The sequence below is a fragment of the Osmerus mordax genome, chromosome 10 (assembly GCF_038355195.1).
Source record: "Osmerus mordax isolate fOsmMor3 chromosome 10, fOsmMor3.pri, whole genome shotgun sequence".
NCBI lineage: Eukaryota > Metazoa > Chordata > Actinopteri > Osmeriformes > Osmeridae > Osmerus > Osmerus mordax.
In genome coordinates this window covers 11,968,381-12,021,840 of record NC_090059.1, presented here as the reverse complement: position 1 = coordinate 12,021,840, position 53,460 = coordinate 11,968,381, and the positions used below count along the sequence as shown (strand labels likewise).

The following is a 53,460-nucleotide window of genomic DNA, read 5'->3' as shown; positions in this document are numbered from 1 at the left end:
CACCACTAAAGTACACCTCATGACAGCTGCTTTGGTCCACTCTGTATTATTAAGTCGAAGGGAACCTTTAGAAAGCAGTCCAACATCTTCTGTCAGTGTGAATAAGTACTACGATGTTACCGGGGGCCTACAGCACAGTTACACCAGCAGACTTCTCACAGATGTACCTTTGATTCAGAACAAACAGCCGTTAGCTTGATCTAATTACATGTGTTTCCTCCCCTACACACACACACACACACACATATAGGCCGGAGATGAGAAGATAGACCTGTTACACTGCCTGCTGAGATCTCTACTGCCTGTATTGATCTGCAAATTTAGCAGATATTTCCACTGTGTGGTCTCCTGGAGAGGAGAGGGGAGAGGAGAAGAGAGGAAGAGAAGAATACAGCAGAAAACACAAGACGAGTAGATATCGGATGAAAGAAAGCAACAGGCAGCATACCTGACCCTTCCAACCATATTTAACCCTTGCCGCGAGATCCGTGGGATTATTGTTACACCTCCAATACATACTGATGCGTGACATACTGGTGTCGAATGCGTGAACCAGACTGAATGACATGACTGTCAGTTGCAGAAGGGATGTAGCTCCACGCTTTTACACAGGTTTAAAGTTTGGGATGATGCTGTGATTACTGGCCAATTCTATCAGACTTCTGCTGAATATTGTGTTTACTATTGTTCCTATTGTTTGTGAGTGTATGGAAGGCTGTATGTGAGGTACTGTGTGTATGCTATGGCATGTTCAAAGCTCCTCTGTAGGAACCAATGTGGCAAGGTGAAATGTTTGCCCCTGTCCTTTCCAATCACGCAAGCACATGCACACACACATACACACAAACTCTCAGTGGGACAGTTCTCTGAGCTTAAGGGGGTTTTGTCCTACAACCACCCCCCCCCCCCTCCCCCATCACCACCACCACCCCAAAACACACACGCACACACCAGAAGTTAGTGGACTGGGGCCCATCTGTACCGATCTGTACATGGTTTTGCCCTCCACCCCATCATTAATACACACACACACACAGCTGCAGGCTGCAGCGTCAGAGGGAGACAAGGTGAGGGAGGGAGCTCCGAGCTCTTTAGGGAAAGCGCAAGAGGAGGGCGAGGGAGAGAGAGCAAATTAAAGCTCACCACGGGTGTCGTACGCCCCTGGCGCTGTTCTTACGCAACAGCTGCACCCACAACCAACCATCATCTGACATCCTGACACACTCACCCAGCAGGGCGGGACCAGGGCAGCAAGCCAGCCAATAGCAGCAGGCCAGAGGTGCTGAGCAGCCAATGCCAGGGTAGTGCTGCGGCGGTCCCGCCCGGGGGTAGACAGGTGTAGGAGAGCCTGTTGCAGCTCCACTGGGGGAGACCACGGGACAATCAGGAGGCAAACAGCCAGACCACTGGCAGGCCAGCAGGAACATGACCAGGCTGCAGGCTGCAGGGGGACCTGGGGAACTGAGGGGGGAGGACTGGGGGAGGATGAGGGGGACAGGAGCTAGGGGCCTGGGAAGGAGGATTTGGGGCTTGGGGAGGAGTTGGGGGACAGATGGTGGAGGGGAAGGCAAAGAGGGAAGGATGATTACAGGGGAGAGAGGAGGGTGAGGAGGGCAAGGGGGATGAGGGCTGTGTTTGCGTACTGACAGGCTCATTGATAATATTCCAAAAGGAAGTGAAGCAGGAAGTTGGCTGTGAGAGGGTGAACCTAATGTCCCAGGTCCAGACTCCTCTGTGGTTTGGTTCTGATGGCAGAGGAGAGATCCATCAGGTCTGCTGGGCTCTGTGCTCGGTCTTGTTGGCCCGGTAGAGGTACGTTCAGCAGCCAGGATGACAGTGGGGGGGTCCAGGTAATGGAGGGGTGGTTCACTGAAGGAGGACAGGAAGAAGAGTGGAGGCAGCCAGACCACCATCCGACAGAAGGAGGACAGGAGAGAGAGGGAGGGAGGGAGGGAGGGAGGGAGGGAGGGAGGGAGGGAGGGAGGGAGGGAGGGAGGGAGGGAGGGAGGGAGGGAGGGAGGGAGGGAGGGAGGGAGGGAGGGAGGGAGGGAGGGAGGGAGGGAGGGAGGGAGGGAGGGAGGGAGGGAGGGAGGGAGGGAGGGAGGAGGGAGGTGCCTTGAGGAGTTGACTATCAAGCCAATATGTTGTGTGATCCTTCAGGTGCTCAGGGTCCTGTCTCTTCAATATAGCATCATATCCTGTAAAAGTAAAATAAAAAAAAACATCATAGGGTATTAAAGTCAACTAAAAAACACATACCGAAATGCATCGTGTAGCTTGTTATTGATTTGAGAGAAAGTGCATGCGGTGTGATGGTAATTTGGACAGCAGATGTCTGTGTGTATGTGTGTGTGTGTGTGTCATCATTAGTCCACGAGCTCCTGCTGGCTGGGTCACGACTTGTCCAGAGCTCACGCTGTCTCTGTCAAATGAGGCATTGCAAACACACCTGATGCACACACACACTCTCACCCGCCTCCTCCCTGCATCCCCAAGGCAGCAGTCACCACGCCAACGCATGGGTCATGTGACACACCTGCATCACTGAGTGTCACCTAAACTTCAACAGTTCTCTACTCAACATAAGTCAAACACGCACTCAGACACACACAGACAGACATACAGTCTTAACCAACAACAACTGTTATACATCTGCCAACCTGCAACCGCCCAGATAGCACAGTCTAGTATGATGGCATATTACTGTTAATATGTGACTCTGCTAACTGATGAGAGGTGACCAAGCATAGTCCTGCTGATGTGATATTCAAAGGTGGGTATAACTTGCAAGGAGCTGCTAACCTCGAGAGGGGCCTCATAATGAGGATCTTAATGTTGTCATGGCACCCACATATCAGTGGGATATAGGAAGACTCAGGTGCTGAGGGTCTTGATGGTCAGAGAAGTCAACGTCATACAGAGGAAGTAGAACACCCACTGAAGTAGTTCTGCTTCTGTTGGGAGCTTTGTCCATCGTGTTTTAATTTATAGACTGATCAAACGTGAAGAATAAGTGAATTCAAATGTTGCACAGATATGTATGAATGGTGACCAACTGCCACGGTTCTTCCATCCAATGTGTTTCTTAAATGGTATTTATCCATCCGTTCATCTATGCAGCATCCATGCTGTCTCACCATACGCCGTCTCCAGGGCAGCGGGCCGATCGCAGCTCTCCCAGGGCAGCCAGCCGATTCCTGTTGTCTCAAGATGCTCAGGTGCTCTCTGGGCTCTGCTCTCGCCTGTAAGGTCTGGGACTGACACAGCTCGCCTGCTGCTCCCTTCTGGACACACCGAAGCAGGACTGTGTGTGTGTGTGTGTCAGCGTGTGTGTGTGACCCACGACAGACTCAGGTGCCTGGGCTGCACGGTCAGTTGCTCTCGTGTTATACCCAGGTGTGCCAACAGAACTATACCCAGGTGCTGGCATGTCTCTAGCCAGGACTGAGGCCTCACTTGGCTGTGTGTGAGTGTGTGTGCGTTAGTGAGTGTGTGTATGTGTGTGTGTGTGTGTGTGTGTGTGTGCGTGCGTCTGCGTGTGTGTGTGTGTGAGAGAGAGAGAGAGAGAGAGAGAGAGAGAGAGAGAGAGAGAGAGAGAGAGAGAGAGAGAGAGAGAGAGAGAGAGAGAGACACCAGGTGCAGACGTGTCTCCCATCATGTCCATATGGTCACTCAGGGAGTCTAAATGCCCAGGTGGACCTCTCACACACCTCTCACACGCCTCCCCCTGCCCCCTTGTCTACACACACCACACACGTGCACACACACACACACAGCCTACACACTAATACACCTGGGGGTGGTGATTTCGGGAGCGTGCTGGAGAACCTTCTGGTAACACAGCAGAATGCGTGACCTTCTGCATGTACGGTTCATTGCGTGTGTGTGTGCGTGTGCGTGCATGAGTGTGTCTGTACGTGTGCGCGCGCACGCGTGTATGTGTGTGTGCACAGCGTGTACATGTGTGTCTGGGTGTGCCTGGGCGTGTCCTTGTCTTGGCATTGGTTTCATTTCCCATCTCCTTGTGTGTGTCCGTGTGTGCGGCTCCCCCAGACAGCCCCACACAACCCTCCCACACACACCTGATGAGACGCCTCTGCAGCAGGGCTCTCCCCCAGCCCTCGCCGCACGCTAGTTACCTGGATGAATCCCTGATGATGGGGTGATGTTGGCGGCTGGTATTTAAAGAGGAGCTGCCGCCAGAGCCGAGGTCACAGGCTCACCACGAGCATGTTGACGCTGTGGACACGAGCACGGCGGAGGGAGAACAGCAGCTTTCCATATAAATAGGAAAATTAGCCCCCCGTGAGGTACGCCTGATGGAGTTTCTGTCTCTTGTTTACTCTGGGGTGAAACACTGGCCTTTCTCTATACCTGACGACACACACACACTCACAAACCCATGAACACACTTGCCCGGAATAAAATGTAAAAGTTATCATGGCTCCCTCTCTGAATTTAGTTTGACACTTTCTCCCTTTTTTGTTTGGTATATGTGTGTGTGTGTGTTTGTCGGTGTATCCTTCTGTTTGTTTGGGGAGGGGTGGAAGAGGAGATGCAGGTAGTGTTCTGGGATGCATGATGGCAGGGGTCAGGGTATGCAGTCTACAGGGTTGATCTACCACTACTGTAAATGACAGCTGTTCCATTCATCACCCTTTTCTAATTCGTGTTGTTGGGACTGTAATAAGAACAACTGTTTCGGAAAAATAAAACACAATATTTTACAATATTTTCTGTCTATGCGTGTGCTGTTCTGTGAGTGTGTGAGAGAGAGAAATGAAGAACAGAAAGACCGACAGTGAGAGAGAGACATAGAGAGAGAGAGAGAGAGAGAGAGGGAGAGAGAGACATAGAGAGAGAGAGAGGGAGAGACAGAGAGAGAGGGAGATGCTGCCTGGTGTGTGATGTGTGCTGGAGGATGTAGCCCCAGATGCTGGTATTGATGCCGCTTCTTCAGATTTAAAGAGAGGTTTTCCCTCGAGTCCCCCTGAGGCTGAGAAATATCTATCTTTTTCTCCTCTCCTCAGCTCCACACGTCAATTTAGCCAATTCTGACTGATATATGGCTGCAGAATGGATGTCCGTAGCTCTACGGCTGTTACAAGCGGCTCGCTGGAAAACACAGAGAAAAGAAGCCTTTCATCAGATGAATTGATTCTCTCTTTCTCTCTCTCCCTGTCTTACTCTCTCTCTATCTCTCTCCCTGTCTTACTCTCTCTCTATCTCTCTCTCTTCTGCTGGGATGCAGTCAGTGTGTCCACATGCCTCACAGTATACCTCACTGGATGTGTTTGTTACGCACAAAGAGAAAGGATGCGAGTGTGTGTGCGTGTGAAACACTGTGTGTGTGTGTGTGTGTGTGTGTGTGTGTGTGTGTGTGTGTGTATGTGTATGTGTGAAACACTGTGTGTGTGTGTGTGTGTGTGTGTGTGTGTGTGTGTGTGTGTGTGTGTGTGTGTGTGTGTGTGTGTGTGTGTGTGTGTGTGTGTGTGTGTGTGTGTGAAAGAGAGCGAGAGAAAAGACTACTTCTATAATCACTCTAATACGTGTAATATGGAACTGTCAATCTCCTCAGTTTGAACCATGAGCCCAAGCTGGGGCGCTGGCCTGGAGGAAAAGTCATGGTGAGTAAGAGGTCATGCTGTACGCAATGGTCTTGTTTCTGGTGACCAGAAACAAGACCATTTGCTTTCAAGTGGAACTCTACATCATCATCTTAACTCCAAAATGTGACCATATTTTTCATGTAAGTGTGTGTGAATGTGCGTGTGTGTGTGTGTTAGGGAATGGCATGTGTCTCACTGGGTGACCGACTTGAAAAAATCTCAGCTTTCGTTCCACGTCTCTCTCTCTCCCTGTCTTTCTGCTCTTCATCTCATGGCTGTGTCCTTCCTGGATATCAGGCCGTCTCTTCATGTGGCCACAGAGAGGCAGAGAGAGGAGGAGAGGGGGTTGTTGTCCTCAGGGCGGACTAACAATGATCTTCCGGGCCCTCTCCTCCTCTCCTCCTCCTCCTCCCTGCTCTCTTCCTCTCTTCTTCCTCTCCTGCTCCTTTTGCCTTCCCTCCTCTGAGGCAGGCTACAGACAGTATGTTGTTTTCAAGGTCTCTGACTCAAGGAAATGATCAGTGAGTCTGTGTTCTTGGTCAGAGACGAACATGACTGAATGTTAGTGTTTGTGTGTGTTTGTGTGTGTGTATATGTTTGCGTGTGTGTGCGCGTGTGTTTGAGACCTACTGAATGCACACTTGTATGGTTGTGATCATGAAATATGAAACATATACTTGGATGATTCCTGTACAGTCGGCTACAATAAAATTAAAAAACGCACACTTTCCCTACACCATGTCCACTAAGGCATTTTAACCACTTTTATAAACCTGAAATCATCTCAAGTGGATGAAACGAAACAGGATTAACCATTTTGAGTCAATTTAGCCTTATGAAAGGGAGCAAATCAGGGAATAACAAGAAAAGAGGAATCTTGAATTGGACTTGGAGGCTCTTCAATGGATGCAAGGCCTGTGGCTGGCAGCCTGGACTGGGGAGGGGCGATAAGGAGGCAGGAACAGATCTCTCTGTTTCAAACATCAATCCCTGAACACAATGTTGGCAGAAGGAGGCCTGCCTTGGCCCGGACACACGCGTCCGACATGCCAAGCACTGTTAGCACCAAAGGAGCTCAACGCCAGCTTCAAGAGTAATCCCATCACATTCGGAAAAAAACAAGTGCAGAATAACACGATGTGGCTGAGCCCTAAAACGTTACATTTTCCAAAAATCCTCCTCCTTCTTGTAGTGCCCTCCAGTCCTGGCCAGCAGCCCTCTCTCTCTTTTTCTTTCTCCTCTCCCTCTCCCTCTCTCTCTCTCTCTTTCTCTCTCTCTCTTTCTCTCTCTCTCTCTCTCTCTCTCAATCTCTCTCTCTGTCTCTGTCTCTCTCTCTCTCTCTGAAAGTCCAGATAGACAGCTTGTCCCTGTGAAGTGGTGGGGCCTACGCTTCACTGCTCTCTATTCTCCTCTCTCTCTGCATCCTCCCCGAGCCAGCTGGCTCGGCCAGAAAGAAGCCAACACTAAGCTCCTTATTGCCGAGTGCTGGTGTTTTCTACTCACCACGGCTACGAGTGATCATTATGGGCTGTGCGCGAGGCTTCCACCACTAATTGCTCTTCCACCCAACACAGAGAAAGACTCTTGAAGATATGACTGCAGGCCATAGAGAGCTAATTAGAATGTTTGCCACTTAAAGCAGCTCAGATCCAACACTGGAGCTTCGTATGCTGGAGAAGCCGTGTTACCCCACAATACTGGCTGCTTTTTTTTTTTTACGTCTAGAATTTATGAAAAAATTAAAGAAAAAAAAGATAAAGCAAGAGTGAAAGAGAGAGAGGGGGAGAGAAGAAGAAAGAAAAAATGTATAGTTACACACATTATCGTTTCTTTGTTAAATGCTTTAATGGTATTTGTTAACCAAATGGATTATTGGCTTTGGCAGAGCAGCAGTAAGTTTTCTATTGGCAAGACGAAGCCATTAAATTCATATAAATGTCAAGCAGAAAATCCGTTCAGGCTTTTATTTGTGTTTTATCTAATTGGTTCATTTCATTTGAACGTCAGTGTCATGTTCGTAACCTGCAGCAGTCTTCTGTCTAATATTATCTTTAAAACCGGCTTTATTTATTATGACTAGATAATATTCACTTAGCGGCAAACTTAATAAGGGATGATACTTGACTTTGATCTTTTTTTGTATGTATTGGGCAGCCCGCTAATATTTGTTTAACAAGATCATGTTTTAGGATATTAAAATGTGGCAACATGGCATTTCCTTTCTTGGTATTTGTACCGCTATGAATGGCCTTTGAAAATGACCTGAAATGACCTTTTCTATTAACATTATTTTTCCTGTAACATCATCTGACATTTTAGCATCTGTCATTAAAGTAATACTTTTCCTGTTTAGTTTTAAGGTGCTTTCTATCATGTAGCATTTGAACTTTGGATCAGGCTTTTTCAGAGGGTAGACACTACAGGTAACCTTTCCTGGCCCCACAGGTCCTGCTTAAAATTGTACCACGGTGATGACATCATGTCAAAAAGTCATTTTTACCATTTTAAATTGCTGCCGCAAATGTTAGTATGCTGAAATCCACAAGTCATCTTTGCGAGTTATCTTTGACCTCAGATAAAAAGACAAAAAGGAAAGGAGGAATATTATTCCTAATTGTGGTTTCATAGCCAGTCACATTGTTGTTTATTTACTCCAGCTGATATGCATACATAAATACACAAAATGTATACTAGTGTGTGGGGGTGTGTATGTGTCTGTGAGAGAAAAAGCCCAGGTAAGTGTGCAGCATGGCTGAGTGTAGGGGGCCTTACTGCAGGCTGGCAGGAGGGGCTTGACTGGCTCTGGGGCTATGTGTGTTTGCATATGGTATGTGGATTTGTGTGGATGTTAAGTATGTGTATGTGTGTATGTATGTATGTATGTATGTGTGTGTGTGTGTGTTTGCCTGTGTGTGTGTGTGTGTGTGTGTGTGTGTGTGTGTGTGTGTGTGTGTGTGTGTGTGTGTGTGTGTGTATATATGTGTGTGTGTGTGTGTGTGTATGTGTGTGTGTGTGTGTGTGTGTGTGTGTGTGTGTGAGTGTGTGTGCATTTGTTTACAGGACAGGCCAGGCCAGCTTCAAGGCGACAAAGGGTGTCATGGTGAAAGTGACACTGGACAGCACTGGACCACTCGGACACGCTCTACTGGACTCCAGTACCCACAACCCCCCTTTATCTGCCCTTGGCATATTGTGGGTGGGGGCAGGGGAGCAAGGAGGAAGGGGGGCAGGGAAAGAGTAGACTTGGGGTAAGACGGGAGGGAAAGAGGGGTTTAAAGGAACAGGCACTGGAGAAGTCTCTGATCAACCTTGACTGTTACACCAGATGTCTGTTGGCCTCTTCTTAGTTCCCAGAGCAGCAGCAGGATATGACATATTTAAGATAAACCACAGCAGGACGTGGGCATGTGAAGAGGCATGGTTTTAATGACATGATGCTGGATCGCATTCACAAACTCATTTTTCCAGATACTCAACCTCCTTTACATGATGGCCATCTCAGAGGGAGCCATCGGCATCATCCTCCACCCCTCCTCATCACCAGACCTCCCATACACTCCTGTCACATGTTCTGATTGAGCTGATCCGGTTGAGCACAGGACAGCAAAGAAGGGAGGAACAGGAGGAAGGGGAGAAGAGCGATGGCAAGGCGGCGTGAAGGGAGGTAGAGAGAGTGAAAGAGGGTGCAGGGAGAAGGGAGAACAATAGTGGACAGATATACAGTACAGTAGGGAAGACGGAAAGGAGGAAGGAGACTAGGGAACAGGAGATAGAGAGAGGACAGGAGAGGATTGGGAGGTGGCGAGAGGGACAGAAAGGAGGGGAGGTGGTAATAATAGTAATCCTTCTGCTGGTGCTGAAGTGAACTGACCAGCCCTGTGGGGCCACCTCTCTCTCTCTCTCTCTCTCTCTCTCTCTCTCTGTCTCTCTGTCTCTCTGTCTCAGCCCCTCTCTGTCAGAGGGGACACGAGGGGCCAGGGGGAGCAAAAGAGAGGGAAAGAAGCAGGAAGTTGAGCTGGACCTGGAGTACGCTGGGGTGTTAAAGCCTGCCTCTCTGATGTTCTCCTCCCTGTGGTCTGTGGTCAGGCACCCCTCAGTTATAACCCCTCACCCAGACACACTGAGGGGCAAGCCCTCCCTCCACACTCCCCCCCCCCCCAACATCAGCCGGAGAGAGAGAGAGAGAGAGACAGAGAGAGAGAGAGAGAGAGAGAGAGAGAGAGAGAGAGAGAGAGAGAGAGAGAGGCGGAGAGAAGTCAAGAGAAATAAAAACAGATATATAGTGAGAGATTGCAAGATAATGAGAAAAAAAAGAGGGAGATGAGCGAAGGACGAGAAATAGAGAGGCTGTGTGTGCAGCAGTTAGTCAAGGCTAGGTGTCAGCCGCGCGTAACCATGGTAAACAACGAGAGGTTACACACCGGAACATGAGTGGCGGCACGGAGTCACCAGCACATTGAGTATTCATGGCCTCCTGCCTCCTGAATGGGTACAGATGACCCGGACTGGGCACACCCTGACCAGCCCTCACAGCATGGGAGCAGAATTCCTCATTCTAATACAACATACACACTAACTGTATGAGATGCTTTCATTACTCAGCCCCGAGGACAAAAAGCATTGATTGTGGTTGGAGGCAAAGACGAGAAGTTAATGATCTGATTGAGAGTGTAGTTCTGCCATCCAGCTATGGATATGAGCCTGGAGACATGGTGACCTGAGGTGCTCTTTCTTTCCATCTTTCTCTCCCTCTCTCTTTCTCTGCACTCTCAAGGTCCACTCAGTTTGAGTGGCACACGCACACGCACGCACAAACACGCGCACACACAAGCGGACACACACGCACAGGAATACACACACACGCTAAGAGAGCAGAGTGTGTGTGTCTGGGACTGAAGCCCATCAGTCACACACTCAGTCAACCTCTTCTGTCCATCAGTTCTCATTTACCCTGCCAGACCAAGGCCTGCTGGCCTCAGTCCATCACACACACACATACACACATGCAGGCTCGCCAGACCAAGGCCTGTGTCTGTCCATCACAATCACGCAAAATGCCCTGACCTGACACACACACTTCACTTATCCTCTGAAATTAAACTGCACACCAGAAAGCTAAAAGACACATACGCACACACACACACACACACACACACACACACACACACACACACACATACACTATCACATACAAACACACACACAGAAACAGAAAAAGATTAGCCCATCTCTAGGCCAGATGTTATCAGTGCCAAAATCCAATTATTTTGAAGTTCTTTAGTCATTAGTATTTAGTTGAGTGACTTTTTTTTGAATGAGATCTTTGTTTTGGTTTCCTGAAAAGTTATCATCCTTCAACATCAAACCAACAGCGGACCATGACACCTGGAAGTGACACCTCAGCTGACAGAAGCCCTTTGAAGTTTGACAAAAGACGTGTTTTGTTGAGGAAGCAGCCCCTGGCGGAGACCTGCTTGAAGAGGCACTCAGGACCCAGGGCCCACGCTGCAGTGGCACATTTGGCCTTCTCCCTTCCCAAGCAAGTCGAGGCAACTTTGAGGAGCAACTTCAAAGACTGCATGTGTGTGAGTGTGCGTACACTTATGCAGGCATGTGTGTGCATGCGTGTAAAGAGATCAAATTCCATAACGACACACCTGCCATTTAAGTCCCAGACAATAAATTATGAGGAACGATTCCTCTGTTTGAGAAGAAATGGCATAAAATATTCATTTGAAGGGCATATGAAGTGTTAAATTATGAATCACCTCATTGACGTATTTAAAAAAAGGGCTATAATATCATTTGCATGAGGGGCAGGCTGCCTAATGATGAGAGGGGTGTGTCTGCAGCTTGGCTCCTCCCCCGTGTGCTAAGTCCCGGTCGTAACGCAGCCTGCAGCTCCACAGAGAGACTCATTAAACATTCAGGGGGGGCTGTTTTAATTGTGACATGTCTGACAGGTTGATGAAGGCAGGTGGACGTGAAAGATCCTCTGGCACGCACACGCACACACACACACACACACACCTCAGGACCCTCAGCCTGACATGCATAATGCAGTGGCTCTTCCATTGTTAGGATGCGAGGGACACCAGTAAAGATTAGATATATAACACAGTCACATATTTAGACGTCTAACTCCCTTCACTCTTCAATCCTTTACTTTCTTTACTTTGCATTTATTCTTTCTCTCCTTGTTTCAAGAGCCTGATTGTGCTGAGGACAAGAACAAACGTCACAATGCAACTTCTACGCAGTCAGATACAGACTTCTACACAGTCAGATACAGACTTCTACACAGTCAGATACAGACTTCTACACAGTCAGATACAGACTTCTACACAGTCAGATACAGACTTCTACACAGTCAGATACAGACCATGAGAATAGATACACACCACCTACCCTGAACACACACGCATGCATGACCAACACACACATACTCAGTGAGAGACAGCTCCGTAACCTGAGGCCAGATTCGTGTCCTGGTCCCGTCTCCACATAACTAACTCAGGTCAGGTCCAGTCTAATGTATACTAACTCAGGTCAGGTCCAGTCTAATGTATACTAACTCAAGTCAGGTCCAGTCTAATGTATACTAACTCAGGTCAGGTCCAGTCTAATGTATACTAACTCAAGTCAGGTCCAGTCTAATGTATACTAACTCAGGTCAGGTCCAGTCTAATGTATACTAACTCAAGCCAGGATGGTTGTGGAGCCGTTTGACTCCCAGACAGAATAGACTGGTAGGTCACACGTCCTGGTGTTCCTCTCTCTCTTCAAAAGGTCCCCTGCACACATGCCTCAGGCTCTATCCTTCCCCCCCGCCCTCCTGTCCTCTGTCTTTCTCTGCTGTCTCTTCCTCTCTCACTCTGTCTTTCCTACTCCTCAACCTCTCCCCCTGTGTCTCCCTTTCTCTTTCCATCTCTCTCTCTCGCTGTCTCCCTCTCCCCTCTTCCTCTCTCCCACTGTCTCTCCCTCCTTCTCTCTCAATTTCTTCATCTGTCTCCCCCTGATGATAAATGAATAATTTGTGACCTATCAGTTTGACAGCCACATGGCTGGTTGTCAGGCTGCTAGGTTGACATGGTGGTATGGATGCCACTGGGAAGAGCTTGCTGACCACAAATCCTTCCATGCCAGCTTCACTTCGACTCTAGAGGAGAACGATGATGATGATGATGATGATGATGATGATGATGATGAAGATTAGGTGCTTGTGAAAAAAAAGCGTGATGACAGTGATGATGAAGATGACCACAACTGAGATGCTGATGCTGAATACGAGACACCGTTATGATGAAGAAGATGATGATGATGATGATGATGATGATGATGAAGATCATGAGGAGGATGATGATGTGGATAACCACAGTGTTTGTGCAAGCTTTGTCTACAACCCAACATCATGGTTCCCAACCTGGTCCTCCTCCACATCCCCCTACAGAGGATATACTCTAGGTACTCTCAGCAGTTCCAACACACATCACCCAGATGTCAGCCCTCCCTTCTCTCTCCCGCTGTCATTGTCTTAGCTAATTGTGTGTATCATTAATGTCACAGCAGCCCATACAGACAAGACCAGACAGGCATTATTATATTTAGATTGGGGGAGTTGAGCATTTGATTGAAGCAGCGACACGCAGAACAATGAGCATGGCTCCATGCCACTGCACTCTGCTGATGGGTTGACATAGCATATAGCCATACGATGTGGGAGGGGGGGGGGGCTGTGGGAGGGACAGAGAGAGAGAGAGAGAGAGAGAGAGAGAGAGAGAGAGAGAGAGAGAGAGAGAGAGAGAGAGAGAGAGAGAGAGAGAGAGAGAGAGAGAGAGAGAGAGAGAGAGAGAGAGAAAAGGTGGGAAGGAGGGAGGTACAGAGATACAGAGATACGTGTGTCGGGGGGAGAGAAAAAGAGAGGAAAACAGAGAACTAAGGAGTGAGCGAGACGGACAGTCAGACAGAGGGGTGGAGGCAGAAGGTGAGAGAGAAACAGTCAGTCAGACAGAGGGAGAGAGAGGAAGGGAGGGAAAGTCAGACAGACTGAGACAGCCCTTCAGAGTTGTGGTGTGTCAGAGTGTGTGGCTCTCTCCTTGATGTTTTTAATCACTCTGTTGTGAGATCAAATGATCTTGACAGAGCCGGCCTATCGGAACACTGACTCTGGAAGGCCCCTCCCCCGGGACCTCCCCAAGGCTCTGACAGATAATTGTTAATTGTTGTCGGGGGCAACCTGGCAAAACGCCTCCTGCCCCCTCACCACTTCCCCCACCTACACACTGACACATATAGATATACACCATGCCACCCTCTCTTCTCTCATAGTGTCTACTTTCTTCGGCTCTTCCTCATCCTCTCCAGTCGTCTCCTTCTCCCTTTCCTTTCCTCTCCTTTCCTCTCAACTCCTCTCCCTCTCTCTCCCCCTTTCTCTCTCCCTCTCTCTCCCCCTTTCTCTCTCTCCCTCTCCCTCTCCTCTCGCTCTCCCACTCCACTCCTCTCCTATCCACCCCTCTTCTCTCCATTCCTCTTCTCTCCAGTTCTCTCCTTGTCTTTCCCTCCTAGTTGTGACACATGATGAAAATATGATAAGGCCACATTTGTGAGCTCCATTTGTGTCATTTGTCCTCGCAAATGTTATTAAAACATGAGCTAGCGGCAGCCCCTCTCCCGCTTGTTCACGCCGGGTGTATTTTTAACCGTGTTAATGCATTTCTCTGCGTGTCAGTCCTACTGACAGCAGTGCCATGCTCGCTAGTCTGCCACCGGGGACATTTACATGCATTTGAATTGGCGCTGCCACGAGCTGCCGCCCCACGCTGACAGGCTCTTTAGCTGTCTGAGAAGTTAATCTGAGCTACAGTGGAGAGGTTACTGTTCTCTGGATACACACTGTCTGACTCTCTGGCTCTTTACACACTGTCTGACTCTGACGTTCTGACTCTCTGACGCTCTGCACACTTTCTAACTCCTTGACTCTCTGCACACTGTCTGACTATGGCTCTCGACACGCTCTCTGAATCTTTGACTCTAGACACATTGACTCTGATTCGCTCTCTGACTCTCTTCACACTCTATGGATCTCTGACTCTACATACTGTCTGACTCTCTAACTGTCTGAGAACACACTAAATTTCTGACTTAGAACTTCTGTTACTGTAATCGGAATGATTAAATGCCCAAGTCACCCAATTGTCAAAACAGTAGTTTAACCTTCTAAAGCAATTGGGCCACACCACACAATGCACAGCACACATTGCATACTAAGCAGACCTGCTGCCGAACCATACACCATTTATTGCACATCAAACAATGCGCATTACTGTCCAGCCAGACAAACATGAGAATCTAACCTAGGGAGCCTCTATTAGTCAGGGGTCAAATACACAGACCTCTGCCATGCAGGGGTGAGCCAGCCTGGACCTTCATTCACTCTGGCAAGGACTTCACACACATTCATAAAACTAACACACGGTAGTAACGATATGAGCCATGTGTGTGAGTGTGTTTGTGTGTTTTCGTGTGTGTGTGGCAGCAGTTAGGTTGTGGAGTTGAGAGTACCTATTCTCCATGGGGATAAGGAGACCTCAAAAGCACAGGGTCACTGCTCTCTCAGACCTGAGGGGCGGGCCTGCTATTTGATTCAGCCAATAAAAACAAGGACAGGAAACCGGAAGGTGCCCCAATATAGACACAAGCTAAACTCATACAAAATCACAACTGATGTCTTCCTTCTGCATCGGTTTTCTTAAAGTGAGAAGAGAGAGGTGAGAGGACAGAGTGAGGTGAGAGGAGAGAGAGGAGAGAAAGGAGAAGGTAGAAGGGAGAGGAATGAGAACAGAGTGAGGTGAGAGAGGAGAGAGAGGAGAAGAGAGAGCTACGGCTCTTTCAGGAGGAGCTCTGATGAAGGCAGAGATCCTCTCGTCGAGCTAACCCAAACACAGATTCAGACAGGTGTTTTCCCAGGGTTGGCTAGCTTGTCAGTGTCTCGGTTCGTCTGGTCAGTTTACAGAACTACAGACACTGGACAGCCTCCTCTCTTCCTCCTCCTCCTGCTCTCCTACTTTTCCCGCTCTTCCTCCTTTCCTTCTATAATTCTCAGATTTTGTGTCCATCTCTGCAACGCAGGATGGACACAACCTCATGAGAGGCAGCGTTTCATCTTTGTGGAGTTAAAGCGGTGTTTGGTTGAGTGGTCTGAGTGGGCCGATGCTGTTGTTCTGTGTTTAACACTCCACTGACCCAGCCAGACAGACAAGCACATGAAAAGAAATCAATTAGAAGTAACAAGCAGCACCAGCAGCACCGAGAGGAGGAGAAAAACCCTGTGCTACAGGGGGGAAAAGCAGAGAAAGGTAAAAAAGGAGGAGGAAAAGGAGGTTTTGAGACGGCATGGCTGGTGAGTGACAACAAAGCAACTTGATACTTAATATGGTTTGCAACGGTGGGTAAGGCGGACACAGATATTGATATACACGTGCACACGCACACGTGCACCGCCACCCTGACCATCACACACACACACTTGCAGTCAGGAGTAGCTGTAACAGCTGTGTGGAGGTGTGTTGTCCTCCAGAGGTCAGCTGGGCTCTCTGTCTGACTCGGCTGTAATGGATGTTGTTTTTCACGGGTGGCTGGGCAGCCCGGCTGTAACTGATGTATAATTACATGTTAATTAACCTCCTCAGCAGGGCGGGGCGCTCTGGGAGGTACCAGCGAGGCAAGCAGGCCCCCCTGGGTGGAGTTAAGCCCCAGGACACCTGTAGAGCAGGTGGGGAGGTGCTGATCCTGCTGTACCTCCTCCAGGCCCCTAGGGGGCAGCACCCCCAGGCTGCCTGAAGGACAGAGTCTCCTCTGGAGGGATGGCAGCAAGGCCGGGGACAGGGAGGTAAACACATGAGGGGGGCCAAGGGCAGTATTTCTTTTTTTTCTTTTTTTTCTAAGTATTCATTTGAGGCTTTTTTTCAGGAGAAACGTTGAGATCAAGGTCTTCCTTTTCAGCCGAGCATGATGACGAGAATGATGGCTTGGGGCCTGCTATAATAGTCACATGGAGATCTACTGGAGGTCTCTTTCTATCTACAAGAGCTCTGAACTGTATCTAATCATCTATCTGTGTATGTCACTCCTCTTCTTCTCTCATCCATCCATCCCTTCCCTTCTCTCCTATTTCTCCCAGGCTGTCAGTGTGTGCAAAAGAGAGAGAGAGAGAGAGAGAGAGAGAGAGAGAGAGAGAGAGAGAGAGAGAGAGAGAGAGAGAGAGAGAGAGAGAGAGAGTAAGATAGTTAGGGTGGTGCTCGTTAAGACCTTCAGAGTGAGCGAGCCACAGAACTACAGTACGCATCACTGATGTGAGCCTCCCTCTCTCCTTTTAACATCATCTCTCTTTTGACACTATCGCCCTCTCTCAGCATCGCCCTCTCTTTTTACCAGGAGTCTTTTAATCTTGTCAGAACAAAATAGGGAGCACAACGTTTCCCAATGTATTTGCTTTTAAATTGGAGCGTTGGAGAAATGGAAAGAACAAGGAAAAGGAAAGAGAGATAGCGATAGCGATAGAGAAAAAATAAAGAGAGCAAAAAAAAGCCTGACCCTGTTCAGTGTGAGTCTGTAGCTGGAAGGTAAGTCCTGCTTATATTGAAGCAAAGTTCTGAAAATAAGCAAAGAACAGATTTATTGATTTTCGTGGAGTCTGGGTGTAGAAAAGAGAAAGAATAGAGAAGTGCTCTTTGCCCGATATGTCCAAATGAAGTCCCCTGGGAGGGGCTTAATGGTGGGGAGGGGGCGGGAGAGGGGGAGGGGGGCAGGTGCCGGGGCTGTCTCCGCCAGAGAACTGCCCTAAGGCAAAGGGGTAATGGGATTGGCTGAGCCTGCTATAAGAAGCTCTTTTCTAATAGCCAACTTTGTGTGTGCCAGAAGACAGACAGATATTGATTGGGCCAAATGCCCTTGAGTTGGCAACATCTAAGATGGAGATCCAGCGGGCGAGCGCAAACTTTCTGCCAGTTATGTCTCTGGAATGCAATGAGAAAGGAGAGAGGCTTGGTGTCACAGGGGTGTGTGTGTGGTGTGTGTGCTCTTGTGTGTATGTGCCAATGTGTCCCTGTGTGTGTGTGTGTGTGTGTGTGTGTGTGTGTGTGTGTGTGTGTGTGTATGGTGTGTGTCCTTGTATGTGGTGTGTGTGCCCATGTGTGTGAATCTGTGTGTGTGTGAGAGAGAGAGTGCGTGTGTGCTTGCGGGGGCGTGGACAATAAATAGACGGGGTCTGTGTTCTTACTGTCTTACTATTATTATATTTGGCTTTGGCAATCACACTCAGAGAGCAGTCTTCAAACACTAATTATCTCATTGACACTGCGCCCCTCGGTTACTCAATATTGTCCTTTTTCTTCTTTTTTTCTCCTCTATCGCTTCCTTTTCTTCCTCTAAACGACCCATGGAGAGGCCCGATGTTGTTAAGCACATTGCCTGGATTGTGTTATGATGACCAACCCACAGTGTAGCCAGCCTGCCAATCACGGCCTCTCTGCCAGCCCTTCACCCCCGTGATTGGATCTCTAACTATGACCCAGAGCGTGGTTTACAGGCAGATCACACGTCTCACAAGCAGTACAGTACAGGCATCCAGCTGACTAGCCAACGTTAGACCCACATCCTTTCATCTGACTGAGAGGAATATGATTCCCACAGCAGCAGAACTGCATCATGTCTCTGCGTCCATCTGAAGACAGCAGGAGAGGGGAAGCCAGGCACCACAACACATATCCACATCCATAACATGAATGATAATTCATGACGGTCATGGTCACCTGATAGAAAGGCCACAGTCATGTCTTTTTACATGCCTAGAGGAACATGACAAGCAGCCAGGGCATGATATCAGTGTTGAAAGAGGATATAACAGATTTCTCCATTTAAGGCAATTTAGCTTTGAATAATACCACAGGGCAATAGCACAGCCATCCAAATTAATCAGTGGCAGCGTTTGCTGAGAGAGGCAGATTAACGGGAGCCGGCGCGGAGGCCCACACCAATCACACACTGTCAGGGGACAACCCTCGTTTCACAAAATGAAAAAGAAAGGGGGGTGGGAAGAAAAATAAGAAGACTGACATTAAAAATGAAAAGGAAAGAGCTAGAAAGAAGCATGGCAACAAATGGGCTTGTTTTGAAAAATGAAAAAAAAAAAAAAAGCCACAAAGAAATCACCCCCTGAGCGAGTTCAACTCCAAACCAAACTCAGCTGAAAGCTGTAATTTATCTCCTCTGTTCAATATGAGATAAAATTCTGCTTGTTTTATGTTCATTTTTTCCTAGTGACTTTGAATGAGGACACATGCAGATTGACAGATTTCCAGCTTTTTGTTTCAGGTAATTAATGAAACTTTTACTCAACAGCTCAAACTATGTTTTTCTCATTCTTCACCGTCCAGAAGTATACTACTTTTAATCTCCTGTCTTCAGAAAAAAAATCCTAACATGAAGGCACCGCTAGAAAATCATCCTATCACAGTTCAGTTCTCGGACCTAACCTCCAATCACATTCCACCATTCTCTCACGCCCGCTGTCTCCCACCTGCACTGACTTTTTGAGTCACACCCTAAACGTCAAGCTCCTCATCATTATTAACAGCACCGTTCCTCACTAGGGATCGTTATTGTAACGAGGCGTCCATGTTGGTCGAGGCTGGGGCGGGGCACGGGGTTACCGTGGGAACATGAATATGCGATCTGGAGGTAAGGCCATGCGTCTCCAAGGTCGATCATGACATCCAGAGATGATCATCATGAAGAGATAATGAGCTGACCTGTGGTCCTCACAAGTTGTCAGGGAGCGCAGAGTAACACAGCAGGACTAAGAGCTTCAACCACACCAGGTTAACCCTGCTAAAGAACTGCTGGAATATTGAAGACTTCATGCAAAACTGAACCCTGATCTGAAAGTATGACCATATAATCACAGCCGTAGGCAGTTGTCTGTACTGTACTGTATAGTCACACCCTAATTGTAGATTTTGTATAACCTCTAAGTAAGGCATTGTCATTGTTATAATAGACAACCATCATCATCATTAGGTTAAATGTATGTATAATGTACACAATTGAATATCAGACAATTATGATTAAAACAATAACACATAATCAATAAATTATCCATGTCATTAAAAATATTCCAATTGCATTAAAGCAACAAGATGACAGCAGTCGTTCCAGTCTTCCGTCTAATACGCTCTCCTGTCTCCTCACCACTATCAAAACCACGGTAATCTATCGACGCATTTTATTGGAGGCCACGTGCAGTCCATTACGATTTTAATTGTTGTATTGTGATCATTGTGATCTATAGATTTTTGTGGAGAGCTCTGTGTCCCTCCAGAGGCAGAGCTGTAATGAACTATTGAGTTCAAAGACAGAGAGACAGAGAGAGACCACACAGAACAGACAGGGAATGCTGAGGGCCATAGTAGCGATGCAGAAAGGAGACGCTCACACACTTCAAAGACGTATGTGCATACACACATACACACATACACACACACACACACACACACACACACACACAAGCACCCACCAGATTACCACCCAGAAGATTAGAACAATGCTATCTTTTTTATTCTTTAGAAAGACATGTTAAAGAATTCAATAAATATTTGTATTTAATTAACAAAAAATAGTTTTCAGTTTTAAGTTTTGCCAGAAAACACAATCCATGTAATAGAATAATTGCCATATACTGTTATTGAAACATTATTGAAACTACATGCAGTACATGTATCCATTGTAATAGTAATAACCCTTTCTATGGGGTTTTAATTTCCCTCTTCACTTGCAATTTAGTAAAACAATTCATGATATTACAGTATTTAATTCTTTAACAGTACAGTTATAAACTGCATGAACCTTCTTATGTCACCTTGAATTTTTGATGTAGAATTGAATCTTTTTCATAAAACATCTCAAAGTCAAGGTTATTTTTCTTTGTCATTTATGCTGTCTTGAAGACAGGAATAGGAAAAGAAAAACAAGAAAGCACAGGTTAGAATTAGCATTTGACACATCTGGAATATAAAAGGTTTCGAGGCAGGCTGAGGAGAAGGAGGAGGGCAGCATGCTCTGTCAGAAGGAGAGAAACAGAGGGAGGGTGTGGAGGTGGTGATGGAGAAATTCAGAGGAAAAGGGAAAGAGGAAAAACGAGTATTCTCTAGGTGATTTGGGAGTAGAACCCTTAAATGGCGAGAGCAGGAGTACATGGCTTAAATGTAGGTATGCTGAAGCATTTAGCCAGCCTTGATTTGGATTGCACTAAGATGTTACAGCTCCCTGCAAAGGCCTCTGGGAGGCAGATTTTCCGCTTAGCCTCCTCCTACAATGCTGAGCATCACAGAACAACCCGGCTGGACGGGACTTGCCTCCTGATCAAATATCGGACATCTTTCTTCTTGAGGAAGCAAAGTAGAGAAGTGTGTGCTGGAGCCAGGTCTAGCGGGGGTGTGTTTGTAGGGGGCAGGCAGGCGCGCAGGCATGGGGCCCCTCAGTGACTTCTCTTAAAAGTAGTCAACTCTGCTGTGTCCTAATCAGGGGACGGGAGGGGGGCCAAGCAGGGAGGTCGCCCTGGGACTGAAGACAGAGTCAGAAACAGCATTTAGCACTTTGCTGACCTTCACTCCACCTTCCCTCCTTCTTTTTACTCTTTCGTTCGGGTGGAGGCAGGATTTTTTCCAGTCATTTTCAAGTCATTTCCTGTTCCTCTGGAGAATAGAGGACTTGATTGAGCAGACTCCTCAGGTCTCTCTCTCTCTTTCTCTCTCTCTCTCTCTCTCTCTCTCTCTCTCTCTCTCTCGTACACACACACATTTAAACCTAAAATTACTCTGAAACAGAATTATGTAAAAAGTAATGATTTCCCGTCAGAATTCAAAGTAGAAAAAAATATGGAAAAGGCATCAAACCAAATGCAATCTTACTCGTTCATTAAAAACTTCCAAAATGCATTGGTGTATTGGGATTTCTTGTATGTATAGTTACATTGGAACAATTTCTTAATATTGACACCTGTATATTTATAAACATGAAAACATTCATGTAAGGATGAAGTGCTCTTAAGACAAATTTGTTGAGGTAAATTGTATATGACTTGTCTTGGTTTCTTGGTTTCTGGGACTGAATGAGGTATGTACTTAAACCACCTACAAACCGAAAGTGAAAGAAAGTCAGCATGATCAATGTTGCTTCTGAAAACAAATGAAAGTGGAGAGATAGCCCATAAACAACCACAGCCAGCCCAGTCTGTCTGATGTGTGAGAGGTGCTTGCTACCATAGGGCTTTAAACAATATTGTGCTTTAGTCCATTTAGGATTAAATGTTCTTTTAACACTTCACAAAGAGTCGACAGTCTTTCTCTGTTTCTCTCCCTCTCCCTTTCTCTCCTCCCCTCTGCAGCCGCTGGGCTCTCTCAGCGCGGTAGGAGTAAATTAGCGCGCACCTGTTTCGTTCCCGTGCCGTGATAAAAAAGCACCCCAGGGACTTGCTTTGGGAGAGAAAAATAGAACGAGGCTGTGGAGAATAAACAGAATATTACAGCGTAGCTGTAGTAGTAAATACAAAGTTGCCATTTCTCTCAGGGGGAAACTCAGTGTTTTGCACAACAACCAGCATGATATCCTCCCCTAAATTCTGATGACTGCGTTTCTTTGGCCAGATTCAAAACCAGGGCATCACAAGACTGTTTTCCTGCTTTAGCATACCCTACACCTGCAGCCAGGCTCACTCAACCCTTTGTATCCACTTTCTATTAAAACATAACATTTATCAGCTTTAAATAATGATGTTCCTAGCAGGTATGACTGCATATGGACCCTGTTCCAGGTCCATCTGATTTCACACGTTTTCATAACGCTAGTTCTTCTTCCACATACAGGAGGAGTGTTATATTGGTTGCAGCTGCCTGTACGTACATGAAAGAGAGTGTGAGTGGGCTATTATCTCCAGCTGTTACATATGCATTAGTGAGAGAGTGAGTGTGATATTAGCGACATTTACTGTTCATCAGACAGAGGAAATCAGCTGTTCCATCCTCCTGGGAACAGGCTTTATAAAACCTTCTTGTTCTCATCAGGAGAGTCATCAGGACACACACACACACACAGGTACTTGAGAGTTTGTCAAATACATCCCCTCACACACACACACACACATACCTTCCTGTGATGCTCCCAGCTAACAGGATTACTGCGGGCCCATAATGGTCTGTAATCTGCTGGAGGAGTGAGAGGATCAGCCTACATTAGGGGACTATGTTTAAGAGCATTTCACACCTTTCACATCATATGGTATTAATCCATAGATTAAAAAGCCGCCCTTTGCCCTAATAAATCCCTGTCACTGTCTGGCCTGACGCCACAGGGTGTGTGTGTGCGTGCGTGCGTGCGTGTGTGTGTAGGTGTGTGTGTAGGTGTGTTATCACTGGAACCGTGTCCATGTTAGACATTGCATTGATTATCAATATTTCATTACAGTGGATGGAGCGTCCAGATCTCCTTAGCTGAGTCAATACGCCTACAGGACAGAAGATATGAGGAAAGTTCACAGCCTTTCTTTTTTATTTAACATCTATTCCTTCACAACAATCTCCCAGAGATCAAATCTCCTCTTAAAGAGACACCAAGTCCAAGAGAGTATTGAGAGAATTTGTTTCACCCTGTAACTGCAAGTGACCTTTGAGGACAAACTGCGGATTTCCAACAAAGGTGTTCACCTTAAAATGTAGTCTAAAATGAAAATGCCTGCATGACGCTGGAGTCTCTGCTCTCCATGTCTTCCTCAGGTGATCAAACAGAGTGACCATTTGAACACAAAACAGCATACAGTAATCCCTGTTGAACAAGTTTATCACATAATAAGCTTCCTCCCTTTGAAATCCTGCAGACTGAAGACACACGCATCGTGCCTGGTAAGATAAAACATTCAAATGTGGACAAATCTTAAATTGGTTTTGACAAACTGGTAATTGAAGGGAAGTTTGCATGTCTTTGTGGATCTCAAATGAAATGTTAAACTTCCTCCTCCTCCTCTTCTTCATCATCATCAGGCTGTTCATTAGTGCCCCCCCGCCCTGCAGCAGCTCTGCCAGCTCGTCTTTCTTCTCCTCAGTGGGGGGTCGTGGCGTGTGAGACTTCCTTCCTGCTTCATTCTGCTGTTGAAAGGTGGACGCCACGGCGCGGTGACATCGTCAGATCAGCCGGGGAGCGCCGCTGAAACACACCCAGCTGGTTAGTTGATGAAACAGAGCCATAATTACTCACCCAAAACATTGAAAACGGCTTCTTCACAACTGATCCACTGCATTGGGGAGGGGGGGTCAATCCGACCCCCTCCTCCGGAGCCCAGAACCTGCCTACTCCCTGCCTTCTTTGTGCCATGCAACATCAGTAACTTTAGCAGTATATAGTACCCTCCTGATCACCTTCTTGCCTTTTACATCCCCCTGACCATCCTGTCACCCCCATAAGCCACAAGGAGAGGCTACGCAACCCCCCCACCCCCGTCATCGCTTTTCTGTCACCCTAACCGGCACACCCCAGTGGCAAAGGACAACATTTAAAAGATATAAATAACAGAAAGAGCAAGAGAGAGAGAGAGAGAGAGAGAGAGAGAGAGAGAGAGAGAGAGAGAGAGAGAGAGAGAGAGAGAGAGAGAGAGAGAGAGAGAGAGAGAGAGAGAGAGAGAGAGAGAGAGAGAGAGAGAGAGAGAGAGAGAGAAAGAGAGACTGGCTCTGCTGTCTGCATGCTGTATGAGTTCCCAGCCCCAGGCCCTCCAGTCCCCTGTCTCCTATATTCTGCTGCTATATTCCCAAGGCTACATGATCCATTCACCAGGCTCCAGTATGTATGAAGAGTCCCAGTCCCTACTGTCTACATTCCAGACCCCACCCCCAGCCCCTATCTCCAGGCCCCAGGCCCCAGGCCCCCAGGCTCTATTCACCGTTCCCCAGGCCCAAGAGCCTATTTACTGGCCTCCAGGCACCAGGATCCATTCACCAGGCCCCGGGCTGGGCTACCTGGAGGCTGGCCTACCTCCGGGCCAGAGAAGCATGTCCGCCCGTCTCCCCGGACGACTGTAATGAGTTTTATCGGGCTGTAAGCCTGGCACTGAACAGAGAGCACCAAGCACCTCTCCTCTGCAGCAGGTGATCAGAGCACAGGGAGCAGGGATCGGACCGGACTCATTCCCTCTCGTACTGGACTTACACCGCGCTCATTCCCTCACACAAAGGCACGGAGGAATGGGAGCAAGGCCCCTGTGCTGCCCTCCCTCCCCCAGCTGAGGGGCTCTGGCCTGGCTGGGGATGCCCAAGACTATCAACCTGTCCTTCAGGACCGGGGAGACCTAAGACTATCAGCCGCTCTCAACTGGCGGAGCCTGGACTGGGCTTGGCTGCTGTCTCTGTGGATCTCCTCCCCCTCCTGCTCCTGCCGGGTCTTCACATCCTTCTCCTGCTCCTTTTTTTCTTGCGCTCGCCCATCCTTTTCCTTCTCCCAGTCCTGTTCTTCCTCCTCCTTCTCCTTCTCCTCGTCAGTAATGAAAAGGGGCTGGAGGGTTGGGGTGGGTGAGGTTGGTTGGGGGTGCTATTCATCTGAGGCCCAGCCTCATTTATTGTGGAGAATGAAAGAGAGAGAGAGAGAGAGAGAGAGAGAGAGAGAGAGAGAGAGAGAGAGAGAGAGAGAGAGAGAGAGAGCGTCCACTCAGACCCCATTCTGCTCTGTTCAGGCCTCTGATTATATAAGGTAGCTTTTTTTTGGACATGGAGTTACATAAGCGGGGCTGTAATTTAGATATGCAAATTGGACTGAGGGGTCCAATCCGAAAGCTAGGGCAAGGTGAGGCCTGGGGGAGCTCACCAATGAGAGCGCCACTCCCCTACATAACGCTGTGGTGGTTGCCCTGAACGGTCTATGACTGAAGCCCTTAGCAGAAGACTCATCACCATCAGCCAGGGTTCATCTATATTTCATGTTTGCTTGTTCTCCAAAGCACTTTGCTGCTCCTCTTTGATCTCACAATACAGAGTGCTCTATTCACATCCGTGAGACGCCTGCTCATCCAATATCAGCAGTGTTTAGAATAGAATAGAATAGAATAGGATAGGATAGGATAGGATAGGATAGCAAAGAATAGAATAGAGACAGTCTAATATAACTTTTCTAAAGTTTAGCTTTCTTTCATGTGGACGTTGTGGTGCTCTCACAGTTATTAATTAATAAATATTTATCTATTCTTTTTAACATGATTTTCAATCTCATTGTTAGAATTTCATGTAATTCCTTAGTTGATGTTAGATATAATGTGACAGACAATTAAATCAGTAACATCCAGTGAATTTCTAAATATTAAAGTTTGAAACATTGATCTTCTAAGCAAATGAGTTTGCCTGCTGTGTTCTGTTTCTGCAGAGGACACAGCAGGAGCTTTACATGGTTCAACACTGCCACCCTGTGGCATAGTTATTGGCACTCCCTGTCATCTCCCTCAGTATATTTAGATATTTACTGTGCAGTATGTATATTCATACAAATGACCAATAAGACAATGACAATAGAAGAAGATAGATTAGAATATAAATAGAAAAGCCAAGGCAAAGTTAGACCAAGGCCAAGTCACTTTGAGAAAGAAATCTACATCAACTGTGCACTGGAGGTGTGTATTTTTGTGTCTGTGTGTGGAGTGTGTGTGTGGATGCTTGAGTGTGTATGCGTGTGTGTGCGTGTGTGTGTATGTGTGTGTTTGTGTGCAAACTAGCCAGGACGACAGTCTAAAGATCACCTGTCTGCCTTTGTCAAGTTAAAAGTCTAGAATGAACGCCATTTCAGACGCTGTTAAATTAGCACTGTTCCCAGAAGGGCTCAAATCAAATAAACCACCACCGTCGGAGTCCAAACAAGTTAAAAGAACGTCCTTGCAGGCTTTATCCACTAAAGCAATACTATCTGCAACAACCTTCTCAAAGGCTAAAGGCTCCCTGTGGAGAATCACTCAATACAGATTTGGCTCCTTAAGAAGCAAGAAGAAGCCCTGCAATTGGTCGACAGGACCCGGACACGGCCCAGCCCATCACTCACCCCGACCTGATTACATTGACCTGATTGGCCCTGCTCTAAGGACACATAGCTGCGATTGGGTGATTTGCTTAGGTTAATGCAACAATGTAAATGACCGCCATCGCCATATATCTTCATCACACACACATACGCGTATACACACCATGTATCTTCATCATGCACACACACACACACACACACACACACACACACACAGAGACACACCAGGCTGGGGTCCTAACCCCCCTGGAGACTGTCTCATTCAGTTTCCCAGTCCTCCATCTCAGGGTCTAGTGGGTCTGAATGCTGGCAGATTGTATTAGGGCCACTCTGAGCATTGAGGCTATTGATCATAGCAGAAGTTCTCACTTCGGCATGGTGATACAATCCTCTTTGAATCACAGACTCAATACTGAGGTCATTCTTTTTCTTCATAGTTTTTTGTTGCTCCGCCAGATCTTTCTCTCTCTCCACACACACACACACACACACATACAAACTACGGACGGAAAGTATGGACTACTACCCCCATCTAGTGGTTCAAAGTAGATAAGCTGTAAAGTACAATAATGACTTTATCAACTTCAAAGGATGCGTGTTGTGTCTTCACACAAATTAGGACACAAAGTTTTACTATTGACAAAGCAGAATCTGCTCATCTCAACAACTACTGATGCATACAAGTATTTACTATATATCCATAACATACTTTTCCAATGTTGTAGTGAAATAACAAGATGCCTTTACATCCACATGGTGGCAATGACTCCTAACTTTCAGTCAGAAGTTGTTCAAGTCAAAGTCCTGTTTTCCCCATGGGACCACAATTCCCATGAACACTTGCGGTTCTCCCTCATTCCCAAACGCTCTCCCTTAGTAGTGGAGGTCAGAAAAAAAACTTTGGGAAAGAATCCCTGGAATTTGTTTCCTGTGAAATTTGGCAAGAGTAGCAGCGGACGAGCGGACGGCCAAGAACAGGGTCGCATTGAGCAAGGTCTGAGGAGATGGGAGCTCAGAGCAGCGCAATTACAGACGGAGTGGGGAGAAAGATGAGAGCGAGCGGAGTTTAGGAAAGTTTACTTCTACGGGAATTACCCACTTTCCAACCTCGCTCGGAGCGGACAGACTTGAGGGATTTAGACATGGCTGAGCCCTTGCTGAAGCGAACCTTCTCGCGGCTGCGGGGAAAGGACCGATCCCGGCGGAAAACGGACACCAAACTCAATGGTAACTTTATAGCCAGATTGAAATCCCCAGACAAACATTTATAGGTGTTTAGATGTATAAGACATGTAGTGTGTCGCTCACAAGCCGTGGATTTATGGGAATAAATACCCAACAGATATGTTGTATACATGGTAATACCCCCTATTCCGAGGTTGGGACATGATTTGTTCAGTAGCATTATGTAGTTTTTCACACATCAGTTAATAATTAGGGAAGAGCGGTTGGTGTAATTAATGGGCGCTAACCTGAGTCGACCTTAGGCTAAATCAGTGATGTAAATAATGTGGAATGTATCTGTACAGTTTCGCAACTGAAAAGTCTGTTCTTGCATTGTTTACATTCCCGACCAGCAAGACGGACTAGGGTATCGGCAGAGCGGCACAAAGAGGGAGGGAAGGAGGAGGGGGTGCGCCATGAGAAAGAAAAGGGCTACCGTTATCTGGGAACGGGCCAAACGCAGACATCGTTTGCATAAGTGCGAGCATTACATAATTGATCCATTCACTACTGTAGCAATACTGAACTCTGGCAGGGTGGGGCTGTCCGCTCCAGAGCCAGGAACCCGGGGTCTTCCGCTAACTGCATGTGCCGGTCTGGCAGGTCCTGACCCCTGACCTCTTGGAGAGCGCTTGAGATGATGTCCTAGACTCATGAACCCACTCCTTCCTCCTACTTAGAATAGATGTATGAAAACCATTGTGTGTGTGTGTGTGTCTGTGGTGATGTCCATGTTATCACCACTCATGGTTGGCTGTGAAAGAAACAAAGAAAGGGGGCTTAGGGACTAAGAGTGCATTATTCACTGAGTCACTACTACAACACATGGAGTTGTGAATCCAGTCTTTCTGAATAGTTGGCTGGAGTTTCACCATGTAGGGCAGGGCCAGACAGGGCAGGAGTCAGCACCAGGCACTGACTTGGCACTGCACTGCTGTAGGGTGGGCTTGGGACAGACAGACCTGTGTTTGCCCCCAGGTTGACCAGGGCAGTGACAGACAGACCTGTGTTTGCACCCAGGTTGACCAGGGCAGTGACAGACAGCAGTGTTGTGTCTGTGTGTGTTTTATCTCCTTCATTGTCTTTAATTGCAGCTGACAGGCCAGACCAGGGAGTGACACCAACATTACCTCCAGTCAGGAAAGGGTTGGCCTGCCTGTCTACCTGCCTGTCTATGTGCCAACCTGCCTGTCTACCTGCTCGCATTCCTGCCTGCCTGTCAGTCCATAGTCTCCCATAACTATAGAAGCATCCCAGTTAAACAGCCTGCAGACACGTTTTGTTGAAGGGCAAACTTAAAGAGTTCACCGCTGTCAGCTTTGCTCTCCTTCTTTTTCTTTCTCTTTCTTTCTTTTCATCTCTCTCCTCGGACTGGAAGCTTCCAAGACAGTTGACTGCGAAGTGCTAAGCTTACATATTTGTCTCTCACGCATGTGTCACCGTCAGCCATGTGCATGTTTGAGAGAGGGGCGAGCTGTTTCTGCAGGCGGACCTGAGTGAGTTTTGTTAGTTAGCTGGTTGATGTGCTGGGCTGCCAGAGGGTTAGTGTTAAGGTCAGGGGTCAGGGGTTAAGAGCCGGGGTACTGTGAGGACAGCGGTCCTCGCCTCCGCAGTGTTCCTGACCTCAGAACTCAGGGGAATGTTAGCCTCTGTATCACATTTCTGCCCTCCTCTCTCAAGTCCCCCCCCCTCTGTCTCCTCCTCTTGTTGTTATCTTTCCACATTCTAATGTCCTTGCCTCCGGTGCCCTCTATCCTCTCCCCCTCTCCTCCTGTCTGCCCTCTGGCTTTCCCCTCTGCCTCCCTCTCTACCAATCCCCCCTCCCACCCGTCTTTGTCCTCTCTCCTCTGTGCACCCCCCCCCCCCAGAATGTCTCTGTGTTATGTCTAAAATAGGAAAAGTTGCATGCTCGACGGTTCACTGTGTGTGTGTGTGTGTGTGTGTGTGTGTGTGTGTGTGTGTGTGTGTGTGTGTGTGTGTGTGTGTGTGTGTGTGTGTGTGTGTGTGTGTGTGTGTGTGTGTGTGTGTGTGTAAACGCCATGCCACTTGAACACCATAGTGTGTGTGTGTGTGTGTGTCTGTCTGTATAAACGCCATGCCACTTGAACACCATAGTGTGTGTGTGTGTGTGTGTCTGTCTGTATAAACGCCATGCCACTTGAACACCATAGTGTGTCAGTGTGTGTCTGTCCTTTGATACCTATCCATATCCTGAGAGGACTTATCAGATTGGGAGCCAAAATTAGAAGCATTACAGACCAGAGAAATCTGGCAATTTTCTCCAAACCTCAGCTTCACACACTGGCTGAGGTGTGTGTGTCTCTGTGTGTATGTGTTTATGTGTGAGAGAGAGAGTATGACAGACAGAGCTTAAGGCTGGTGTTAACATGTTTACCTTGCTTGTCTGTCCAGCTGCGGGTCAGAGCATTAGAGAGGTGTAAGCATGTGCTCCACACAAGTCTGCTGGCCTTGGTACTGAGCTTTTCGTGTGTGTGGTGCTTGTGATTCTTAGCTCACCGGGAACTGTCAATAGAACTCTTTATCTTTGACCATCTGTGAACCACATGAGTTCTGACACACAGAAGACTCTTTCTCTCTGCTCTCTTTCTTCTCTCTCTTTCTCGTCCTCTCTCGCACGCTCTCTTTCGGTCTCTCTAATGCTCCATCTCCCCCTCATTTATGCTTCATGTCCTTTTCATGCGTCGGGAGGGACTGGCTTTCTGAAACCGTAAGTCCAGATCCCCAGCCCTCATAGTGGTGAGTGTCTCTCTATGACTCACATTCCCATAGGAACTATGGTACTTGGCCATCACACTGGGCCATTAACTACTATTGTCACTCAGTTTCGGTCCCCGCACTCCCAGGATGTGCCACATAAGACCTCCAGCCAGGTAGATGGGGTGGGCTGAGAGTTAAGTCTGTCTGCTTGAGATCAGAAGCTTGCTGGTTTCTTCCCCAGCCTTGTCACCCGGCCCAGTGCCTCTACGCGGGCCCCTCAGCCTGATGAGCTGAAGGGGGGGTGAGACCCAGCAGCAGATGTCAGGGTCCTGTCCCGGGTTTGGACCCGTACACCAGGCTAAGGAAACAGGCTTACTCCACAGTAGCGCAGCCTAAGGCCCACCTCCATTATGCAATGAAAACAAGAGGACCGGTCAGACACAAGCTCACTTCCTGTACTCCCTGCTTCCCCTCTTTCACTGTAGAAATATTTATATTTGCAACAAAAAAAAAAAGTTCTTTTTTTACTACTTCCTTTTCCTTTACTTCCTGTCGGCTGCTCTGTTATAGTCGTTAGACTTTTTTTCTACCCCATTAGGGAGAGAGAGACAGACGGGTACAGAGGAGGTGGTAAAACATTGTTTCTAACTCATGAAAAGGCACACATGTACGAGGATGGTTCTGTTTGTCTGGTCAGCGAGAATTAGTCCAGGGAGACTGACCATTGTGTTTAAGCTTGGTGTCACGTGCTACCATTCAGAAGTCTCTGGGTTGATACAGCTCTTGTCTGTCACCACTGACCTCTCTGGCACTCCTTTATTGACCCGGGAGGTCCGATGACCGTTTCTTATTTCTAATAACGACCAGGCCTGGAGAAAAACTCAGCAACACAACATCACATGATGCAACATCTAGGATAATGTACCGTATGTTCACTTAGCAGGGGGGAGGTTGAACTGCTCTACCGCTGAGCTTTACCCTTCCCCAGGTATCTGTTTTGTCCCCAGCCAAACAGGTGGAACAGAGGTTAAGAACATACTGTACATCTACAAGGGGACCTGGTCAGTCCTTGCATGCATGCAGTGGTCAGAATGTTGTTAGTCATAAGTGGGTCAGTGTGTGTGTGTGTCTGTGTGTGTGTGTGTGTGTGTGTGTGTCTGTGTGTGTGTGTGTGTGTGGTTTACACGTTGGGATGTTAGGGAGTTTCTCTGTTCTGTATCTGATGATCCTCCACACGGTTCCTGTAATTTAGCCCGTACAACTTCCTCTGTAAGAGCATCCCTGGAGGGTGTGTGTGTGTTAGTTAGCTAGTGCATTTGTTTGTTTACCGTATATCTCTAGGATTTGGAACCAGGGAGTGAGTGAATGCCCTCTGCCTGGACTAAGAGAGAGCAGTGGGGCAGTGACTGACACAACTCACTTGTCAGTCTCTCTCAAACATGCACATGGCTGACATACTGTGTACACACATTTCTTGAAAGTCTAAAACACAATAGACATAGTATAGGGATTTAGTGAAAATAAATGATATACGTAGTATACAGAGAATAAGTAGAAAAGTATTTATAATAGACTTCCATCTGACTGAAGCCTAATAAGGAAACTCCAGCCAGCCAGCCAGCCATAAGGAGTTCTGTTGTGGTCACTGTGCAATGCATTGTGGGAAGGCAGTAAAAGGATTTTGGTAGAGCCACCAATCTGCTGCAGGCTGAGAGAGATGTATGATCTCTCCTCTCACCCACCTCCATCTCTCCCTCTCTCTCACCAAAGCCTATCTCTCCATTTTTCCTATTGCTCTCTTCTCTCTCTCTCTCTCTCTCTCTCTCTCTCTCTCTCTCTCTCTCTCTCTCTCTCTCTCTCTACTCTTTTAACCACAAATTTGCCCTATGTTGAGAGAGAAAGAGAAATAGAGCGAGAGAGATTAACAGTATATCCTTTTTATTTTTCCCCTCATTCGTTATTTGAGCATCTATGAGACTTACACAGGACAGGATGGAAACTTCCAGAACCCCAAAAAATCCAGCCAGCATTTGGAAAGTGGCTCAGTTTCCTGGCAAGGTTGGAGAGTAGAACGATTATTACTTTACTGGTTATAGCCGGGAGGAAGAAATGTGGAGTTGAGAGTATCATAGAAAGGGAAAAACAGAAGTCGGAGAGAAAGAAAAAGAAAGGGGGAAGATAGAAAAAGAGTAGAGAAAGAAACATGGCTGTACTGTGGAGAGTCTAGGTCACCGGAGTTCTACAGTCTGTAGGGACTTCAGTTCATGACTGCAGACCTTGTGTGTGTTAGTGTGACTTAGTGTGTATCTGTGTATTTTAAGGCACTGCCATGAATGGTGAATGGATGCATGTGTGTATGGATGTGCATTTGAGTGTGTGTCTGGGGGCATGGTGTGTGTTAGAGTGTGTGTGTGTGTGTGTGTCTGCAGCTGTGCAGGGGCCTAAGCACAGAGCGGTCATTGACATCTGCAGGACGACAGCTGTTTGTTCAGCCAAGGCCTTAGACCCCTTTTCCCTCTCTCTCTTTCTCTCCCTTTAGTCGTCTAGACCAATTTATCAGAGAACAAGAAGTGTGTGTGTGTACTCTGATAAGGAGCTCCACATTAGTTCCAAACCTCAGCACTTTGTGCCTGTTGGTTAACGACAGAGATCTATTCTTGGACTGGCTTTTTAACTTTTAACCTCCCCAAACACTCACACACACACACCTCTCTAAGGCCCTCTGATCCTAGCGTTGGCCCTGCAGTGAGCACAGGAAGTGGTGTGCCGTCTTAGTCCCTGCCTCACTTCCTGTGAAAAGGAACAGCCAATCGGGCTAAGTGTCAACCCAGGAAGTTGTCCTCCCGCCCATGTGTCTGTATTTTGCTGGAGCTCTGCCTAGTCTGCACTAAGACTCCTGCACTTATCCAGGTCTAATCAGATCTGTGTATTTAAGTCAACAAAAGCACATAGAACAGCTATCCTGGACCCCACTTGATTTGTTTTTACAATTATGTTTGGTGTCTGTCATTGAATGAGGACAGTCACAAGGTACACACACACATATACATACATGCACACATACACAAACACATACACACACAGCCAAGTGGGGAAAGAAAGGAAGGATGAGGGCAACAGGAAAGAGAGCAGAGAAGAGGTAGGGGGAAGGAAGGAGGGAAGAGAAAAGAACAGTATGCGGAGAGAGAATTCCAGATGTGCAGGATGTCAGAGGGAAAGGGAGAACGAGGGAAAGACAGGGGTAGAAAGAGAGAAATGGGGTGAGCGTGGAAGAAATATTTATCCAACAAACCACTAAACTTCTCTCCATCACTCCCTCTCACATTCTCCCTGCCCCCTCCTCTCTTTCTTGGTTAGTGCCTCTTCATTCCCTGGCTCTCTTCTCCCCTGCTTATGGTCATCATGACTCACAGCAGAATAGCAGGCTCTGCAGAGCAGAGACAAGCATGTTTTTCTTGCGATCCAGTCACAGAGATTCATCATCGTCATTTTCGCCCCTATTTTCATCTGACCAGTCCTGCCCTGCCCTGCTCCAACCAGTTCTGCCCCCCCTGACCAGTTTGGACGTGATATGATTAGTTCAGCCCACATCTGGGCAACACAAAACCAATCGAACATGATTTCTTTCTTATCTTTCTAATCCCTCTTGAGGAGGATGATGATGATGATGCTGATGACGATTTTTGTGTGTTTATTCTACAGACATACAAGGGAAGAGCGACACCACTCAGAGCTCATCATCGTCATCGTCATCAGCGATGGTGTCTGCACCCCCCCCGGCAGAGGATTCTTCCCCCCCTCGGACTCAGATCACCGTTGCCAAGAAACAGCAGTGGGCCAAGCAAGCTTGCTCCTTCAGGGACCCCCATGCCCAGGCCTCCAGTCTGGCCTACAGGTCTCAGGATCGGGAAAGCAGCTCAGGAAAGGCCCAGGCTTCTCCACAGGCCTGGAGCCAGAGGACAGTGACTGAGGAGGGCTTGGAAAGGGTGCGTGCCAACTCAGGCTGTGAGCAGACGCTCTCTACGCCCCCCTGTGAGTCTCCCAGCATCGGCACAGGCCTCCCAGAGCTCACCCCGCCGCTGGCTGGCATCCCTGAGATCCCCTGTAGCACGGTCAAGCTCTCTGGCCAAGGAGCCTACCTTCAGAGCCTGGACAGGAGTAGCCGAGCCTGGATACTGTCCACAGGAAAGGCCCAGGCTTCTGAGGAGGCCAGGTGGCTGCTGCCCTCTGGCTGTTTGTCAGAGGGAAGGCAGCAGGGCCTGGAGGGGGACAAAAACATCTGGTACAACCCCATCCCCGAGGAGGAGGACTCTGGGGGAGGAGCAGGCAGGATAGACAGAGAGAGGGACAGAGACAGAGAGAACCCCTGGCGAAGGAGAGGAGAGGCGGAGGGAGGGGGGGACAGTGTGCTCGACCCCCAGACCAGAGCGCAGAGGCGGGCAGGGCTGGTGGTGACGGCCGACATCAGTGGAGGGGCAGCGTGTCTGGAGCGCCATGCCACCCAGTGTCCATCAGGTGGAGCCAGTCCAGGGAGTGCCCACCGCACCACTGACATCACGGCAGAGAACACAGGTAGAGAGAAACCACAAACAGGAACAGGATAGTAGTTAAATCGTCTTTAAAGTTTGGTTGATGTTGAATTGATGTTTCTCTTTTGGTTTTCCATTTATGTTTTAATTCTGCCTACTTTGTCTTTCCCCATTTCTTTCTCCCCCCCCCCACCCCCCCCCCCCCCTCTCCTCTCAGACCTGCTCCAGTGTGAGCCTATGGTGTCCGCGTCATCAGACAGCCCCGCCTCTCAAAAAAAGGGGGGCGCGGCAAGCACCAGCGGAGGCGGGGCCTCAGAAAGCCCGGGCTCTCAGAAGCGTGGGGGTGGGGCCAGCAGCATGATCGACAGGATCAAGTCTCCGGGCACCGTCAGGAAACTCTCCATGAAGATGAAGAAGCTTCCGGAACTCCGACGCAAACTCAGCCTGCGCTCCTCGCGCTCTGCCCGTCAGACCGCCTCCAGCCCCTCGGCGGCGAGGGAATGCGAGGGGTCGTCGGCGCCCCACTCTCCCTCCGGCGGACGCAAGGAGACGTCCAGTAACGTGATCAGCCGCTACCATCTGGACACCAGCACCCCGGCGCGCCCGCAGAGACGATCCTCCAGGGGGCGCCACACCAGCAAAGGGGGATACCTGAGTGACGGGGACTCCCCTGAGCTGCTCCCCAGGCAGGCCTCCTCAGCCCCCCGGGGCAGTGGGGGGGTTGCAGGCCAGGAGGGAGGGGTGAGGGAGGTGAGCGGGTTCACCCTCTACAATGGAGCCGACCAGCCCAGGTGTGTCCACCGGGTGTCTGGCCTGCTGACTGTGCACCTGCTGGGGCTAGGCGAGCTGCTCAGGTGCCCTGTCTCCCAGGGCCCTGGTTCTGTTGTCCCTGGTCACGGTTCCACTACCCCACCTAGCCTTGCTCCTGGTTCGACTGCCCCTGCCCCCTGCAGGCCGGAGGCCAGCAAGGAAGTGTTCTGTGCCATCCAGGTGGACGGGGTGACCCGCGCCCGCACCTCCCTCCTCACCTGCCGTGGCCCCGCCCTCCCTCTGAACCACACCTTCCACCTGGAGCTGGAGAGGGCCAAGCTGCTCCGCCTGGTGGTGCTCAGCCCACACACACCCAGTACCAACCAGAGCCAGGGCCAGAGCCAGACCCGCAACCGTGTGTGTGGGCTGGGGGCCATCTCCATACCTCCTCTGTTCAAAGGTAGGTAGGAGGTGTGTGTGCGTGTGCTGCTACTCATTTGGAAGTACTGCTGAAGCGTGCGTAGCTGAGGATGGGCTTAGTGACAGCAAAAATTAATCGAGGACTTTACTTCCTCCTCTCCTCCCCTCTCCTCCTCCTCCCTTCTCCTCCTCTCCTCCCCTCTCCACTCCTCCCCTCTCCTCCCTTCTCCTCCTCCCCTTTCCTCCTCTCTCCTCCTCTCCTCCTCTCTCCTCCTCCCCTCTCCTCCTCTCCTCCCCTCCCTTCTCCTCCTCCACTCCCCTCGCCACCCCTCTCCTCCTCCCCTCTCCTCCTCCCCACCCCTCTCTTCCTCCCCTCTCCACTCCTCCCCTCTCCTCCTCCCATCTCCTCCCATCTCCTCCTCCCCTCTCCTCCTCCCCTCTCCACTCCTCCCCTCTCCTCCCCTCTCCTCCTCCCCTCTCCTCCTCCCCTCTCCTCGCCCCAGCGAGTCGTTCCCAGCAGCTGTGTGTGCGTCTGGAGCCCCGGGGCCTGCTGTATGTGAAGCTGACGCTGCAGGAGCAGTGGGACCCTCCGTCCCCCCGCCCCTCAGACCAGCAGCCCCCTGCTGTGTTCGGCCTGGAGCTGCGCCACCTGGTGGACAAGGAGGGCTCTGCCTTCCCCGTGCCACTCCTCATCCAGAAGTGTGTGGCTGAGATCGAGAAGAGAGGCCTTAAGGTACGTCTGCATGTAAAGTGAGTCACTGTATGTCTGTCTTTGTTTATGTATGTGTCCAATCAGTTCTGTGTGTGTGTGTGTGTGTGTGTGTTTAGGGGGTGGGCCTGTATCGTCTATGTGGCTCAGCTGCTGTGAAGAAGGAGCTGAGGGACGCTTTTGAGAGAGACAGCGCTGCCGTGACCCTTAATGAAGACCTGTATCCAGACATCAATGTCATAACTGGTCAGCACTCACACACACACACACATCCTACATCATACACTAGCAGTATCTCCTCCCTGTATGAGTCCATATGTTTTATGTTTCTGGTCAGGCATTCTGAAGGACTACCTAAGGGAACTACCCTCGCCCCTGATCACCAGGACCCTGTACGAGGTGGTGCTGGAGGCCATGTCATTGCGTCCCTCCCGCACTGCAGACCTGCGTGCTGCAGAGTCCTGGGCTGCAGATCCCCAGCTGTCCCAGAGCACTGTGGCCTTGCTGCAGTGTCTGCCTGAACCTGAAAGAGTGAGTCAGTCCTGTGTGTATGTGTGTTCCTCTCTCTCTGCCTTGCTCTGTCGCTCTGTTTCTGTCCCTCTATCTCTTTCTGTCTGTCTTTCTCTCTGTCTCTGTCTCTCTCTCTCTCACCCATCCCTCAGGGAAACGGAGATGTCCTCTCATTGTTGTGGTTGCCTCTTATACCTATCCCCTGGGAGATCCGAGAGAGACAACTCGTCCTACTGGGCGGATGGGGGGGGGGGGTTGAGGGGAGGGGCGGAGGGGTAGAGAGAGAAGGCAGAGAAAAGAGGAGGCATGTGTCTGGCTCGGGGCCACAGAACAGAATGTTTCTCCCACTCTCGACCTCTCACTCTCCATTTCTCTCCCCCCCCCTCCCCCTCTCTCTCCGTCCTCTGCGAGCTCTCTGATGGCCAGTCCGATGTTTGTTTGTACGACGCAGGGGCTGACGAGCTTCACCTTCTGTTGGCCACTTCCTTCCAAGATCAACAGAATGAGATGGATCCTCCCCCCTTCCATTCCCTCTCTAGGAGGAATGCTGCTGCTGGATCACTGCTCGAACATACTAGGACATAGTCCTCTCTGTGGTATTTCGATCACCCAGCGAGTGTTCTGGTTGATCCTCTTAGAAACTCTGAGGTCACATGTGGTTTAGCTTCCCCATCCATCCTGAGTGAGGTTCAGGGGTCAGAGGTCAGGGGTATGAGTTAGGGAGGCTGTGGTGGTGATAGTTGCGCACCACAAGGCAGCTGTACCAAGGATAACACTACTGCTCCAAAGCATGACTCTTCCCCCTGCTGGTGATGCTGTGTAACTACCCCTTGGTGTCGTCTCTCCTGGGTGAGACCGTGATGCCACCTGGTGGACAGCCTGAGTAACGGCCTTCTCTCCTCTCCTTCCCCCTCCTCCGTCTGTCCTCTCCTCCAGGCCACTCTGTCGGTACTGCTGGACCATCTCAGCCTCGTGGCCTCCTACAGCCATAGTAACAGGATGACCCACCAGAACCTGGCTGTGTGTTTTGGCCCGGTGCTGCTGACCCCTACCCAGGAGGCCTGGAGGCCCTATCCTCCTGGAGGGCCTGCTGGGTCTGGGGGGTCTGTGGCGCCGGCGGGCCGAGGGGGACGGAGCTTTGCGCACAGTGAGGAGATTGCCAGTGCTGTGGACTTCAAGAGACACATTGAGGCCCTCCACTATCTGCTGCAGCTCTGGCCAGGTGTGGGAGTTGGGGGGTTGCATGTGAGTTGATGATTATGTAAACCACATGGCTCAGTTTTAATCCTTGTTTTTGCCCCCCTCTCCCTGCTTTCCTTCTCTCCAGTCCCTAGAGCCAGAGACAGCAATGAGCCCCAACCCCTTCCCACCTTACCCAGCCCTGTTACCCAGAACCCCTTGCAGCGGCATTGTCAGCGTCTTCCCCTGCGCCTCGACCTGCCGCAGGATGTAGTGGTGTCACGGAGGGGGCGTGGCCGCCTGGAGAGCCCCCCTTGCAATCGTTACGCTGGCGATTGGAGTGTGTGTGGTCGAGACTTCCTGTCTGGGGAGGAAGCTGATTATGACGAGGTGGCAGGGAGCGAGAGTGACCCAGAGGAAGAGGAGGAGGAGGAGGAAGAAGAGGAGAAGAAGGAGGAGGGATGGTCCTCGTATGTGGATGACTTTGCCCTGGACTTTGATGCTCCATTCAGCTGCAGACTAAGTCTGAAGGACTTTGATACACTGATCTCAGACCTGGAGAGAGAGCTGTCTAAACAGATCAATATCTGTCTTTGAGGAGAGGAGACAAGATGAGAAGAAAAGGGGCAGATAGTAAAAAAATATATATACTAGTCAATTACCAGAGAAAGACGACAAGCAATACTCATTGCTTCAGTAATGTCCACACAATCTTAAAGTCTTGTGATGTAATCTTATTAGAAATCTTACTCCCTGTCAGACTACCACAAACGAGAACTATTCTGCACCAATAGAGGGCAACATTCCAGTTCCCCTGGCAAACATCATGTGTGCATCAGCTTCTTGGTAGAGCAGTTTCTGTGCCTTTTGAACAGGTGCCAGTCAGTTTGACTTGCATACTGGCATTTGTTCAGTAAAGCTTGTGCCAAAAAATTATTTATTTATTTGTCCAATCCAAAGAAGTTCAGTTGTTTATCCTTAGCAGAAGGATTTGAAGATGTAATTCTATGAGAATTACTTTGAGAAATCCCCAGGAATATGGAGGGCTGATAAACAATATTATTGTTCTAATTTCTGACTAAGAACATTGACAAATCTGACATTTGATTATGTCAGAGAATGCTGTGTGTGTTTCTGGTGTTTTGCACAGTAGATGAAAGCACACTCACACATGCACGCACACGCACCATTCCGTACCAAAGATCCCCATTATGATCCAGGTTGAGTGTTATACCTGAATGTGAATTGATGTGAGTTTGATTGAACCGTAAGCACAACTCTCACTGTGGGGACACACACTTCTGCTTTAGAATCACATGCTCTGACCAAAAGCTCAATTTACAAACTGTGTTGCACTTGAATTTAGAAGGAAAAAAACACCCATCTGTTGTTTAGTGATGTTTTGCTGCTTACTGTGTTATGATGCAGTACACAAGGTAGTCAGCGTTTAGTATTTTGATGTGTGCACGGTACAATATTTGATCAACTGTGACATTTGAAGCCACATAAGGAATGCTATGGCCATAAATTGGAGCAGTCGCTCCAACAACAAAAAACGAGACAGCTTCCTTTGTTTGTTTTTGTACTTTGTTATTGAGTTGCATTGTTGTATGAACAGTATTACTTGGTATTGCACAATTACAATAAGCACTTATGTTGTTTTCTATGCATATCTGTAACCAAGGCTTCCAGCTCACTTTCTTCCTGGGCCTTGGCAGCCAGCCAGTGTTATATCAACCCCAAAAAAATAAAGCACATTATTCTATTTGCAAACCTTCCATGTGTATTTGTTATTCGTGTGTGCATGTGTGTGTTGAATTATCCTTGAAGTGATATTGAAATTGTAGGCTATGGGGAACTATTCCAAATAATGTCCATTGATCAAACAGCTGCCATGATTGTTTCACCAGACTTTAGATCCATGGGTCTTAGCGAATCTTAATAAAGTATAAATAATGCCCAAAATAATTAAACTTCTACACATCTGAAGATGACCATCAGAATCATATAAACATTCCTCACCAAGATGAACTTAAAAAACAACCAGCAGAGGTCTCTCCAGTGTTGATTTTGCACCAGTGCAGCCAAAACCCACCAACAGATGGCGATGTTGAGCAATAACATGATTAAGGGCCAAATACAAATTTGTGAAAAACGTAATAAAGAGTCCCCTCATCCCCTGAGATGTTTTTTTATTATTTTTTTGCGACCATGTTTTAACGATAGCGTTAACCGATATCGTTAAACCTTCAACCACTACCCGCCGTACCTGCCTGAGTGGTTCCGGTCTTGTGGCCCTCAGCGATGTTTTATGGAAATGACACAGGCGGCGTATTTTTGCTCTAGTGAGAACATTCTGTGGAACAGGAAGGGCACGAGCCGCTGTGTTTGCCCTCTAGCGGTCACTTTATGTTTGTTTTTTATTTGAAATTTCCTATTCCAAGTCATTCTGCAAGCTACCTAGATGAACTCTGCGTGTTTCTCTCTTGTCTGCTCCTCAGTCATTACGGTATGCCTTTATTCAAACTGCTACTTTTTCTGCAAAAAATCTAATAAGTTGTCAATGATATACTTTGTTTTGATACATTGTTGCACAAATTCTTGTTTAAAGCTGATTGTTATGTGTATTGAAATGTTAAGAAGATCGCTTGTTAGGCTAACCATAGCAGTCGATAGGCACTTGGTGCATAAAATGTTTTCATGACAAATCAATTTAATTTCGTTTAGTTTGTCTGATTTAGGCAGGGGCCTAAAAGAAATGTGTGCGTGAAGACTGCCACACTGACATTTTAATGAATGAGAATTGTAGGCTACTTTTAGGGCATTTAATTTCTGACGGGCATTTTGGAGTTAGCTGTTGTGCACTGAATATGGGTATTTAGCAATTGCTAACTTCATTGGAGTTGCGCACGTACTTGTTTCTTGGTCGCAAAGTAAAGACGCATCTGGCAGTGGTAGTGTCCTATCTAAATATAAAAATGTTGTGGTTTAATCGCCACTGGTTGTGTGACCCTAAAACGGAATGTATGTCAAATGCTCATTCTCTCCCCTCCCCCATTCTGCAACGTATAGCTCAGCTGAGTCCTATACACAATGGAACACGTTAGACGGTTCTGATTGCTTGCAGCTCCTCCATTGGATGTCATCCGTGGCGCACGTAAAAGCATGCAAATCGACCGCTAGGCTACTGGTCTCCAACTCAGCGCGTTGTCAGTGTGGCTCAAGCAAGGAAACCAAGGGGACGGGGGCGAGCAGTGCAATAATCCGGTTCTTCAGACAGAATAGAATTGAGATGGCGTTATGAATGTTTACTTTCGTTACCAATTCATCAAGTCAGTTGGTTCAACATCATACAACATTCCAGTTTCTTGGAACTTTTGAGAGTTTCAACGTTTTCCAATGAATTGTACAAGGTAAGCTCGCCCGTAACGAGTGACAGTAGCTGTCTTTAACTGCGCAATAGGTAAGAAAGGATTGTCAAATCTCAGTTTGTGACAGTTCAAAAGTCATCTGCTGGGCATTGACGATTTTTTCATTTGAAATTAAGTAATTTTAGTTCGACAATTATTTCTCGATTACTTTTGTTTTAATATGTTGTCATCTTCAAATGGATGGTATATATATGCCGATGATATTGGATGTGTCGTGGACATATACACTTGCAACTAACAAACTTAAGATCGGGAAATGGCTGAAATTTTATTTCTTATCTGTGCAATACGCCCCTTTTTTATAATTAAATGTATAGGTCTTGAGTCACATATAATGAGCGATTGGTGTCGTTTCCTTGTATTGTGGAGACATTTAAGTAATAACGCATTTTAATAATTGTGTGATCCCCTTCCTGTTTTCCTACATCCTTATATAAAGCAAATATTTGTAGTTTCTTTGGGGTCTTATGTCCTTAAATAGCATTGATTGCGTGCAAGCAATTGTGTGTGTTTTCCTCTCTGCCCCTTGCTCTCTCGCTGTCACTTCCTTTCAGGCTATCTGTTCTTCTCCAGGGTGTTTTATAAGCTAGACCTTTTGCCGATGCATAAACTTACCTTTGAACTCACATCTCTCCCTGTCTGTGTCTGTGCAGGGTTCTCCACATACTGAACCCCAGACCCCTCTCAGGCCCCATCATGCCAGTGGACATGGCCATGCGGTTCTGTCTGTCCCACTCCCCGCCCGTCCGGAGCTTTCTGAGCTCCTACGAGGACTGCCGCTCCCGTTCCAATGCTCCCCACGCCACCCTGCGACCCTGCATTAACACCCGAGGAGGGGCAGCGGCTGCCAGCGAGCCCCCTGGTAGCCCCCGCCAGAGCAGGGGCAGCCCCACCACCAGGCCCAGGACCATGCCCAAGAAGAGGGTGGTGTTTGCGGACTCCAAAGGCATGTCCCTCACGGCCATCCACATTTTCAAAGAGTTTGATGAGGACCCTCTGGCTGAGCTGCAGTTTGACCTAGCAGACCTGGAGAAAGCCACCGCTGGCCTTAAGATCTCCATGGAGCGCGGCCTGGTGTTGGACTTCGCCCAGCCTGCCGCGGACTACCTGGATTTCCGGAGCCGGCTAAAGAAGAACCAGGTCTGTTTGGAGAACTGCACCGTCCAGGACCGCACGCTTACCGGCACCGTCAAGGTCTGCAACGTCAGCTTCGAGAAGTCCGTCTCCGTCCGGATCACGCAGGACTCGTGGGCGACCTTCCAGGACGTGGAGTGCAGCTACATGAACAACGTGTACGGTGGGCCAGACACCGACACCTTTTCCTTCTCGGTGGACCTGCCGGACGCCCCGGCGCCACAGCAGTGTGTGGAGTTCTGCATGCGGTACCACACCCCGGAGCAGACCTACTGGGACAACAACGACGGGAACAACTACCGCTTGGTGGCGTCGGATGGAGACGGAGAGCAGGCCAGCGGCGGGCTCGGCTCCGGCCTTACCTCCTCCTCCGCCGCCATCCCTACCCCGTCATCGCAAGAGTTCAAGCGGGACATGAAGCAGGAGATGGAGTTTGATCAGTTTGGATCGCCCAGGACGTCCAGCGGCTTCTTCCCAGAGTGGCAGAGCTGGGGCCGGATCGAGAACACCACCATCTACTGGTGAGGAGGCCCGGCCGCAGGCGTCCTTTACATAACCACCTGACCCCGCAGCATCATCGACTTGAGGAAAAGAGGGGGTGTTGTCTGAGTGCTAAGCCCTCAATACCCTTGTGTAATTCTTACCACCACCCTTCCTAAGGATAAAGTGATGATACAAACATCCAAGTTCAAGAAAACCAATATCTCCGAGTTGACTCCAATTCACTTGGGGCCCCCAGTAACAGAGATCAACATGTTGTTTATTTTTTTCACTTTTTTGTAAAGGAAAAAGGAATGAACAAGTGGATAAGAAGAATGGGCCTGTCTGTTCATGTTGAAGGTGGACAGAACAGTATGTGTATGTTGAGAGATCTTCAACAGTTGTTAGATCCTCTAACTATCCCTGCCTCGCAGTTACCCTGCCGTCACTTTGAGCTGAAAACCACAACCACAGCAGTGGCAAAAAAAATGGTTGTGACACAGATGATTCTAACTAAAAGAGATTATTAGGGCATTGGGAGTTTTAGAAATGTCAAAACAGTGGTTTAGGCTTTAATCGTTTTCCTAAATTTATGTGCGTGAACTAAATCATTTTTATAGACTTAACATGAATCACAAGTCATTATAACATAGCCTAGATGCCTTCCTTTGTAATCTGACATTGATTGTCAGTTTAGCTGTATGTAATATGCTGGCATTACTGCTACACCTGAGCACAAAAAGCAAGTTTTTGGGAGGCCAGCTCTACACATGGGAGTTTGCACTTAAGTCAATCTTTTTCAAGGGTGATTGTTCAAGGAGGTTTAATCATGTTTTGTACGTGGAAACTGTCTATGGCAGATTTCCATCACTAATTCGAACATGCCGTTTGTGCCACAAGGACGGTTGGCTCACTGGTCACAGTCGGTGTGTGGGCATGTAGTGTATGTAATATAGCCCTGTCATGGGTGGCAGTCAGAGCAGGTGGCTTTGCACTGAAAGTGAATGATGCAAACCCTTGATATGTGAGAGAATGAATGGAGACTAATGTAATGGATGGATTCTCGTGGTACAAGAAGAGGAAGGTGCTTCATATTGAAGTTGGCACAGCAGGTTGTACCAATTTTCAGGAGTCCAAACAGAGATTTAGGTGAAATCGCTTGATGGCAAAGCTATCCCAGTCACCAAATTATAGTTTGTTTGGTGTGAAACTGAAGAGCTCATGTTTTCCTATGTCAGCCATAATTCTGTTAAGCCTTCTTTACGTGCAAGCTTGCACTCCCTTACCTTCCTGTCTATGTTGCTGCTGGAACATGTCTGTGTGTGTATGAGTGTGTGTGTGTGTGTGTGCATAAGTATGCATCTAGACTATAAGCTGCTTGTCTGCAGTCACATTCATGGACTCAAGTTAGGCAGAGCTCTACTCTGTGTGAAACACTGAAATCTGTAGATAGATGGGGAGGGGGGGTCAGGGATGGGTTTGAGAGCAGAAGACTGTGGGAGGTGACAGAGACATTTTAAGTATAAGGGGAGGAAGGAAGAAAATGTAATGGGGAGGGATAGTGAGTGGATGGGGGGGTGGGTTGGAGGGAGGAAGTGAAGGGGGGAGTAGAATAATGTGAAGTGGTTGGGTGTAAGGTGAGGAAGGAAGAAAGTGATTGGGGGATGGAGAAGGAGAGGGAGGGAGGGAGGGAGAAGGAAAAAATGTTATCTGAGGAATGCAATAGCAAGTACAAGAAGTTGGAGAAAGGAAATGACACGGGACAGTGTTCAGGACAGAGGATCAGGGTCTCAGTCCAAGTCTGCGTGTGGTTGTCAGGGGCGACTGCCTGTAAGGATTGTGATGTGAAGAGTAGGTGTGATGTAAAGGGCTATGACCGGACACCTGATGACAAAGCATTTTTTGTACAGAAAGCAGATGTCTTTGTGTGGTTTTAATGTAGTTTTCTGTTTTTCAAAAATAAAAACATCTGAAAATAAAGAATGTTTATTTTGCGAGAGAGTTGTGTCTTGATCTTTATCAGATTTGTTCGAACGATTTCTGAATATGACATTATCCATGGAAGCTAGGCCTATTTACAAGTGTTCATAAAAAATGTGAATACATGGTGAGCTTGTGAGCACACATGGACCATAGCTAAACACAATTATTAAGACAGGTGGTCTAGAGTAAGACTGGAGGGACTAGGAGAGCAGACAGGTGGTCTAGAGTAAGACTGGAGGGACTAGGAGAGCAGACAGGTGGTCTAGAGTAAGACTGGAGGGACTAGGAGAGCAGACAGGTGGTCTAGAGTAAGACTGGAGGGACTAGGAGGGCAGACAGGTGGTCTAGAGTAAGACTGGAGGGACTAGGAGGGCAGACAGGTGGTCTAGAGTAAGACTGGAGGGACTAGGAGAGCAGACAGGTTGTCTAGAGTAAGACTGGAGGGACTAGGAGAGCAGACAGGTTGTCTAGAGTAAGACTGAGACCATGTTCGACACTGCTGACTTGGTAATATTGTCCTGTCTTGACATGGGAAGAAGAGACAGTTGCTAACAAGGTCACATCTTCAAAAGGCAACATGGCAGTAACCTGGATGTTCTGTGACAGCCTGTGTACGGTCTCAGGGTCACCACATGTACAAACATACTAATATATGTTTTTCTGCCAGTTCAAATACAATAAATTGATAAAACACAGAACATCTGTTCAGGGCAGGGCATGCCCTGAAAGGGACCTTAGACTAGTTCCAATATTATGTTGGCATGTTTTGATGGTATCTCACTGTAATAGATATAATGCATGCATACTAAATATTGTCCTATACTAATAAATATAGATACAAGAAGCAGAGTATGACATCAGACAGTATATTGTATGTGAGCCAGACAGTCATGGTCACACCGTGAACACCACTTTTTCTCCTCGGACCTGCAAGTCCTGTGATGACGTGTGCATGTGTGTGACTCGTGGTGCTAATGGTCCTGATGCTTCTAAAAATAGCCCCTCATTTTTGGAGCAACCCCTCCAGGTCAGTGAGCAGAACAAAGATAATCCTCTGGCACCCTCCGAATCGCAACACTGCTCTATGCCACAGCCTAACATAGCTATCTGACATACCTACCTGACCCTTCATTCACTGCCAACAGGTAGGTAGTTCTAGAACACCCAATGTGACACATTCAGGGTTCAACCCCTCATTTCCTTGAATGTGATAGAACAAGAAATGAGATGAACACCCTATGTTCATTCGGATGACAGTGCTGACACATGAGAAATCAGGCTGTTTTTCATGTGACTACCTGTCACTTATTTCTCTGTTAGACCATTACTTTTTAAACATGCTTCATTTTCCTCTTTCTTAAAGATCAGTTACACTTCCAAAGTAAAGTTTTCTTATATTTACAGTCCGGTTTGCACCAGTGTGTCTGTGCATGTTTGGGCCCACACTGTTAGGTGATCACTGAGGACCAGAGTGAGAACAGCTGTCCAGTCACCCCACTGCCCATGCTGTTACGTCAAACATTCCAGCTCGCTGGAGCCTGTGTCTTCTCCTTCCTAGCCCCGGCCCTGGTCCCCCTTTTCACACACACTCACACACACACTGGCACATACCTAGGGAGATGCACACACACATGAGCAAGCGGTCAAAGAAGCCAACTTAAGGAGACGCACACATGCCCTTACCCATTACTGTCCCCTCACACATCCGTATCCCTGTCTTACTATTATTAGACTGGGAGTCAGTGGTCGCGTGTGTCTGACCACACACTCCAAATATGTAGCTCACTGTGCGGAGGAAGAGGAAAATATGTAGGCAAGAGCTACATGTCTGAGCTGAGTCTGCTGGTGTTAACCCTGATTGGGCTGGGCTAGGTTAACCCGGGTTAGTCTGGACTGTGGGTCTGTATAGAGGTTTACCTGGGTTAGTCTGGGCTGTGAATCTGTATAGAGGTTTACCTGGGTTAGTCTGGGCTGTGAGTCTGTACGCAGGGTAACTTGGGTTAGTATGTGGGTCTGTATGCAGAGTAACCGAGGAGGCTATCAATGAAACTACTTGTTCATGACTGGGTGGGGACGATGACAGAGGGATTGACACAGACAGTGAGACACATTTGAAATTCAGTTTCTCACATACATGGTGAATTTGTCACTCTGGTGAAACGATACTGAATGACATTAGTACTGTATCGTGTGTGGGCGTCATCTGAAGGGCTTTGAGCAATAAGTACAGTGTGGTTCTGACTTGTATCTTCCTGACCCTGGTCCGACCCCTGGCCCTGCCCCTGGGGCTGTGTGGAAGAAATTGGTATTTACTGTGTGCTTACATTATTCACTAATCAATAGAACTAGTCATTAGATACTAGTTAGTACGTTCTCATGTAAGCTTGCTATTAATAAGAGTATATTGTGTCTATGTGTCAGGTTAATAGATGTGCGGGGTCAGGAGAAAGTACTGGCTAAACGTCCCTTGTCACGACTACAAGGAGAGCTCCAACTATGAACTCTCTAGTCTGAGAGTTGTCATGTGTTGGGAGCAGTGAATCTCTTTCTCTGAGACTGTTGTAACGTAATTACTGCCTGACTGTCACTATCTATGTTTACATTCTTGTGCCCTATAAAAGATGGTCCTCCGGCTTTCCCAACGGGGAGAGACATGATTGAGACCTAAGCCTGGTGTTGTGTTGTCATTTATTGTCAGAGGTCTGGTTTTCTCTCCCAATCTGCAGATTGATAAATACGTATTAAAATCCAGAACTCAACTGAACTTAGTCACTCCGTTTATGAAGAGACGGACAAAACCCTTTCCTCATCAGCTGCTCTCACTAAGGGTGAGAGGAGTGTTCAGGCGGCAGACTCAGTGTTGCACAGCAGGATGTTTCCTCATGGTTCACTCACCTCCAACATTGGGACACATTTCTGCTTTACTGTAGAACTTTGTGTCATCTGAGCTTTCTCAACCATGGGGCTTGCAGTTCTAGTGTAACACATCTACCCCTGGGTTTACATCAGTGACTTCTCATGAGTGTGTACAACACTGGTTTTCTCCTGAGATGATGGAAGTCTGCATTCTGCAACTACAAAGACCATTGTTGGCTGTTGTGCTTTGTACGGTGGTGTTGTCACCTGAATTGCTGCATTGTGTTCCTAGTCTGTTTGGTCAGAGGAACATACAAGTTGTTCTATGAACCTAGAGTTGAGCATAAGTGACGATTATGTTCTTGTTGTACCTGTGTGTGTTAACCAACCAGAGCACAGACTGGTACTGGTGGGGTTATTTGATCAAGCAGTGAAAAAAGTGTTCAACTGTTCACATAGCATCAGCCTGTCTCTTGCACATCCTTTCCCACACCTCTACTCCTCCCACACCTCTACTCCTCCCACACCTCTACTCCTCCCACACCTCTACTCCTCCCACACCTCTTCTCCTCCCACACCTCTACTCTTCCCACACCTCTACTCCTCCCACACCTCTACTCCTCCCACACCTCTACTCCTCCCACACCTCTACTCCTCCCACACCCCGCCCCTCCCCACCTGCTCCCACCCTCATCTGATGAGAAAGGAGGGTTGTTGTGGTGATTGCCTAATCAGACATGACACCCTGGCAAACCGAGGCTTGATCAACATTCCGTTCCATTATCTTCCCATTACAAAGATGGCTGCCGCTAGGCGAGTAAATTACCCCGTCCAAATACCAGCTCTGATCTGTTGAAATGGGTTCTGAGTGCTCTATTTGTTGTCTGTATTTGCTGTGTTTTTGGCTCTGGTTTGTAGGCCAATGCTGACAGCCAGACAAACGGTGTTGTGTTGTTGTGAGGGGCTCAGTGTGTTCTCTCCTCCTCCTGGGATGTAGGATGTATGCGTGGGAGGCCTCTCCTGCCCCTGAAGGTGTGGCTGGGAAGCCCTGTGTTGCCGACCCGGGGATGCTAATAATGTGTTCTTTCAGCGTCAGGGCATGCCTGTTTGCCTCAGTGTGGACTGGGTTTACAAACTCAATTTAGACCCAATTTAGAACTATGTTTAGACAATGATACTATGACTTCCATTAGTCTAAGTTGGTCTGAGTGGAAGTAAGTGAGTGTCACTGTGACGGGAATCAAATCTCAACCTGTTGCAACATTGTACAACCCACACAGCTAACACAGAGGGGTTGACTGATGAATGGAAGTTGAGAAGATAAGCACGTCACCATGATAGGGACATTTCCGGCCTTAACTTGTATTCTCTCGTCAGCAGACTAAAAATCCCCACGGCCTCAGCCAGTAACACCACTTTAGCTTCTTTCCGAGCTTTGATCTTTGTTTCTCCTACACTATTTCTGGACGCCGCGCATGCCAGACTTGAACCAAAGCGGCAGCCGTCCGTTCACCTGGGTCAAGCTCCGGGGCTGTAGGAAGCCTCTACATGGACCAACCACTGGCAGTTACAAACAGAAAAATACAGAGAGAATGTTTGTGTAGCTGTATGTAAATGTTGTCCAAATGTGTTTTCTATTGTGGGTTATCATTGTCCTAAATGGGTAGGATAAATAGTTTACAGTAGGTTGACTGTGTACGGTACAGGCTTTTAGAACAGGAGGAAGTGACACCTGAAGTCTTCATGAGGAAAGTGGACCAGAAAGTAATAAAACGCAATGTTAACTATGGATGATATAAGAGCAGCAAGTGAGCAGAAGAGAGAGACAGTTAGATAGAGAGAGCGAGATAGAGAGAGACAGTAAGATAGAGAGAGCGAGATAGAGACAGTAAGATAGATAGAGCAAGATAGAGAGAGACAGTAAGATAGAGAGAGCGAGATAGAGAGAGACAGTAAGATAGAGAGAGCGAGATAGAGAGAGACAGTAAGATAGATAGAGCAAGATAGAGAGAGACAGTAAGATAGAGAGAACGAGATAGAGAGAGTAAGATAGAGAGAGCGAGATAGAGACAGTAAGATAGAGAGATCAAGATAGAGAGAGACAGTAAGATAAAGAGAACGATAGAGAGAGTAAGATAGAGAGAGCGAGATAGAGACAGTAAGATAGAGAGAGCGAGATAGAGACAGTAAGATAGAGAGAGCGAGATAGAGGGAAAGACAGCCTTAGAGCAAGAATGCGGCCTCGTTGCTCAGAGGAAGAAGACAGCAGACAGAGGAGCAGTTTAAGCGTGGCATGACTTTGCAACTCGGCAACTCAGCATTCCCTCATCCGCCATGGATAGCCACTTAAACTGCATCCATGGAAACAATAAAATCTCACATTAGCTATAATATCGTTTGTCAGATCAACCATGTGGATTCACATCAGTGTGGCCTGTCAGCTGTCCTGAGAGGGGGAGGGGGAGGAAGTCTGGCTGGGGGCACAGTGTACGATCAGACCGTGACAGGAACTGGTGCATGTGTGCATGCATGTGTGTGCGCTGAGAGAAGAAGGACATTCCGTGTGACACAGGGACTTCCTGGACTCTATAGAACTCTAGGCTGTCATTAAACAATGTGATGCTGAAGATAGGAACAAATGTACTATTGCTTGTCTTTCAATGCTCTGACAGGTTGTGTGTGTGCGTGTGTGTGTGTGTGTGGGTGTGAAAGAGAGGGAGAACCTGTCAGGCAGTGGAAGGATCAGTGTGTGACATCTGACCTTTACTGTGATGCGTTCCACAGAGAAGGATGCTCTGTAAGCCACATCAGAGTGGGCAGAGGATTGTGTGTGTGTGTGTGTGCGTGTGCGCGTGTGCGTGTGCGTGTGTGTGTGTGTGTGTGTGTGTGTATGTGTGTGTGTGAGAGAGAGAGAGAGAGAGAGAGAGAGAGAGAGAGAGAGAGAGAGAGAGAGAGAGAGAGAGAGAGAGAGAGAGAGAGAGAGAGAGAGAGAGAGAGAGAGAGAGAGAGAGAGAGAGAGAGAGAGAGAGAATGTGAGAGACAGTGTGTGTGGGGGGAGTGAACAGACACCAGGAAAACAGGAAGGGATTAATCCCTATTTCAGATGACCATACATTAGCTTTTTAGATTTGTTTATCTAACTGTCTACAGGCCAGAGAGTGCAGACTTGTTTCATGTCCAGAACATGTATGTTGATGTATCCTCTTTTTGACCCATGTGCTATGTGTAACGTGTTCATTTAGCAGACACTTTCATAAAACACAAGAGGGATGGTGTGATAGTGTTGCACATTGAGCCGAAAATTGAAAAGCTTGGTATGCAGTGTTGCACAGTAGTGACCTTAGGTATGTGTGTGTGTGAGACAGAGAGAGAAAGAGAGAGATCCTGGGCAGGTTCACAAGGTGAGAGGTCATGTTAAGAACGACCTTCCAGACCAGCACACAGGTGTGTCTTAGTGCTGGTCTGTTTGATCCCACGGCTTTGGCTCAGAGTGGACATGGAGCCTTACATCAACAAGGGGAAATTGAAACACGTCGTTCAAAGACTTTGACTTATGAGTTTCTGTGAAATGGCACGCTCTGTTCAGACTCAGTCTCATCCTCTCTGGATGATACGATTCTAACTTCCTCAGGGCATCACTGCCCTCTCCCCTCATCCCTCCATCCGTTTACCTGCCATCTATCCAGAGCTCCACCTTTTTTTTCCCCCTCCTTTTGTCTCTCCTCCTCTCATCAATGAGACGACATCCCACCCCATGAAAGAATAACAACTTGTTATCCTTTTAGATGTTGGTCTTTATGACAAAGTCCAACAGCCCCAGAGAGATATACAGTACAGCCAGAGAAATGAATGAACATATGGATGGAGATATGGACAAAGCTGTACAGACCCCTGGAAGCCCCTCGATCTGCTGTGACCTGAGGGTCAAAGGCTGCAGGTATTGGGGTTGTGTTTGCTGGAGCGAGAGCCTGTGTGGTGAATGGCTGATAGGCCTCAGGGTGTGACTGACCCGACCACATGGTACCACTCACCTACATTTACATTTACATTTAATCATTTAGCAGACGCTCTTATCCAGAGCGACTTACAGTAAGTACAGGGACATTCCCCCGAGGCAAGTAGGGTGAAGTGCCTTGCCCAAGGACACAACGTCAGTTGGCATGACCGGGAATCGAACTGGCAACCTTCGGATTACTAGTCCGACTCCCTCACCGGATTACTAGTCCGACTCCCTCACCGCTCAGCTACCTGACTCCTTCACCTCCTCTGTTGTTGAGGAGAAGAGGAGAGAAGAGAAGAGAGGAAACTGGGCAAGCACCCTCCACATTGTGTACATGGTGCCAGCTTGTTTACAAGATGAGTGGGCATGATGCCAACCTGACTACAGTGCCACCTGGACTTATGACAGCTACTTATAGACCAGGGACACAATAGGAGGCAGTTTGTACGTGTTCAAAAGGTATCTGATGTGAGCTGAGGTGACTTCACATATCTGTCAGCCTCCAGCCTCCCCTCCGTTAAGCCTGACATGTTTGATAACAAAGCAGGGAGAGAATGAGGGATGAATGATCCGTCTATACACTGTAACTAACGTCTCATTAATGATGGGCTGACGCCTGAATGGTCCAGGGTGCTGAGCGGTCAGCTGACAGACGGTCTGTATCTGGCTGTCTCAATGACTCCAGGGAAGCATGGTATCACAACACCGTGAAAACAAATGCAAACACTTCCTCATTAATCTGATGACATCCTGTGCACACACACATAAACACACTCACACACATACACACTTACCACTGTTCCCATTTGTGCCTCTTGATGGTTCACCAGTT

At 48.0% G+C, this 53,460-nt stretch overlaps 2 protein-coding genes across 2 annotated transcripts; both read left to right on the top strand.

The window, feature by feature from the left end:
• The first annotated feature begins 27,757 nt into the window (after positions 1-27,757).
• On the top strand, positions 27,758-40,522 carry LOC136950959 (rho GTPase-activating protein SYDE1). Its single transcript, XM_067245494.1, has 8 exons — positions 27,758-27,932; positions 34,350-35,219; positions 35,394-36,386; positions 36,850-37,079; positions 37,175-37,301; positions 37,393-37,586; positions 38,502-38,787; positions 38,893-40,522. The coding sequence occupies exons 1-8, from the start codon at positions 27,848-27,850 to the stop codon at positions 39,339-39,341; spliced, it is 3,234 nt and encodes a 1,077-aa protein (XP_067101595.1). The 5' UTR covers positions 27,758-27,847; the 3' UTR covers positions 39,342-40,522.
• Positions 40,523-41,967: 1,445 nt separating this feature from the next.
• ppp1r3cb (protein phosphatase 1, regulatory subunit 3Cb) lies at positions 41,968-45,315 on the top strand. The gene is made up of 2 exons (XM_067245584.1): positions 41,968-42,157; positions 42,829-45,315. Exons 1-2 carry the CDS (start codon positions 42,144-42,146, stop codon positions 43,832-43,834), a joined length of 1,020 nt encoding a protein of 339 aa, XP_067101685.1. The 5' UTR covers positions 41,968-42,143; the 3' UTR covers positions 43,835-45,315.
• The last annotated feature ends 8,145 nt before the right edge of the window (positions 45,316-53,460 follow it).

Excerpts from the sequence above, each read along its gene's own strand:
- LOC136950959 (XM_067245494.1), top strand. The coding sequence starts at position 27,848 with ATGGCTGAGCCCTTGCTGAAGCGAACCTTCTCGCGGCTGCGGGGAAAG. Across the intron at positions 37,080-37,174 it reads TCGAGAAGAGAGGCCTTAAG|GGGGTGGGCCTGTATCGTCT; the intron begins GTACGTCTGCAT and ends GTGTGTGTTTAG. Across the intron at positions 37,587-38,501 it reads GTCTGCCTGAACCTGAAAGA|GCCACTCTGTCGGTACTGCT; the intron begins GTGAGTCAGTCC and ends CCTCTCCTCCAG.